This window comes from Alexandromys fortis, unplaced genomic scaffold, assembly GCF_014885135.2.
Source record: "Alexandromys fortis isolate MF-2015 unplaced genomic scaffold, M_Fortis_MF-2015_v1.1 scaffold_6, whole genome shotgun sequence".
Lineage (NCBI taxonomy): Eukaryota > Metazoa > Chordata > Mammalia > Rodentia > Cricetidae > Alexandromys > Alexandromys fortis.
In genome coordinates, this window is record NW_026067902.1 from 7,873,941 (window position 1) to 7,934,888 (window position 60,948).

Sequence of the window (60,948 nt, forward strand, 5' to 3'; positions counted from 1 at the left end):
ATGCAATATGCTAGGTAACTGCAAAGAACTGGGTAGACGTAAGTACCAGGGTATAAATAATCTCTAAGACATATGAATCTAAAGCAGTCAATTCACTAACCAGTAAGTAGGCCTTCATGACTAAATAACAAAAAACATTTTCACCTGTAAATGCTGTGATGCCCAAGTAACAGTCGCTGAAGTAGTAGAGACTTAATGATTGCATATAGCAGGAAAGTCACTGAGGACCTGACTTTCCGCTTCTTCATCCTTGGCAGTCACTTCCTGCTCTAGGCACCACATCCACATTCAAGACAAGAAGAAGGTAGAGTAGTTGATGCCTACGAGACCTTACATCTCCTTAGCCAGACCATGTCACATGACCATCCATCTACTTGCAAGGATTTCTAGAAAAAGCAACATTAACCATACCGTCTGGCTTGACCAGTCGGGGTCTACACATTGCCATGCTTAGCAAACTTCTCAGCTGCGATTTTCTGGGTGCTCACCCATATTTTGTTAGAAAATCAGTAAATTAACTTAAGCCTGATTATAACAATGTTTTAGATGAATGAGCCACACAACACCCTGGAGGTATGGCCATCTGGCAGCTTTACTGAGAGCTAAATGGGGAAGGCAAATCGGGTTGGTAGCTCCAGACAGGACAATTGAGAGAATCCGTCATGAGAGAAGATGGGGACAGTGTCTGCTTCAAGCTCCTAGATCACCCCCAAAGTAGAACAAGTGGGCACAAAAATAATCAATAATCTGATTTAGGTTCTTTTACTTGTTTGTTTTTGTTTTTCTTAAGTTGGAGCAGGTCTCTTCCATGAAGGAGGGTGGAGAACATTCTCTAGGGCCCAGGGACATGACTCTGTTCATCAGAGCCATCTCTCTGATAGGCTCAGGGAGTTCTGTTTTGCCCAAGCTACTGACTGGCACCAAGAAATATGTCCTGCCACACAAGGCTGGGTAAGCATGCCCTGAGTTCTTAGGGTCTCACACTTTCTGACCAGTCTCTGCTTTAGTGAAGCTCTTACAGTTTGGATCTGGAAAATTCCAGAAAGACCCTGTGTTGCAGGCTTGGTTCCCAGCCCATGACACTACTAGAAAATGGTTGAACCTTTACAAGGTGAGGCCTCATCGAAGATCTCAGGCTACTGGAGCTGTGCTGTAGGATGGGACCGCACTGTCTACACCCTCTCCCACGCTGTGGTTCCTTACCACAAGCCCAAAGGCAGTGGACAAGCCGTCATGAACTAACATGTCAAAACTGCGAGCCAAAGTAGTAAGTCTTTCTTCTTTTTTAAGTCGATCATCTCTGGTATTCTGTTATAGTAACGGAAAACTCAAAAACGCAGGGACCCAGTTCCCTTATTTAAAAGCCAGACAAGTGAATCCACAAATTAAAAACTTCTCTTAGCCCCAAACAATTGCTCTCCTCGGCCACTACATCTGTAGGATTCACTGTAGAGATTCCAGGGAACTGAACAACCTGGCTTCAAACCCCAGCATCCCCCCAGAAGGTCCCTGAAGGAGTTACTTAACCCTTTGGATTTCCTATTCGCCCAACAAAGCCCCTCTGCAGGAAAGGCAGTCACCTGCTTTCTCCTCCATGGACTCAGGTAGCCTCCTTGTCACCAAAATCAAAAACGCTCCTTTGTCCTTGCCAGCCCTTAGTGGCTCCTGTCACGTCCCTCCCTACCCCCTCTTTTCTGGAAAGTTCCTCCATCCTCTTCACCCCCCATCTGCTCTGATTCTACACCCTGCAGTCGCTGCTTCTAATTGTCCATTGCAGAGTGCCCACTCCTCACCCTCCAAATGCCTACCTATGTGGACACACAGCCTCGCTCAGAGGAAACGTGCTGTGGATTTTAAAGGATAAATGGTTTTCACTCATGAGGTTAACAAAGCAAGACTCTGGACAGCAGTGGGAAAGCAGTGCTCTTGTGCATAACAGGAGTGTAAGGGAGTAAAAACCCCGTGAGGGTAACAATGTCGAGCACAACCAAAATTCTAGGAACTTAATGCAGCAATTCCGTTTATGAAACTTATTTTAGAAACAGAACCAACTAGACAGCTATCCAATGGGGGAAAAAAAACAAATTTTTTCCAGAAGCAATAAAAAAAGAAAAGAAAAAAACAAAACACAACTAAAGTCTTAGACCACTATGATGATTTCAATGAGGACAGCCCCCAGTGGCTCATAGATTTGATTTGAGAGAGTGGCACTATTTGAAAGGATTAAAAGCTGTGGCCTTATTAGAGGAAGTGTGTCACTTGGGGTAGATTTGGGGGTTTCAAAAGCTCTAGCCAGGCCCAGTGTCTCCCTCAGATCCAAGTGTAGAGCTCTCATGTACTTCTCCAGCACCCTGTCTGCCTGCATGCTGCCGCCTGTCCCACCAAGATGGTAATGGACTAAGCCTCTGAAACCCTAAGCCAGCCCCCAATTAAATGCTTTTATTTATGAGTTGCTGTGGCCGTGGTGTCTCTTCAAAGCAACAGAACACTGACTAAGACAGTCACTCTAAGAAAAATTGTTTTTACAGCTTCTAAGGAAGCTTTCAAAGAGAGCAGGTTGAGGTGGTGAGGTACCCTTCTCTTCCTTGTGGCCACCTGCCCAGCATATGACATGCTGTCTAGATCTGGAGCAGCTATTTTGTGAACACAGAAATGGCATGGAGAACTCACCAGGATTTCATAGAGCCACTAAACAAATGCCTTCATTTACCTACTCTAGATATCTTGTTACATGAAAAGAACAAAACTAGTTTTTTTAAAAAAATCCCTGCTGTTTGTATTTTCATTCACATGTAGCCAAAATTAGCCCCTAACTAAATTTATGGATGCAAGGATATTTGAGCAATATTGCTTACATAGAAACATACCTGAATTCCTGGTTAGAGGGAACTATTTAATTAAATTATGAGTTATGCATATGGAATTCTATTATAAATGTATAACGGAGATAGATATTTAGTGCCAAGATGGAATGGCATCTAAGATACTTAGATAAATTTTAAAGAAAAGATACAGAAAAGCAAGCACAGTGTGCTAACATTTATATAGTTGTTTTTAAAGGTGTGTGTGTGTGTGTGTGTGTGTGTCGTGTACGCACGCAGGTGCCCACACAGGTCAGCCCATCTGGAACTGGAGTTACAGCGGATTATAAGCAGCCTGACTTGGGTGCTGGAATTGAACCCAGGGCCTTTACAAGTATTCCTAACTACTGAGCCATCTCTGTAGGCACCATAAAACTGTCAGACAGATACGGAGCTTGTAAGGATAAATGTGGAAGAATCTAGCTCAACACTGGGGACTGGGCAGGGTGGCTTGGGATCTGGCGTGTGAGGGAAATGCGCTAGTCACTGCATCCTCTTGGGTTGTTTGACTACTATGTGCACGCATTTTTCTTCCCAAAGACATGGTGATTAGAACTGTGCAGTGCTTTAGCTGCAGAGAAGAGTGGGGGAGAATAAAGAGGCGAGACAGAAGGAAAGGAGAGAGGAAAAGAGGAGAGCCAACCATTTTCATGATTCATGCCATGGCTTCAACTGCTGTAGTCAGGCTAAGGGAGCTGAACCTGAACTTGAAGTCCAGAGCCCTGGGGTAAGAGCCGCATTTTATTTTCTGGTCATCCACTACGGACATCCGACATGGAGATTTCTTATGGACACTAAGTATTTCTTGCTTTGCATCTTAGTCAGACTCCTCAAACACAACTTGGAGGCTTTCTCTTCCAGGAGACACCAGTGACCACATCCATTTAACAGGGCCCCTGCATGCCTCCCTCTGGACCACCCAACAGGGCCCATGCATGCCTCCCTCTGGACCACCCAACAGGGCCCATGCATGCCTCCCTCTGGACCACCCAGCAGAGCCCAAACACGCCTCCCTCTGGACTGTAATTTCTTGAAGGAGAGAGATTCGTCATTTGACTTTTATTCCTGGAGCCAAGAAACATGTCAAATAAATGAGAGGGCCCTGGAAATACGTTTCTAGTGAGGCTGATGTGCTTTGGGGACAGGGTCTCATTATAGTAGCCCATGCTAGCCTCAAACTCTCCATCCTCCTGCCTCAGTCTCCTAAGTGCTGAGATTACAGACATGCTCCACCATATGCTTAGTAAATGTTTGTTGAAAAATCAAATAAATAAACGATTGGGCTCTTGGTAAAAAAAAAATAAAATAAAATGAGACGTGTAGGAGCTGCCTGAAACCATGCCAGATACACAGATGTCTACCAAGCTCACCCGAATTCCTTCCTGCCACTCGCCTACAACTCCCTTTCTCCAGGTTGGCTAAAGCAGGGTCCCCTTGGCAGTAAGGATTAGCATGCTCTGGTGCTTGTCCCCTGCGCACACAGGCATCCTGTCCCTGCTCAATGATTCTGATGTCCTCAGAGTGGCTTACGTACAAACCCACCTGCTACCTTCACTATGTCATCACAACTACCTTGTCTTCCCTCTTCTACCTTAGGCTCACCTCTAAGATGTACAAAGACACCACACACACACACACACACACACACACACACACACACACACACGCACACCACCCCTCAGTACCAGTGATCCCATCCTGACACTGCTCACTTGGATTCATAGTTCCTCATTCCACCAGGCTCGGCATGGGTCTGAGACGGGTCCAGAGTGTGAGGAGTGCCCTCTCTCTGATGCTCACTCTGCCCTGTCTTTTCAGGCCACACCCTTCTTGCACTACTGCAGGACTCTCTGAGTCCAGTGGGCCCAGCCCACACCAGCACGTGAGAGGGGCTTCTTTCTGCTCTCCCTCTCTTAACCTAGTAGCTCACTCAGGCCTGGTCTGGATTCCAGGGTCAGGAGGACCCTGCTGGGATCTGGATTCCAACAGCCAACAAGAGCCTGGAATGGCCAGTTTACTACCTCTGAATCTGAACCATGACCAAGGAAAAGAAAACAGCAGCAAGAGGAGCAAACAGTCATAGGAACAGGACATCCTTTCGGGTCGCTTCCAGTTCAATCAGGGGCTTAGTCTAAAAGAGGCTTTAATTGGTCAAACTATGTGTTTTTCACTGAAAGAAAATGCCACAAAGTGGAATTCACATTTGGCACAGTGGAGCAGGGGCAGGGAGCCTTCACAGGGTGACTAGAGAGAGTTGGGCTGGAAGGGATAGACTCCATGGTTCCCAGAGGAGCAAGGTCACAGCTTGGAGCAAACTGTAGTCCATGCCCTGCATCAAGAACAGTAGTCAGTATGAGTAGCTGCCAGTCCTCAGTTTCCCAGCTGGGAGTTCAGGGTTGACCCATGCTGGCTGCAACATGTGGGAGAGAGGAAACCCTGGAGGACAAGACAAGAAGCAAAGGGGAACCACCAGGAGCAACAGCTGCCATCTGCCATGTCTGCACCATCTCTGCTGCACGCCACACTGCACAGCATCCCGTCAGGATGATGACCCTCTGTCTTAGTCGTCGCTCTATTGCTGTGAAGAGACACAACAGCCAAAGCAACTCTTATCAAAGGAAGTATTTAACTGGGGGCTTGCTTACAGTTTCAGAGGTCAGTCCATTCTCGTCATGGCAGAGACCTTGGCAGCATGCAGAGGACATGGCGCTGGAGGCATAGCTAAGACTTTTACATCCTGATCTGTAGGCACAGAGAGAGACAAGGACACTGAGCCTGGGGTAGGCCTACTCCCAGTGATACACTTACACCTCCTAATCCTTCTCAAATAGTGTCACTCCCTGATGACTTAGCATTCAATTATAGGAGCCTATGGGGGGGCATTACTCAAACCACCACACCTGCCAAGAAGGTGTGAACTCTTTGTCAGCTGTGACCATCTAGGGATCAGATAAGATCTGTGGAAAATTTTTTAAAAATAGATAATCAATTGAGTGTAATCATCATGAACCATAGCCCTTCTCTCTTCTGATTAGCTTCAGAAGTTGTCTGAGGTTTCTGTCCTGCTGTTAAGTCCCACAGCTGTTAAGTCCCAAAGAAATCACACAGAAGTCTACATTAATCATAAACTGATTGGCCCATTAGCTCAGGCTTCTTATTAACTCTTATAACTTACATTAACCCATTATTCTTATCTGTGTTAGCCACACGGCTCAGTACCTTTTTCAGCGGTGTAGTCACATCTTGCTTCTTCTGTGTCTGGGCAGGACTGCAGAGGGAGCTTCCCTCTTCCCAGAATTCTCCTGTTCTCATTGCCTATACTTCCTGTCTGGTTGTCCCGCCTATACTTCCTGCCTGGCTACTGGCCAATCATCATTTATTTAAAACATAATTGATAGAATATAGACAATTGTCCCGTACCAAGAAGCTTCCAGACAAACTTCTGCCCAGAGGACACAAACCTTCCATGAACACTCTGTGGACACAAATCTTCCATTCCAGTGGCTCCAGGTCTGGGGACTCTGGAGGAAGAGATGTATCAGTTGCTTAGATTTGGGTAATAAGAACAATGGAGCCCATGAAGACACTGGGGATCACCATGAGTGTGTGACCACAGCATTTGAGTGAGTGGAGAAGGGAGGAAGCTCCAAAGCAATAGAAGGAGGTGAAAGAGCTTGGGTCCAAATGTTTCCAGTGGTGTAATCCCTGCACGTATATGATTGTCACCAAGGCTGGCAAGGCCTTTCCTAGGAGAAGGAAATCCAGAGAGCCCTCCCTTGAATACAACTTTTTAGTGAGCTGGCATACACGGTAACGGTGACAAAAATAATTCACGGAGGCTCTTGTGATTCTGTTTGAGGGAACAGTCACTTGGTTAGTTAAATAATCGTGATCCTCTATCATGAAATAAAACTGTATATGCTTCTTAGTGGACAATGACAATAGCTTCTCATTTGCTATGAGGAAGGCAGTAGAGGAAGGGTGTGTGCTGGTTAGGTTTGTGGTCAACTTGACAAAAGCTCAATTGAGAAAACGCCCCCACAGATTTTCCTGAAGGCCAGGCTGGCAGCAGCATGTCTCAATTAATGACTGAAGCAAGAGGGCCCCGCTCAGTGGGTGGTGCCACCCTTAGACAGGTGGTCCTGGGTTGTGTAAGAAAGGCTGAGCGAGCCATGGAGAGCAAGCCAGTAAGAAGTACCCCTCCGTGATCTCTGCTTCAATTTCCGCCGGCAGAATCCTGCCTTTAGTTTATGTGCTAACTTCTCCTCATAGTGGGCTAAACGGGAATGCGTACACCCAACAAACTCAAGTTGCTTTCAGTCAAGATGTTTCATCACAGCAGCAGACAGCAAGTTAAAGACAGAGCAGGAGGTCCCTAAGTGTGGCATGACCCACCGTGGACTGGGATCTCCCAGTGGCCTTCACACACTGACTTGGGCACCCTCCCTTCAGAGAACCTGCATCTCTAAACCACTGCAGACTGGGTCCTTCATTTACCCAACAAAACTTGAAATCTCTTTCCTCGCCTTCAGTCATGGAGGCCCCACCAGGTACTCACTAATATTCTCTCTCTCTCTCTCTCTCTCTCTCTCTCTCTCTCTCTCTCTCTCTCTCACACACACACACACACACACACACACACACACACACACACACAGAGGCATGCCTGCATGTGTGTGCGTGTGTATGTATTTGTTTCTGTGTGTGTATTGGTTTGTGTGGTGTTTTCTATGTGCATATGTGCTTGTGTGTGTCTTTGTGAGGGGTTTCTGTGTGTATTTACATGTTTATATAATATATATATATATATACACACGTGTGTGTTTGTGTGGGTGAGTTTCTGTGTGTGTTTGTGTTTGTCTACATGTGTTTCTGTGTATGTTTGTGTGTGTATGATTGCGTATGAATGTTTGTGTCTATGTATATGTCTGTGTGTGTGTGTATCTAGGTGTGTATTTGGGTATGTGCAGCCACAATGACTGACCACCACAGTGAAGACTACAACTGATCACCAGAGTGACCATTCAAGTGACCACTAGGACTGACCGTCACAGTATACACTCAAACTGACCATCACAGAGGACACTATAACTGACTTCCACAGAGACCTCTATGACTCACAATCATAGTGGACACTAGTTAGCACCACAGTGACCACAACAGTGGATACAATGGCTGACCATCACAGTGACCACTATGATGGCCAACACAGTGAACACCACAACTGACCACTAAGGTGACCATGACGGTGACCACTACAGCTGACCACACCAATTATCACCACAGTAACTACTATGATTGACTGTGAAGGTTACCACCACAGTGACGATTATGTCCAACCATATAAGGGGGCACAACAACTGACCACCACAGTGGCCACTCTAACTGGCCACCATAGTAACCACTATGTGGTCACTAGTGGTCATAGTAACACTATGGGTGAGCATGAGCACATCAGTGATTACCACAATGACAGAAATTGTTGTGGTCCACAGTAAATTATAAATGTTTGGCTGATGACTCAGGCTTATTAGCTAGCTCTTACTTTTAAATTAATCCATGTTTCTTACTTATGTTTTGCCACGTAGTTCATGGCTCTTTTTTTTTTTTTTTTTTTTTTTTTGGTTTTTCAAGTCAGGATTTCTCTGTGGCTTTGGAGCCTGTCCTGAAACTAGCTCTTGTAGCCCAGGCTGGCCTCAAACTCACAGAGATCCACCCTGTCTCTGCCTCCGGAGTGCTGGGATTAAAGGCGTGAGCCACCACTGCCTGGCCATTACCTCATTTTCTATATGTCTTGTTTCCTCAGTGTCTGACTTGCAGCTCCCAGACTCTGCCTTTCTTCTGTATCTCTCCTTGAATTTTTTGCCTAGCTCTGCTCTGCCTTGCCATAGGCCAAAGCAGCTTTAGTTATCATACAATGAGAACAGCACATATTCACAGCCTACAGAAAGACCAGCCCACAGCAGTTGTTAGCTGTGGTTTCCGCTGTGGCAGTCAGTCATAGAGGTCACTATTTTGGTCAGTTGTGTTTACTGTGATATCAGTAATAGTGGTCACTATGGTAGTAATTTATATGGCCAGCCATAGTGATCATTCTAGTGGCCACTGTGGTGGTCAGCTATGGTGTCCACTGTGGTGGTCAGCTATGGTGTCCACTGTGGCCAGTCATTGCAGTCGCTTTTTAGTGTCCTCTGTGTGGTTACTGTGGTGGCCATTTGATGTGGGAGTGTCATATATCAATCTGTTGATTTCATTGGTTAATTAAATAAAGAAACTGCTTGCCCTGATAGGTTAAAACATAGGTGGGAGGAGTAAACAGGAGGAAGAGGAAGTGAGGTCAGACTCCTCAGAGAGACACGAGATAGCTCTGCTCTCAGAGACACTTGCGATGAAGCTCCGACTCAAAATGGACGTAGGCTAGAATCTTCCCGGTAAGCGCACCTTGAGGTGCTTACACAAATTATTAGAAATGGGCTAGTCCAGGTGCAAGAGTTAGCCGAGAAGAGGCTAGATATAATGGGCAAGCAGTGTTTAAAAGAATACAATTTGTGTGTGGTTATTTCGGGCATGAGCTAGCCCCCGGCCGGGGTGCTGGGGACGCAGCCCCGCCGCACTTATTTCAACAGCCATTGATGTTGCAACCCATAGTAATCTCTGCCGTATTTACCTAATGGTCATTTGTGGTCACTGTGATGGTCAGTCAGTGATCACTGAGGTTAGCTTTAGTGTCTACTGTGTGATCAGTCATAGTGGTCACTATGATGGTCAGTGGCGGTGTTCACTATGGTTAACTGTAGTGGTCACCATCATGGTCACTTTGAAGGTTACTTGTAGTGTTCACTATAGTGGTCACTTGTAGTGTCATGGTCAGTCATAATGGTCACTGGACCAGATGTAGCGTCTCCTCTGATGTTCAGTCATAGTGGTCACTGTGGTGGTCACTGATGTGGTCAGTCATAGTGGTCACTTTCATGGTTATTGTGATGGTCAGTTGTAGTATCTACCATGATGGCCAGTTATAGTGTCCACTGTGGTGGCCAGCCATAATAGTCATTGTTGTGGCTATTGATAAGCTCAGCTATAGAGGGCACTGTCTGATGTGGGAGTGTCATATCAATCTGTTGATTTCATTGGCTGAGCAATAAAGAAACTGCTGGCCCTGATAGGTTAAAAGATAGGTGGGCAGAATAAACAGGATAAGATGCTGGGCGGAAGAGGAAGTGAGGTCAGACTCTGCTCTGCTACCGGAGAAAGACCCGACAGCTCTGCTGGAGCAGAGACGCCATGCTCAGCTCTCCCAGGCAGCTGCAACCCACGATGGATTTAGGCTAGAATATTCCTGGTAAGCGCACCTTGGGGTGCTTACACACATCATTAGAAATGGGCTAGTCCAGGTGCGAGAATTAGCCTGTAAGGGCTAGAGTTCATGGGCCAAGCAGTTCTTAAATGAATACAGTTTGTGTGTTGTTATTTCGGGCATGAGCTAGCCAAGCGGCCGGGGTGTTGGGGACGCAGCCCCGCCGCTCCTATTTCAACAACTGTCGTGGTCACTTTGGTGGCCAGTTGTACTGTTCACTGTGAAGGTCAGCTCTATTGGTCACTATAGTTAGTGGTCATTGATATGGTCATCCATAATGGCCACTCTAGTGGTCACTCTAAAGGTCACTTAATGTTCACTGTGGCATTCTGTCTGTGGTCACTGTGGTTGTCATTGATATGATCAGTTGTAGTGGTCACTGTGGCAGTTGGTCACAGTTATTGCTGTAGTGGTCAGTCACAGTTGTCACTGTGGTGGTCAGTCATGGTGGTTGCTGTGGTGGTCATTGCTGTGGTCCGCCATAATGATCACTCTGGTCACTCTGGTGGGTACTTGTAGTTTCCTCTTTGACTGACCATTAAACTGCTCATTAATGGGGTCAGCAATAGTTTGTATTGTCGTGTGTGTGTGTGTGTGTGTGTGTGTGACTTAGGGTTTCTATTACTGTGATAAAACACCATGACTAAAAAGCAAGTTGGGGAGGAAAGGGTTTGCTTGAGTTATGCTTCCTTATCACTGTACATCCTCAAAGGAAGTCAGGACAGGCGCTCAAATAAGGCAGGAACCTGGAGGCAGGAACTGATGCAGAGGCCATGGAGAGGTGCTGCTAACTGATTTGCTTCCTGTGGCTTGCTCATCATGCTTTCATATAGAACCCAGGACCATTTACCTAGGGATGGCACCACCCACAGTAGGCAGGCCCTCCCCCATAGATCACTAATTAAGAAAATGCTCTACAAGCTGGCCTACAGCTGAATCTTACAGAGTCATTTTCTTAATTGAGGTTCCCTCCCCTCAGATGGCTTTAGCTTGTGTCAAGTTGACATAAAACTACCCAGCAAAACTTGTGTTTATGTTTGTGTGTGTGTGTGTGCTTCTGTGGGTTTCTTTATGTGTATATTTGTATTTGTGTGTGTGCTGTGTGTGTGCTCTTGTGCATTTGTGTGTTTTTGTGGAGTGTGTGTGTGTATGTGTGTGTGTTTCTGGATGAGAATTCCAGGCTTGATCAAGATCAGTAGTAAGTCACTGCCCATCCTTGGGCTTCTCCACCATCCATTAGAACAAATAGAACCACAGTGCCTTCACTGCCATGGGGCATGTTAGAATGAAGCAAGATAAATGTAGAAAAAGTCCTTTGGAATTTTAACGCTATGAAGGCTTGCTGTGATTATTATTCATGTCTGATTTTGCCGCCTCTGTGGAGCCCCAGCTCGAGTTTGTGCCTACGCGATGCCAAAACAACCAGTCAAATCCATCAAAAAGTCACTCAATTGAACGGGAAAAATGCAGAAAGCACTGTTTTATATTATCAGAAAATAAAGCCAAAGGCAAATCGCTGGCGTTTTTTGAGAACATGCAATGGGTTGTTTCAGGCACTGTTTTGACTTTTCCAAGGGCTTTCACCTCCTGTGAACCAGAAAACGGTAACAATGGAAAAAGTCAAGGCCCTCGCTCTTTCCCAGGAGCAAGTGCCACCTCAAGACACCAGACTTAGGAGCAGGAATGCAAAACAGAAATGCTTACAGGATGGTCCATCTCTCCCACTTGATTCTCATTCACAGCTAGTTTAGGCGGGGGGGGGGGGGCTGTCTTCTGATGGGAAGTCCATCTGTCCAGCTAAGAAGCAACTTGGGGAAGGCCCCGTGTGAGTTAGAGGGAAACTAAGTCAGCAAATGTTACAGGAGCCCTGCCCCCATCACTTGGGGCAGCGTCCACAAGGTGGAGCCATGATTAGAGGGGCTGGCATGAGGGGGAGAAAGATTCTGCTTGTAAAACCATACTGTCCCAAGAAGGTTGGTTTCAAGTTGCAGGATGAATCTGGCTCTGAAAGGACACTTATGGAGACGTCTAAGAGAGGTAACCCGAGCCTCGGCCTGAATTTAATCTCTTCCCCAACATCTGTGTGTTCCTAGTCTGTTACTGGAACAGGCGGCACGTGGAGAAGGGGAACAGGAAGGGAAGGATTGAGGACAGCAACTCAACCATACTGCACCCAGAAAGGAGGGTGGGCTTGAGCTGTCCTTGTAGACAGGAAGATCTTGAGATAGTGTCTAGAAAAGAGATTGTGGTAAACACCGAAGCATCTCCATCCCAACATTAATTTTGAAGGCGTTTATTAAGGTGATTGTACTAAGCCTGGAAGGGTGAGTGTACAGGAATTACATCTACTTCTATGTACCCACAGGACCACCCTATCATCCTGCCAACATCCCCTTTCCCTGGGATCTCCCGACCAGGCTGCTGGAGCCTTCTATGCATGAGTAGGAGTCAGACTAGCAAGGACAGGAAAGGAACACCCACCGCAGCAATGCATCCCTGTGATTGACAGCAGCAGTGTGTGGCTACCCCATCACCCTACAAGAAGGAAACAGATGTGTGCTCTCCACCAAATCCCAAAGTTCCTCAGGGGACTCAACTGCAGTCTTCATAAGGCAAATGCCTCCTCTTCTCGTCTTCCTGTTCTTAAGCTGCGCAGGGATATGCAAATAAACCACTTGTGTTTACACCTTTGTCTCAAGGTCTGCCTTTTAGAGAATGCAAGTTAGGGTAATGCACATATTTTTATTAGCCCGCTGAGATTCATTTTTTATGGTTTGCTAAGAGGCTAAGTAGAAATTATTACCATTTTTCAAATGATGGAATCAAGACACCAAAGGTTGAGCAAGAGAAGATCAGATCACTATGAAGGGTCCACCTGGAGTTGTTGAGTCCTAGTGTGGTGTTCTGCCTTGGCTCATTCCCTCTCTAGATAAATCCCACACCCTAATGTAGTGCTATGTTCATACTGGCAGCATTCCTATAGGAGCTAATACATTCTCTAAGATTCTGTGTGTCAAGGCTGTCACCTTTGCATTTGAACAACCTAGTGTTGGGTCATAGGTGTTGAGCGCTGCTACTAATTCTCCAGTAGCTGGAGAGCTTGCCTATGAAAATGAATACAGACAACCTCTGTTATTAAAAACATAAGTAATGACGTGTCTTAGTTGGGGGCACTATTGCTGTGATGAAACACCATGGCCAAAGCCAGTTAAAGAAGAGAGGATTTCGTTCACTCACAGTTCCATAAACCAGTTCATCATCAAAAGCAGTGAGGACAGGAACTGGAGGCAGAGGCCACGGAGAAGTGCTGCTTACTGGCTTGCTTCTCATGGCTTGCTCAGCCTGATTTCTTTAGAATCCAGGACCACCAGCCCAGGGGTGGCACCACCCACAATGGACTGAACCCTTCCCCATCAACCACTAATTAGAATATGCTCTACAAGTTGGCCTACAACTGGATCTTATGGGAGTCATTTTCTTTATTGAGGTTCCTTCCTCTCAGAGGACTTTAATTTGTGCCAAGTTGACATAAACTAGCCAGCACATAAAGACAAACTTTAAAAAAAAAAAAAAAAAACTAAAATTAAACTAATGGGCTTTCTAGACCTCCAAAGGAAGTCAGAGTCTGCAATGTGCAGCGCTTCCACATTTGATCAGGAGCTCTGCTTTGGAGACTCTGATTTAGAGTCTGCCTTTTACATTCTCCCAAACCAATGGTGCGGGCTGGTCTGCTTAAAGATGCTGCGGCAACATTGGCCCTGCTTTCCTAATCAGGGAGTGAGCCAAGCCAACACCAACCCTTTTTTATCTTTCAGACGTGATCTCACTGTGTACCCCAGACTGGCCTTGAAATTGGGATCCTCCTGTCTCAGCCTTCCAAGTGCCAGGATCGTAGGCCAGCTTCTTTTCTTGTACTCAACGACGAAAGCTTGGTCAAGGTGCTGAGTCACGCACAGTGGTCACTGACGCACTGTTGGTTACCTCCCATCTTAGGAAAGAACAATGCGCCTTCGGCCCTTGCTTCTGTCCCTTCCTTGTGATGAAGTGTCCTCTCTCTTCAGGAGTCCTTGCTCTCCACAGTAAGCTGCCGCACGGCATCAAGGAAACGGCTCTATCTTTGCTTCTCTAGTAACAGTTTTTTTCTGTGATTCATGTAAATCCTTTATTGCTCCCAACGTGTACTTAACTCTGCTATTCAGTTTATGTTTGAATACATCATAATGTATATGCAAAATGAAAGCTCAAGAGGGAAAAACTCAGACAAGGAAAGTAATTCAAGCGGTTGTGTTTAGCAGCCCTGCCCCTGAGCCCCTGAGTCATTTCTCTCCACAGAGCAGGGCATAGTCACCTGTTTCTTGGACCCTTCCTAGAAGTTCAGGGTGCACAGTATCTATACTTCTCTCTCTCTCTCTCTCTCTCTCTCTCTCTCTCTCTCTCTCTCTCTCTCTCTCTCTCTCTCTTTCTTGTATCTATCCCTTTAGATGTATATGTTGGCTAGTTTTATGTCACCTTGACACAAGCTAGAGTCACCTGAAATGAGGGAAACTCAATTGAGAAAATGTCCCATGAGATCCCAGTGTAGGGCTATGTCCAGCACAGCTTGGTCCTGGACACCTGCTTGAGGTGACACTGAGACAAAGAAGCAAGAGATGCTGAAGAAGTGACAGACTCGTGCACAGAAAAGCTGGGATCGGGTGGAGGGCACTAGATGACCTGGAAACTCGGGGTTTATTGTGTCAGCACAAGCAGGTGACTTAGCTAGTCATGGGGTGGGGTCTCTGGCGGAGCAGGCTCAGATTGTAGCCATGGGGTGAGGTCTCTGTGGCGGAGCAGGCTCAACCTGTAGTCATCATGGAGGGCATGCTGTCATTTATAGTTGGTTTTTTTCCACACACTGTCAAAATCTACACATGGACAGGAAGGAAGCTTTGCCGGTTCCTTGAGCTTGACCCAGGAAAGGCCTTGCCATGGAATGTGAGTGTGAGGCACTGGGGTCCTTGATATGGCTGTGCCCTCGCCAACAATACACACTCACTTCAGATTTATCTGCTCCCCACACTGCAGCTATCATGGGGGACCTCCTGATGTGCAAGGCACCATTAAAAAAAAAGGCAATTAAAACTAAAAATAACAGAATGAGGTGACGTTAGCAAAGCCACGGAGTACAGGCAGACCTCTGAAAATTCTCTCACGTAAAAATAATAAGGAAATTGACCAAAAATTTGGCCACTTTATCAAGACTCTGAAATTTAGCCAGAGTTTGTGTATCATATAGCATTTGTTCCAAAACAGGGGTGAATCTCATCAAGAACTCTGGGTTCTGGGGCATTTTCCCTGCCCTCCTCTCATCCATCCTCTTCAGGCCAGGCCACAGCAGTCTTTGTGACCACAGTCTAAGCAGTGGTTCTCAACCTGTGGGTCTCAACCCTCTTTAGGGGTCAAGTGATCCTTTCCCAGGGATCACCTGAGACTATTGGAAAACATAGATATTTACATTACGATTCATAACAGTAGCAAAATTACAGTTATGAAGGAGCAACGAAATAATTTTCTGGTTGGGGATCACCACAACATGAGGCACTGTATTAAAGGGTTGCAGCATTAGGAAGGTTGAGAACCACTGCTCTAAAGGATCTTCAGCCCCTTCCCCCCACAAGGAAAGGAAAAGGCTGAGCACACCTAATCCTCAGGCCTAAGGAACTCCAGTTCTCGAACCCGTCTGGTAACTCCAGAGACAATCTTCAGTAGCTCAACACAGGAAACATTAAAAACAACTATACAGCCAACGTACTCTACCCCCACCCGACCCCTGCCCCCGCCACATTCTCTTTAGTCTCCTGCCTTGGTGGCATTTCTCTTCTCCCCTCTAGGTGCTGCTCTTACCCAGACTAGCGTCCTCACTCCCCTGGTCGGGATTCCCACCTGAGTGTCAAAGTGCCCTGATGCCTCCTCCTGGACATCTCAGAGCATCTCAAGTGTGCTGCATTCCAGCTATAACTCCTGGCCCCACATCACTAAGCAGCACCCACTCTGATCCAGTCAGTTATGCAGCTCAGAAACGTGTGCTCCATCCATAGCACCTGAATCCCCCTTCACACTGAACTCATCAGGAGCCTCCTCCAGGTGCCTCCAAAACACCTTTCAACCTGCGCACTTGTCAAAGCTGCTACCCATTCCTGCCCGGAGATGTGCAAAGCTCTGCTTGGTCATCCCATCACATCTGGAATAAAGCCTGGACCCTTGACCATGTTTTTTGTCCCCCTCCAAAAGCTCCGGCATCGTGGCCTTTGCTTTTCTTAACTCCTTGTCCCACCCTCTAGCTATGAACCTTAAGAAGCTGCTTCTGCATTACCTTGACCTGTTGGGTTTTTCTTCTGACTCATTATTAGCTAAACCATCTTGCTTACTTATTTACTCGGCTGTCTATAAACACTGGAACCTTCTCAGCTGTGTTCACTCCTCCATTGCCTATAACAATGGAACAAGGGCTACATGGATCAGAATCTAGGGGCACCTGCTGGGATTCCCAGGTTCTCATGTTCCATAACAAAGAACTGGACCAGGAATACATGGACAGTAGTAAAAATGAAGATTATATATCAGAGGCTCACATCAGAGGACAGACATAGCAAGCAGGCTGCAAGTGGTGGCCCACTGTGGGTAACTTACATAGTGACCGTCTTCTTCCATGTTTGTAGGTGGGGCCTTTCTCCGGCTGCTCTGCCACTTACCTATGGTCCCTAGTGGGGGCGGAATCCATTTTTTTTTATTGGTTTCTTTCATAGGTTAATCTTTGTGCCTCTCTCTTTTGGTCCTACTCTGGTCCACATCTTTACAGAGGTGAGAAGAGAGGGGCCATAGATGCTTCACGGTGTCTTGTTTCATGACTAATAAACTACCTGTGACCTTGCTGTTCTTAGCCTGATGCAAAGGAACGGGTTAAGATAAGGTATCAACGTGAGCAGCTGCTCCTCTGTGGATGCTGTTTCCTGATGCCTGGGAGATGTAGATTGAACAAGGGTCATTTGTGGTTATCATCATCATTATTATTCTGTGTATTTCTATGGGTTCACGTGATACGTGTGTATGCGCACAGGTGTGCACATGTGCTTATGTGTAGAGGACAGAGGTCAACCTTGGCAGTCTTCCTAGAACTGTCCACCTTATTTTTTGAGACGAGGTCTGTCACTGGCCTACAAGTACCTAGACAGACTATGCTGGCCGGCTGGCTTGTAAGCCCCAGAACTCCATCTGTCTCCATCTCCCCAATGCTGGGATTACAAGGATGCACCGCCATGCTGACTTTTTCACCTGGATTCTGGGGCTCAAACCCAGTGCACAGTGAGCGCCTTACAGACTGAACTGTCTCCCTTGCCTTTAGAGAGATTGTTTTTACAAAGATATTTAAAACATAAATTCCTCATTTTAGTCTCTATCAGCTTTGAACTTAAATATCATGATTGTATAATATTCTCACCAAAATTTCCTCCACAGTGTCCTACTATATTTTGAATCCAGCAGACACATTTCTGCACGACTCTGACTCCTTCCCAGCTGCACCTCATGCTCAAGCTTGACCCTCATGCTCCCTGCCGCCAGCCTTTGTCTGCCTTCCTTTGCCACCAGGAATGTCCAGACGTTCCTATGCCCTTGTCTTCTGTCCAATGTATGCTTGTCGGCGCTTCACACACATTTTCTGACTCTCACTCAGTGGACATGCCACTGTTGCAAGAAGGTATTCACTCATCGCTTCACCTAAATGGCCCAGTGGTCTCCACTGTGCTGCCATGGTGCCCGCATGTGCTCCTCATTGCATTAGGTTTATCACACTCGTGTTCCAGCCATCCATCTCCAGACAAGAAAACCCACAAAAATCAAGGCTGCACCTTACTCAACATTTCATCCCCACTGACCACGATGGCACTCAAGACATGGTTTACACCTATAGTTAAGGTTTGTGGCATGTAAAAAGGAAGAAACAGAAGGCCATGCCAACTCTCAAAGAGTAAATCAATAATACAGCCATTCACTGATGCTTGGCTGGCCCAGATGTGCATCCGCCCAACTCACTCACCTAACTATGCATCTGGAGAAGTTGCTTCCCCAGTGCATGAGTCCACTGTGGTTATTTTTCCCTCCCATTCATCACGTCTCTTTGTTTCCAGGATTTTTCCATGAAAGAGGCAACTCCTCTGCTGTGTTCACTCCTCCTCTTAAACAGAAAGGGTAGTGGGCAGCGACTAGAAATTATGGACTACGGTTGCTCCTGCAGTCAAGAAGGAAATACACCAAACAACACAATGACAGGAACAAAGGCCTTGTGGTTATTGCCACCTTCTCGCACCTCTGCCTACCTGGGAGGTCTGTGGCACTGCAACATGGTGTTTCTTAATACAAAGTCAAGAGGCAGCTCTGGCGTCAGAGGAGGCAAAGCTCAAAGCCAGCGGCTTATCTTCCCGTGCAGGTGGGATGACGCTCTTACCGCACAGCAAGGCGTCTACAGGGTGTAATTTCACACTGGATCCCAGTTCTCAAAGCCATGCCACATCCTCCCTGTACCTTAGAATAGGCCTGAATGTGCTCCAACAAGGGACCAGGTAAAGCTAGAAGGGGATTCAGTACCAAGGGGGATTTGGTAAAATAGAAAGACTGTGCCCTTAAATCAGAGCTGGTTGGAAGTGGGGCGGATTGAGCCAGTATCAATGGCTCAGCCCTGCATTGCAGCCCACACTCAGAAAGAGGTTTCCGGTCACCTTCCTTGCCCTGCTCTCACCACTCACCTGCCCGTGGCCCAACCTTTCATTTAAGTGCAGCCTCAACCTCACTCAGCCCATGGCCTGAACCCTCAATCCGGGTCACAAGCAGTCTTGTCCTTGTTTGTACTTCTCATTTCCTTGTGTAGAGTGGGAACTTTCTAGAGTAGGACATCAATATCTCATCATGAGGCCAGCTAGAAGGATAAAGATTAGAGGACCTGGGAAAAGTAAAGAATCATTCACCCCTATCCTCTTGGAGAGGACTTGTATTTCCTGCTGAATTCAGATTTCTATCTTCCCCATTTTTATTAGCACTTTTGTTTTGTTTTGTTTTGTTTTGTTTCTCTGTGTAACATCCCTGACGGGCCTGGAACCAGCTCTGTAGACCAGGCTGGCCTCGAACTCACAAAGATCCACCTGTCTCTGTCTTCCAAGTGCTGGGATTAAAGGTGTTCCCCACTACCACCAAGCCCATTATCAGCATTTTTTAATTGCATAAAATAGTGAGTTTCATGATGGCATTTCATACATGTGCATTCATGTTATGGTGGTTTGAAAGTAATTGACTCCAATAATCTCATAGGGACTGGCACTATTAGGAAGTGTGGTTTTATTGGAGTAGGTGTGCCCTTGTTAAGGGAAGTGTGTCACTGTAGAGGTGGGCTCTGAGTTCTCATATTTGTGCAAGATTTACTCAGTGTGATACTCCAACTACTTCCTGTTGCCTGCAAGATGTAGGACTCTCAGCACCATGTCTGCCTGCATGCCACCATGCCCCACCATGATGACAATGGCCTGAACCTCTGAACTGTAAACCAGCCATCCCCACAGCACTAGGAGCCCTAACTAAGACACGTGTCTATAGTATACTGATCATCTTTAATCCTCCACTTCTGTATCCTGCTCGCTCTCCCTCTGTTCACCTTCTTCTCCCTCCAAGCCCTCATTCTACTTTCATGTGCTATTACTTTAATCCCAGCACTTGGGAGGCAGAGGCAGGCAGATCTCTGTGAGTTCAAGGCCAGCCTGGTCTACAAGAGACAATTCCAGGACAGCCAGGGCTGCTGCATAGAAAAACCATTGTCTTGGAAAACAAACAAACAAAAACTTACATTCTGGAATAAAAGCACTATTTTTTTAAAGGAAAGATCTGAGTTGGTACATGAATGGCAAATAAGCTCCCTAAAAGCAGCTCCTCGTGAGAAAATACAAGTTCAAAGCACAGTGAGATACAAATCTATTCTGAAGCCCCACTTAAAGATGACTGACGGCGAAGATGGGAAGCAGCTGCATCTCTCGAGCACTCCTCTTCCCAATCTCGTGCTTGAGTGCTGAGTTTGCATCCTTTCCACCCTCCTAGTCCCCTCCTACTCCTCCCTTCCCCTTCCACTCCCTCTCAGATTTTTGGCCGCTTTTTTAATTATTATTTACACATAGACATATATTCTGCCCAGTCTATTCAGTGTTGCTTGTATGAGTATGTGCTTAGGACCCATCACTTGAGACTGAATAACCTATCAGGGAGCTCTTCCCTGTAGAAGTCTGAGTATCCCTCTCTCTGCAGACATGAATTGTCTATAGCTCTTGATCTAGTGATGGGGCCTTGAGATATTTTGCCCATTCATGTTGGTACGTTAACCAGTGTTATCATGGGGTAGATCTTGTTTAAGTGGCCATATTGTGAGATTCCACAGGCGCAGCATCCCCATCATACATAGAAGACACAATTTGATGCAGAGAGTGGCTCTTACCATCTCTTTGCCCCCTCTTCCTTGATGTTGCCTGAGGTCTGAGGTATAGGATTCTGCTGTAGATGTCAGCTGTGGCTGAATACCACACAGTCAGTTTCTCGCTGTATTTCAACAAGTTATGATTTTCTATAATGATCTCTATCTGGCTTTTTTTTTCATGCAGAATGAGAACTCCCCTTATCTGCAGATATAAGGATCTGCAGTATTTAGAATGCAGTAAGACATTATACTGGTCTAGGGAAGTGGAGTATTAGGCTAGCCTCAGGATCCATGACCTCACCAGCCACGGATACTTGGGTAGTGTTACAGTACCAGGCATGAATTCCCTTATGTTGAGCAGGTCTTAAGTCAAAATTTTAAATGATAAAAAACCACTGGAAGCCAGTATGACATATTCTTCAGATGTTAAGCAAGCACCACTTATGACCCAATCATTCTGGTCCTAGATATTTTATTTACCCAATGATATTTTATTTACACATGAGAACATATGTTCATACTTATGTATAAATTCTTTGTCATGACAAAAGAATTGACACGTGTATACGTATTGTAGTCTGTACACACACACAATACACTCCACAACAAAAGACTAATTATCAATGCATGAAACAAGACTGATGCTGAATAGAGCTGTAAATTAAAAGGAATACATACCACATAATCTCATTTGTACAAAATTTCTTTTAAAAATACGAATTTGTTCATAGTAACAAAAAGAAGATGGATAAAAGATTATGAAGGAGAACGGGGGGAGATTCGGAGAGTAACGTATATGTTGGTTATCCTAAGTGTGGTGATGACTTCATGAGTATATACGTAAAAAATTGTGCTTGATAAATTGAAACTAATCAAATTGCTCAATTTAAATTAGTAACTTAATTGTGTAAGAATTATTTTTTTCAATAAACTGGTTTTAGGGAAGATAAATCCATTTTACCACAAAGAGAATAGCTGAGCCATTCTGCTGGGGCAAAGCAGAGGTGACCTTCATGGCCTCGCCTACTTTCCTTAGACGGTATCTTGAGCCCCTCCAAAATGGGTCCAACCTTCTGCAACATGGTTTTCTCATCCAACAAGTTTACATTCAAGAATCGTGTGACTGAGTTACAAAATAATCATACAAAAGATCATGTGTTTAAATAAGTTTATAGTTTTATGTTGGATCATATTTATTTATTACCCCTAGCTGAATCTGAGCTACAAGCAACCCATAAGATTCATGGCATCCACATCCTTACAGTGTTGTGGGAATCTAGCTTTTGAGAAACACAAAGCTGGGAGTTGGAGGAGTCGGCTTTATTCATGCTTCATTAGCAGGCAATGGGCTGAGCTGAGGCTACGAAGAGCCCAGCCCCTTCCTGTAGTTTTTTACAGTTTTTCTAGTCTGAGCAAATGTTGAACTTTTCAACCACCTGAGGGTGCTCTGTGTGTTCCGTGACTACCAATAGGAAGTGTCTACTGTAGTCTGAGCAAGTTTGCCGGTGGCTTGGGCACTGCTGGGAGCCCTTAGGATGTTCTTGCTTCAGGAAACAGAATTTTGATGTTTACCGGACAAATGTGTCAATCATTTCTTAAGGTAGATTATTTACAGGCATTTGCTTTTCCCAACATAAGAAGAAAGAGATTAAACCTAAACAGACAGGAGCACAAAGAGCAGAACTCAGTAAAATTTGTCTCAGTCTGTCTCTGCTGAGCCCTGTAACTCTCAGGCTGAGGCTATTAAGGTGTAGATAATTGGTTACCTACTCTCACAGCAGCAGGTGGAGTTTGTTAGGGTTACAGAATACTGACTGTTTAGCACGTATTCTCCTTTTTCCTCTACTATTGCACAGAAAAAAATAGGCACAGACACCCAGCTGGGCATCTCTCCCACAGACTCCCCAGCTCCTTGATCTTCCCTACACCAGAAAGCCCCAGCCACACAACAGGCCAATCTTTACATCTCTTGAACCCCATATGAAAGCTTCTAGATCTTAGAACGCAATGCAATGTCCCCGGTTTCTCTTCTCAGATGACTGAGCAGTCGTACTTGTTGGTCCTTGGCCAATCTTCCCCATCTCTTTCAACAGTTATTGCAAACTTCCATCGATATCTTCAAATATCCCCACCCCACCACCTCCTTCAAGCAGTGAAGATTTCCTTTACCCAGAATCCACAAACACCATCTTCCTTTCTGTTCCTTCACGTCTGACTTTTGGTGTTCTGTGCTACCCTCCCAGCAGAACGACCGCCATCTTCATAAAAACAGCTGTGTCTGCTCACAGAGGAAAGATCATCGCACTGCACTTGCTGACTGGTCACGTTCTTCAGAGAAGGAGGAGGAGGCAGGAAGGGCATTAGACCCTCAGCTGACTGTCTAACCACTCCCCTCCCAGCCAGATGTATGCAGTTCTGCCCTGAAAGCACATGGTCTGGGGGTCTCGGGGAGGAGCTAGAGCATAAGGGCTGGAGAAGCCTGGGATAAGGGCCACCGTCCGCACAGCGGAGGGGAAATCCACCATCCACACTGGGTCCAGACCTAGTGTGGCTGTTTTAGGATCACCCACACATCTGTCAGTAATCCACAACTCATGATCTGTAAGTAAGCCTAATAAACTCATCAATGCCCCAAGGTAGACTTTGGTGGAATGGAATTTTGGTTTATCACTGGAACCTTATGAGAAGGGATAGACATTGCTTAGTCCCCTCGCCCTTTCTCAGGGAGAAAATTCTCACAACTTTGAATTCCTATTCCTGCTACTTATTGAGAAACCGACTCCATTTGCTGGCATGCTGCTCCTGAACTTCCAGATTCAATCTCCTGCCGCTCTCTTTCCTTGGGCTTATAACACTCAACTGTTAAGAAATAGAATATTTGTTTAACTATGTAAGATGTTGAAGGCGTAAGTCACGAACAAGGCAACACCAGTTTGGAGTTACGATTAATAGGGTGTTATTTATTTAAAGGGGAAAAAACTTACAGATCACAATCCCAGACAACAGCCATCTGCGCAACCAGGAAGGGAGCAACAGCCATCTGCGCAACCAGGAAGGGAGTCTCGTCTCCAGCGGAGCAGTAAGAGAAGAGAGCGAGCAGAGGAAATAGCCGCTTTTTTAAAGGGAGTGAGACCACGCCCCAATGGGCTGGTATCACAGCAGCTATTGGTTGGAGGGGCGGAAAGACCTCCCGCAACAAGATGTGTTGGATTTGTTTATGCTGCATTTGTTTAACTATATAAAGATATGTTGCTTGCCTGCCCAAGGCACCTTATTAGTCTGCCAGATATTCTAAGCCTGTAGGTTGAAGATGGAGGCCCCAATGTTGCAAAGGAAACTTGGATGAATGTCCAGGAAGTGGCTTGCACTGCACTTCCTGTTTACTCAGGTAATATTATATCCTTCTGGGGTCTTTGATAGAATTAAAGACTAGATAGTTATAGTTACAGGTTTCCTTAGCTATGATAAAAGGTAAATTAGATACCAAACGTTGAACTCACCAAGATAGACTAAGTGATGAAATAGTTTCTCTGAATTTGTCAACTACAAATGGACTAGATACTGTAAATGTAATTCTTACTTGATAATTGTTCTTATTGTATATAGTTTTCCTACATTAAAGTTAAAACCTTTCCTTTTTATTTAGATAGAAAGAGAGAAATATTGTGGAGCAGAATATTTTTTTTACTATGTAAAAATGTATGTTTGTTTGTGTTGCAGAACAATTGTTCAAGTATGTAAAGATGTGTCACATTTATTTATGCTGCATCTGTGTAACTATGAAAGGTGTGTTGCTGTTTTACCTTGCCTGCTAAGGTACCTTATTGGTCTAATAAAAAGTCGAACAGCCAATAGCTAGTCAGAGCTGGTGGGCAAAGAGCAAAGGGGAGCCAACCACCCAGGACCCAGCCAGTCAGACCTGGAGGAAGTAGGAAAGCTGGATGGACAGCATATAGATGGGGTGAATGTGCCTCGAAGCAGCACGTAGATGAATAGAAATGGGTTCATTTAAGTTCTTTTTTAAAAGCTAGCTAGAAACAAGCCCGAGCTAAGGCTGAGTATTCATAATTAATAATGTTTCTGTGTCATGATTTGGGGGTCTGGTAATCCAAGAAAACCTGCTACACTCAACTGTTGTCAAGCTGTAAAAGGTCCACTGTCGCCCCCAGGTGCCTCCAACTTCCGCTCTTTCTCTCTTTGTCATCCCCAACAAGTCCCAGTCTCTGTTTTCTCACTCTCAAGTCATTATCAACCTCCATCAGCGTAGTAAAGATCACACAAGCTATTTTCAGCTTTATCACAAATGAAGCGCTACGAACATCTGATGTGTGTGTGTTGGGAAACAAGCCTGCACTTCTAGGTTACAGGCTATGTACATATTAAGTGTTCACATGGGTTGCTTTGCAGAGAATAATGTCCCCAACTGCTGATATCAACAAGATTATATATCAGTGGCATCTAGCGAGAAGTGTTTATTTCTTGCTTATTGGTCAATATAGTTTCACTCCAGGTGTCTCGTTCTGATTAGGGTAAAGATACAGTGGCCATCTCAAATGTGCCTTTTCTCGTGCCGTTTCTCATGCAAAAGCACAAGAGCACATCTCAGCCCTCCTTCCTTCATCCTGCTAGCACCCCACAAGCCGAAACAGTGACAAGAAGTGAGGGAATTTACTCTTTCAGCCTCGAGCCCAGTGAAATCTGGTGACCAATAACCCAATCTTCACAGGCATGCAGACAAATCTTTCCCCCGCCACAACTGCTTAGATAAGCTGCCATGTCTTTGAAGCAGACACACAGTTTGCCACATAGAATCCAGTCTATGGGATGTGTCTAGCACCCCTCGTGAAGCCTGAGTGAGCCTGTTAACAGAGCTCCATGGCTTCTTCCAGTGCTATGTGGCATCACTATACCCAAACAGACCTACATAGAGGTGGGGGCTTTCCCCCAGAGATGGCTTCCCAGAGAAGGTACTGTTTGTGTGGAAGCGTCACCCCAGCTTCTGGCATCTATATACCCAAAGAGTCTGGAATGTTCGAGTTAAGGCTTCACCCCAACCCCTGACATCCATATACCCAAAGAGTCTAGAATGTTCGAGTTAAGGCTTCACCCCAACCCCTGACATCCATATACCCAAAGAGTCTGGAATGTTTGGGTAGGCGTTCCATCCCAAGCCTCCTCCCCTGGGAGTTGCCTCAGTCCCGACTCCACCCGCAAGAAAGCCTGTCAAACAATGACTCCTCCTCAGAGATGCTCAAGACCACTCCCACAGGGTATTTAAACAGCATCCCAGAGAAGAAACACGTGGTTTTCCAGTCTTCCATCCCCATCTCCTCTCTGTGGGGGCTGGAAGGCCACCCAGGAGTGTTGATATCCATTAAACCTGGGCTTTTTCTAATTCGGTTTGATTTTGTCTGATTTGGATCATTGTATCAGCGGAGAGGTTTATTGAGGTGCAGAAACTTTTCAGGTATGTGGCATATAAAACTAAGTTCCACCCTATGAGCAGGTCATTCCCAGTTAGAATCAGGGACATAAGACATCCCCTACTCTAACTCCCTGTCGGCACCTCTCCAAAGCTCCTACTAGGAAAATAGTGTCTTCCCTGCCACAGAGAAATCAGGCTCCTGATTGCACAAGTCCTCCTTAAGTATCTCTTGCAGAAGATGACCCCTGGGACAGAGATACAGTTGCTCTCTGGGACACCTAGAGGTGCTTAACCCTTCCCACCTTCAGGCATTCATTTCCTTGTAGCCTTACGTTTTCATCAATGGGTTCAGCTGCTGTTTACAAAGCACCTCCGAGAGCATTAAAAGATAAATGTGCTGAGCCGGGCGGTGGTGGCGCATACCTTTAATCCCAGCACTCCGGAGGCAGAGGCAGGCGGATCTCTGTGAGTTAGAAGCCAGCTTGGTCTACAAGAGCTACTTCCAGGACAGGCTCCAAAGCTACAGAGAAACCCTGTCTCAAAAAAAAATTAAACAAACAAAAAAAAAAGGTAAATGTGTCACAATCACTGAAAAACCCAGAAGTCCTCTGTCTCTGGATAGGACAAGTCACAAGTCGATTAAAGGGCAAGCCATTACTCCACAGGTAAATAAAAACTGTGAAAACCCAAGAGGGTGAGGGGTAAGTGGAATTTGTGAACCCCCAATCCCACTGTTGGATGGGATTTATTACCGTTTTACTGTGGGTTAATGGACATCAAAGCAATTACTAGACTAACCCACAGAGAAGGAGCCAGGGAGAGTGCATATGGAGAACACTGAAGGAGCCCCAGCCAGTATCTTTCCCTTTTCTTTTTCCTGAGGAGTTTGGATTTTTTTTTTCTGTTTGTCCTTCCTTTTCTCCAAGGAATAATTACTAAGGGAAGTCCTCCTTCCTCCGCTGGCTTCTCCAGAGACTGAATCTTGGCTCAGGGAAAAGGAAATGGAAAATGGTTTCAGGCCATCTCGTTCCTAAACTGGAGTGTTTACATCCCAGCTGAAGCTGTCTCCTCCTTCATAATTAGGAATGGAGTTGGCCTGGCCTGCCTGGTCTCCCCAGTCACTTCCTCTAAGTGGATTAGCCGGTTTCATTTGTGTGGGGAAATCTCCATTAGCATCTGCTGCTCCTTTTAGGAGAACTTGTCAGGCTAGCGAAGCTCATCCCTGAACTTCCCCTCACCACAGAATTTATTGTGAGGCGAAAGATATGCTCCTCCGCTCTCCCAACCCCACCTCACAATGGGGAGACAGATCAGAGCCACCCTGTATGTCACATTTATTAGGACTTATGAAGAATCCATGATGTAATGAGAAACACTTTGAAGCATTGAACCAGCAGACAAAGATAATCAGGGTAGGGATTCCCACTGGCATGGGGTAGACCCCATAAGGAGGAATTTCTCCATGAAGATTAAAACAAGCGGAGCTGATCACTCAATGCCTTCTAAACCTCTAACACATTTACAAAGAGAAAGGGCAGAACTGTCACTGTCACCAGCGCATTCCCAAATGATATTTCCAATTCTAAATCTTTTTTTTTTTTTGCAAGCCATGCTGGCTATATGTGTGGATCCTATTCCAAAAAGAATGGCCTCTTGTAATGTCACAAAAGCATCCCTTAGCCTACGCAGAAGGTACACTGGTGATCAGAGCCTTCAATATCACTACTTTTTTCCCACAATGTGACCCTCTGGCATTGCACAGCTAATGCCCAAATCTACTCTGCCTGCAGCTCCTGCATCACGGACGGGCTAGATTGTTACCAAATTCATTCTCTATTCCTGGGCACTAAGCTAAACCACTTTTCTTCCCCATATGTATGTGGGTACATGGAACCGAAGGGCTTAAACCAATGTGCTCGGCTCCAAAGACATTCATATCATTTTCCATACTCTGTCTTTGGACATCAGTGCAGACAATCTATAAGAGACCTCCAGGGTTCCAGAGAATTCTGTGTCTCTAGCAAATAATAGAGTCACATATAGAGCAAATAACAGAAGCAGTGGATCCTAAGGTCTCAGTCAGGTAGGAGATTTGCCAAGCACCGCTCAGCTGGGCTCAGTCCCAGACTTTGACTACATGAGAGTCCTGTTGCACGAAGGCCCTGAAATTGAGGGGTTACCTATTCGATTGTTTTCCCTGTCCTTTCAGACTCAACTGAATCTTTCAACTTGCTCTCCTCAAGAAAGTAAAAGGAAATAAAAGAATGTCTCTTAAGAGCAGAGGAAAAAGCACACACAGCTGCAAACCAGCCCCCAAGGGTCCCCAGAACAGTGGACTACCTGCCAGGCTTTGAGCATCAAGCTACTACCTCCTCTACTGTTTATACAGTAATGGAGATATAGCCACTTATTTCCAACTCCACTGAATTTAGTCCAATGTCATCGTAAACAACAAAATTACAACTGGAGTCGAGTGTCCTCCAGCTCCTGTTGACGTAACAGGAAATGAAGAACAAACTCAGTATCTTCTTTCCTACAGAAACAATAGTTTTCTTTCAACCCACCATCTGAGGGGCAGCCATCCCAGAGCACTACAGTCTGCTCTCCTCAACGGGGGGAGAAGGTGGCATTAAACCCTTACCTCTTCATCTAGGACCCCTACTTTCCAAAGTATGCATCATGGGAAGTATGGAGCAATTAAGAGGATCATAAAGGGTGGATCAGTCAAGGTTATGGGTCAGGCCAGGTTAGAATTAGGTCATGGTAGAACCAGGGATGGAGATCAATTTGCAGCTGAAAAATAGAATGGCGATCCATATTCTTCACAGGAGCCCAGTCTCCATAAGCGGCAGCTTTAGCAAGTACCCTAGTGACATGTATACAGTTGCATCCTTTCCGAATCCATGCTCAACTCCCCACGGCTATCCCAGGGTGGAGAGGTGGTGGGAAAAAGTCCACTGGAACTGAACCGTCTTTGAAGATTGCACTGAAAATCTTCGAGACTCAGCTATCAAACCCAGAGAAAACTTTTATTCATGATAAAGGCAAAACTCCTCCTAAATCTCCTGGGAGCACTTTCCGTTATTAGCGTGCAAGTTCCAGGACAGCAGGGAATTGACTCTTGTCATGGGTTCTCTAAAGGAACAGGACTGAGTGTGTGTGTGTGTGTGTGGTTTATTAGATTGACTTACAGGATGTGGTCCAGATAGTCCAACAATGGTTGTCTAGAGAAGCAAAAATCTAGCAATTACACTCTCCACAGGGCTGGACAGTCCCAGTCTGGTGCTCAAGGCCTAGAGGAGTCTAGATAAGAGCTAGAATTCTGTCTTTGTGGAAATCCCAAAGGAAGCAACATCACAGCAACATGGTAGATGAATTTGCTGGTGAAGGGGAGAGCAAACAGGCAAGAAGCAGAGTTTCCGTTTTCCATGTGCTTTTATCTGGGCTGTCACCAAGAAGGTACCACCCACATCCCAGATAGGTCTTTCCAATTCAAATAATCTAACAAGAAAATCCCTCACAGGGGTGAGTGTACAGGGGCTTATGTTTTAGTTGATTCCAGATGCAGTCAACAACCAAGATGAGCCATGACCAATGTGTTCATCTTTGTATCCCCTGTCCCAGAACAGATCTTAGCATGTTACTGCTGTTTAGTTAACTTGTCTTGAACGAATAAATGAATGAATTAACGGTGCTCAGAGCTGGTAACACTTCAGTGAGGGTTGACCAGATGGTGCCAAAAAATGAGATAGATCTGCCTCAGTGCCTTCTCTATGCACACTTGCCATCTGGCATCATTACTCTGGCACAGAACCAACCATCACCACAGTAGAGTCACGGGACCATAAATCCTCATACTCTGTGTAACTTTCTATAGAGCTCCTTCATGTCTGCTCATTGGGGGTCTAGAATCCAGAGCTTGTCGTCCTAACTACAGGAGAGGAACTGGTCCATAATACCTCATCCTCCACATGACCTCTTATAGAATTCCTTCAAGTCTTCTCACTGCGACTGGAGTCCAGAGCCTGTCACTCTAGACTGTAATGCCTCCGTGAATCAAGCCGTTTCCCTTTTGTTTTCTCTCATTCTAAAGGTATCTAGCCATGGAGGAAAGGATGGATATGGATTCAGACAAGCAGGCTGAGCCTACGCTGGGCTATGGTATGCTGCATGGAGTAACAGATCCAGTTCTTCCAGGTCTTGAACAAACAGGGCAACAGCCTTGACCTGAGTTACCCCATCTTGAGTGTACGCGACTGGAAGTGACTCTAGGTCTTGTTTACACGAGGAAGCAAAAGCCACCTGCCAACATACTGGGAGGCACAAGCTGGCAATGTATTGAAGCTAATAAAAAAAATGGTACCTGAAAATATCAACTCATATCAGAAGCCCCAGATACACGAGCTTATTGATCACACTAGTCACACCCTAAGACAAATGAAGCAAGAACACTGACCGGTCACCCTGTCACTCAGCACAAACCTCATGAAGAAAACTATACAGTGCAGGACTCTTGCCTTCGGCTTCAGCTCCAGGGAAATTTCTCCTGCCAGTGACATTCAAATGGCCTGCATTGGACATGAATCGTGCATCTCTGGGTCTGCACTTGTAATGCTTCTTTTCTGAGTTACAGACTTTTCCTTACAACTATATTGGCTCACTGCCTCCAACTTCAGAATGGTATCTCTGAACTCGGAGATCTCTTTAACCCTTTCATAGATGTTCTGTGGCATGATTGTCTAAAATGTGATCTGAGAATTAATTTTAGAAATTAAGACCAGACTAAAAGAACCAGTGACTGGGAGCTGGTGAAATAGTTCAATGGGTAATCTGAGTTGGGACTCTAGTACGTTCATAAAATCAGGTGCAGTGAAACCGAGACACAGAGCAGCAGAGACAGGTGGATTTTGGAGCTTGCCAGCTAGTCTAGATAATCAGTGGGCTCCAGGTTCAGGGAGAAACTGTCTCAGAAGTGGAGGCTGGCGAAACGGACTGCAGTTAAGAGCTGCTCTGTTCTTCAGAGGACCTGGTTCGATTTCCAGCACCCACATTAACTCCAGTTCCGGGGATCTAGTGCCCTCTTCTGGCCTCTGTGGGTACTGAAGACATAGCAAAATATCCATATATGTAAAAATAAAATCAACAAAACAAATTTATAAAAGTAAATAAAATTGAGATGCTATTAATAAAGACAACCCAGCGCTAACCTCTGACTTCCTTATGCATATACACCCGTATGTGCACACACATACGTACACCAGAGAGAGAGAGAGAGAACCATTGACTGGCAATGGCTACTTGGCAAATCACAATCAAGCTAACATATCTTGTGATTTTATTATTCAAGTCCTGACATATAGAAAGACATAAACATGTCTGTGTCTCTGGCATTACATGCACTTAGTCTTCCATCTTAAAAGTAGGCACCATTTTGCTTAATAGAAATGGTTCTCCAGGGATCACAGAACCAGCATTTTGCCCACAGGGCTCCTGGAGATCATGAAGGTGCTTTGAGGACCAGCGGGGGGAAGTCTGTGTAGATATAAATCACACTTTGCCTTCCAAGGGCTCAACTCTAACAGGTGGAGTTTAATGAATGGTTGGCAGAATGGGAAAAGAGTAAAGTTCACATCACACCACAATTGAGGCCATCATCGCTCCTGCGCACTCTCATTCCACCACCTGAAATAAGGAATAAACTAGGTGCTAAGGTCACACACATGGCACTTTCAGAAAATCTTCCAGCATTTCCGTGGCTTCACTTCCACAGGCCAAGTCAAAGTAAGGAAGAAAGGAATGAATTTATTTTTTTAAGATTTGTGCCTGCATTCGTGTATGCCCACCAGGTATATGCCTGCAAAAGTTTGTGTGTACCGTGTGTGTACAGTTGCCTGAGGAGTCCAGAGAAGACATCAGATTCCCTGGAAGTGGCGTGATAGGTGATCAGGTGCCACTCGGCGTGGGTGCTGGGAACTGAACCTGGGTTCTCTGGAAGAGCAGAAATCAGAGCACTAGGGGTGATAGGAAAGTGAGACTACAAGAAATAGAAGCCACTCGTAGGTGGAGGATAAGGATGGCTTGAGTCATTGCTGGGGAGGGGGGGGGATAGAGAGCCCAAGGTGGTTTGATAGAAAATAGTCCCACAAGGAGTGGCATCTTAGGAGAGTAGATGTGACCTTGTTGGAGTATTGTGTCGCTGTAGGGGTGGTTTTGAGTGTCACATCCTCAAGCCACTCCCAGTGTGGCACAGTTACCTCTGCTGCTTGCAGGTCAAGATGCAGAACTCTCAGCTCCGTCTCCAGCACCTTGTCTGCCTGCATGTCGTCATGAAGATAATAGACTAACCCTCTGGAACTGTAAGCCAGCCCCAATTAAATAGCCCCAGTTAAATGTTTTCTTTTACAAGAGTTGCCATAGTCATAGTCTCCTCGCAGCAATAGAAACGCTAAGAGCCACTGGCCTTTGTCTGGTAAGCAGTGAGGAGCTTCACTCTTGGTCTGCCAAAAGTCTGCAGAAAGAACTCCAGAGGTTCTAGGGCAGGAAGGAGGTCACAGCAGTCTTCACTTCGGGCCGGGCCACTCACACCCACATCTCTGCTTGGATTACTCGTGGGCATTTCAAATGAAGAGTTCCAAACTAAACTCACCATCGCCAACCCTAAAATCCTCAGCCTGCTGAGTCCCTTATGGATACAGAAATATCATCCATGCAGCTCCTATAACTAGAAACACAAATTCCTCCCCTAGCTTACTCCCTACTACAAATCCAGCTGGCTCTACAGATGGCTTTTGTTTACTTGAGTTTGTCGATATACCCCTCCTCTACATAATTTTTACCTGAGATCAGGCCCTGATCATTCCTCTCTCCAGTTTCCACCATATTAATGCCTCCTGCAGGTCTAAAGTGTTAGCCGCTCTAAATATGATCTTTCTGCTTTGGGTTAAGTCCCTAGTACACTTGGTCCTGCGATACTGGGCTCTTATTCCTTCTTTTTGCAGGGGTGATGATAGTGGGACTCCGAGTATGTAGTTTGGGACCATGATGAGGGGCTTGTTTTGGTTTGTTGTTGTTTGGGTTTTTTTAAAGATTTATTATGTATAGTGTTCTGCCTTCCATGTATGCCTGCACAACAGAAGAGGGCATCAGAGCCCATTGTAGATGGTTCTGAGCCGCCACGTGGTTGCTGGGAATTGAACTCAAGACCTCTGGAAGAGCAGCCAGTGTTTTTAAAAAGGGGATGCTTTCCTGAGATTGGGTGACATGGGCGCTGAGGTTTACCTGGGTTACAAGCAAATGGCAGAGGGTTTTGTACCCAAAATAAATGTCACATAAAATTTGTGTTTGTCTTGCACGTGAGTAGACACTCTCCAGAGGAACTTGCTCTCCCAAAACGGCGTTCCTTCCCCAAACCCCCTGGTTGAGGAAGTCAGACTGAGATACGTCCCACATAGATTTCTGATTGTCCCAATCTAATCATCTTTAGAGGCTTACGGCAGGGAGCATTAACATGCTTGGTGAAGGGGCTGCAGAGATGGCTCAGCAGTTAAGAGCACTGGCTGCTCTTCCAAAGGTGGAGTTCAATTCCCAGCAACCATATGGTGGCTCACAACTCATCTGTAATGAGATTTGGCGCCCTCTTCTGGCGTCCGGGCATACATGCAGGCAGAATGTTGTAAACATAATAAATAAATTTAAAAAAAAAATGCTTGGCGGAGGATGTAACTCGATGCTAACGTGCTTGCCTAGCACGTGCAAGGTCTTCAGTCCTCCAGAAACATGCGTGCGTGCATGGGTGCACTTGGGCGCGTGCACAGCTACCCGTCCCCACATTCCCACAAAATGTTCCTGTGTCTCTCCCTCCTGGCCCTGTTAGTCAATGGGAGTCTCCTTGTCCCCTCCCCTCTCCTTCCCCTGAGTCCCTGATTCCTTACAGCGCCACATCCCCTCTGCCCTCTGTTCTGCACGTTCAGATCTTGCTCTGCTATCCTCCACTCATATGAGAAGTGCAAGCACCGTTTAAGCAGCCCTAACACAGGTTCCCGCAAGAGATTTTTTACTCTCATTTCACACGTGAGGAAAGTGAGAAAAAGCGGCTCAAGGAGGTCCAATGGCCAACAAGGGCGGAGCCTGGAGAGTGGAGGCAGACTACTCTGCTCCCTCCCCTTATCCACCCTAGGCAACCTTTCCCACCCTCCAGCACTTGACCTTCTTTGCCCATAGGGACGTCTGGGTTCTTTGAGTAGCTACAGGGAGATTTGCTCCTACCTCTGTTGCAGAGTAAAATAACAGGGCCAAAGTTGGTATTATTCAGAGTGTGGGCAAGGTCCTGGAGCTATAGCCACACCATCAGGTCCCACGCGAGTCACACCCAACTTCAGCCCAAGCGCAAGCTTTCTACGGGTGTCTCAACGCAACCATCGCACCACAGCGGGTGTTGAGACCCTGGGCTTGCCTGCCGCCCCAGAGAAAAGAGGAGGGGCATCAGACACATCCAGGCGGTGTGGCAGCGGTTAACCATCCAGCCCTGAACTCACAGATCCCAGGCTCTTGCTGCTCTCTGGCGGCAGGAACCGGGAGCCCGAGACCCGGGGATCGCACCTTGTTTGCTGCGCTAGGGCAAGGGCAAGCAGAGAGTGACCGCAAGTCTAGAGAGAGGAAGGGAAACAGCGAGAAGCAGCTGGAGCAAAGAGGAAGGAGGTCCGGGAGAGCCGAGGAAAGGAGGACAAGGGGACAGTTAGGGCAAAGGGCGGTAGTGGGCACCGGCGGGGACCCCAGGAGCCACTGGCCGCGCAGAGCCCCTTCTCCAGCCTGCAACCTTCGCGCGCACGGGCCGCCCCCTCCTCCCTCCCGGCCGCCCCTCCTCCGTCCCGCCCCCGCGCAGAGTCCCAAGCGCTGCAGAGGCCGCTGCCTGCACTGCCGCTCCCGGAGCTGCTGCTCGCCTGGACACGCTTGGAGAAGGACTCAGGTCGACCGCCCCAGCCCTTCCCTCCCTGTGACTCCTCAGCCACCACTAGACCGGTTCACTCGCTCCACCGTTCCCGCTGGGACCTTCACGGCCCCGTGACCTCCCCTCCGCTCCCCTGAACCATCGCTCCCCTGCGGCCCCCTCCGCTGCGGAAACTTGGGCAGGACCGACGGGACCCGCGCGCGGGCTGGCTCCGGCACTGCGGCGATGCCCGCGGGCCCTTTCCCCGCCACTTGCTCGCTCAGTGCAGGGGCTCGGGCCCCGACGGCTGCGCCGTGAGATGACTTTCCGAGACCTCCTGAGCGTCACTTTCGAAGGACCCCGCTCGAACAGTAGCACTGGGGGCTCCGGCGCGGGCGGTGGAGCTGGCACGGCTGGACCCGAGGGCCCAGCGGTGGGCGGCGTGCCAGGGACCACTGGCGGCGGCGCTGTGGTGGGAACCGGCAGCGGCGAGGACAACCAAAGCTCCACGGGAGAACCGGGGGCTGCGGCCAGCGGTGAGGTGAATGGCTCAGCGGCCGTCGGGGGACTGGTGGTGAGTGCACAGGGCGTGGGGGTGGGAGTCTTCCTAGCAGCCTTCATCCTCACCGCTGTGGCGGGCAACCTGCTCGTCATCCTCTCGGTGGCCTGCAACCGCCACCTGCAGACGGTCACCAATTATTTCATCGTGAACCTAGCGGTGGCTGACCTACTGTTGAGTGCAGCTGTGCTGCCCTTCTCCGCCACTATGGAGGTTCTCGGCTTCTGGGCCTTCGGCCGGACCTTCTGCGACGTTTGGGCCGCGGTGGACGTGCTGTGCTGCACCGCCTCCATCCTTAGCCTCTGCACCATCTCTGTGGACCGGTACGTGGGCGTACGCCACTCGCTCAAGTACCCAGCCATTATGACAGAGCGCAAGGCCGCTGCCATCCTGGCTCTGCTCTGGGCGGTGGCCCTGGTGGTGTCTGTGGGACCACTGCTGGGCTGGAAGGAGCCAGTGCCCCCAGATGAGCGTTTCTGCGGCATCACCGAGGAAGTGGGCTATGCTGTCTTCTCATCCGTGTGCTCCTTCTACCTGCCCATGGCGGTGATCGTGGTCATGTACTGCCGCGTGTACGTGGTCGCGCGCAGCACCACGCGCAGCCTCGAAGCAGGCATCAAGCGGGAGCCTGGCAAGGCCTCCGAGGTGGTACTGAGGATCCACTGTCGCGGTGCAACAGCTAGCACCAAAGGAGCCCAAGGGACGCAGAGTAGCAAGGGCCACACCTTGCGCAGCTCGCTCTCTGTAAGGTTGCTCAAGTTTTCCCGCGAGAAGAAGGCTGCCAAGACGCTGGCCATCGTCGTGGGTGTCTTCGTCCTGTGCTGGTTCCCCTTCTTCTTCGTCCTGCCACTGGGTGAGTGATTCCCCTCACGCTAGACCTTTCTTCCCTTCTGGCAAGTCCCTTCCTGGAAGGCTTAGATGACCCACAACCTGACAATGGACGCTTATGAACTTCCGGTCTCTTACTGTTGTAAAGGGAGAGCAAGGGGCTCTTGGTTCTTCTGGGTTTCCTTTTACAGGTTGCTCATTCTTACCCTTTGCAGCCATTACAAACCCTGGCCTTGTTTTAGTTCCTTGGAAATCTGGGCAAACCTCTCCCTGTAACATGTGGTCAGTAGTTCATGCGACCCCCAGTTAATGTGATGGGTATGCGAGACCCATCTCTGGAAACAGACATGAGGGCGAGCCCCCATGCACTCACTCATTCACCGGCAGAGACCCAGGCCAATCACCTTGTATATCTCAACAGACACCAGAGACCCTGCTTTCTCCAATAGGCATCCATCCAGTGGCCCCACTGTAGGAAACCTGTGGACTTTCCCTTCTGAAATCTCTTGTAAGTTGGAGAAGGGGACCTGGGAAGGAGGAACAGACAGGATGAGAAAACTGTTAAGAGGACAGTTACTATTGTTTATAATCATTTACAGGGTAAACTAGTTCCCCGTACAAGGGCCCTGCAGTCCTGAGGGAGGCACAGCAGTTCTCGGGGGACTCCTCCTACCCCTTGAGCCTGAAAGCCCTGGAGCCTGCCCAGGGCCTGGACCAGCACAGGGGAGAAAGGGGAAGCATTTTTACAGCTGTCACGGTGACTTTTATTTATCATAGTTGAGTGTGTCGCTCTCTTACAAGTCCCTTGGTGTTTTCACACTACTTGGAAATAAACCTGCCTTCCACAGCCTGCAGAGGGTAGCCTTCAGATTCATTATTGTCTGAACCGAAACGGGTCGCTGTCAGTATTTACAGGAGGACCCCAGGCATGAACTGCAGGATGCCAACAAATGCCCTTCCCATCTGAAAGGGGCTCTTCAGGGAAGGGCTTCCTCCCACTGCCCTGGCCCTAACCCTCCTTAGTTAGTTCCTTGCCTGTACCAATTTCTGATCTTCTCACTTGATCTTCCCTCCGTCTGGATGGCCCCCAAACCTCTTAGCTAACTCCCAACCTGTGGGTTTCTGCTTAAATGCCCCATTGGCTGAGTGTTTCCCTCCGTCACTGGCTCTCTAGCTTTTCCTTTCAACTGTATCATCACTGAATCCACAGCACCCAGAATGGTGCCTGGCATGTGAGGAGCAATACTGTTCTCCATTGAGAACACAGGCGCTGGTGTCAGGCAGCTTGAGTTCAAATCCCAGCTCTGCCTCTTACTAGCTATGTGGTCTCAGGCCTCCGTTTCTTCATCTTTAAATGACAGTGGTGATGATGGTGATAATGCTGACTTTGACAAATTTTGGGAGAGCCAATGAATAGCTGTATATGAATGTGATTGAGGTGTATGTGAATCTCTCTCTCTCCCTCTCCCCCCTCTTTCTCTCTCTCCCTCCCCCCCCTCTCTCTCTCTCTGTGTGTGTGTGTGTGTGTGTGTGTGTGTGAGAGAGAGAGAGAGAGAGAGAGAGAGAGAGAGAGAGAGATCAGGATAAGGAATAAAACCCCCACTTAAGGTCTGCTTTACAGTTGGATTGGGGAATGTGAAAGCAACAAAGTTGAAGAAGGGGGTGCCCCCCCGACACACACACCGCACACACACACCCTCTCCAAGGCCCAGCCCCACGGCCCTGCTCTGGCCTCGCCTTATGGAACCTGTTCAAGGGCTCCTCCCTCTCCTATCTCTGTGTGTCTAGCTCACACCAGTCCCCACAGGGAATGCTCAGCCTGGGTAGGAAACGCCACCTCCATTTTTCCATTTTCCTTTACTTTTAAACTATTTTGTTAGAGAATAATGCACAAATGAAAAGAAACTAATGTAATAATATAATACTGTTGCATATTACACATAATTTAATACTCTAATAAACACTCACGGGCCTCTAATCACCCACACTGAGCATATGCTGAGTTTACCATATCTACATTATATCCTTCCTCTTGCTGTGTGCACAAAATAGATCACAGTTGATTTCACTGTCCCACTTCCTCCCTCGCCTCCCCAGAGGTAACGCTAGCATTTATTACTCCCATGTGTCTATTGATGCCCTTACCACAGACATCCGCGTTCATTTCAAAGCACAGCACTGTTTGTGTGCCTTTGGAGTTTGTGTCAATGGCATTCACTATGCATATCATTCTTCAGTCTGCGTTTTCCCATCCCTCGCTATGTCCTTGAGATTCATGCAGTGTGGGGCCATTATTAGTGCTTTTGAGACTGCTGCATGGTGTGTGATCCACTCTTCTGCTGAATATTAGTTTTTTTCTCATTCTTTTTTTATGGTTAAAATCAACACATCAGAACAGTAGAACTGCTTTTTGAGGTCCAGATCACATCATCTTCCAGGAAATCATCTCTGGATATCCATGACCCCTTCCCCTTGTTGGCATCCACTGCTCTTTCTCTGTCCCTTTATCTTTGCTGCTCCTTCCACATGGTATAAGATCCCTGGAGATGTCTATATCTGGCCCCAAGAAGGGATTACATGGATGTATGAATATGCAAAGCTATCAAGTCTTGTGTTTTCGGATGTGCATGCCAGCTCAAACTCCTGGCAGTGCCTAATCCTGAGGAGCTGGCAATAATGAACAAACAGGACAGGTGCCAAGCAAAGAAACAGAATATTCCACTCTGCCCTGTATAGACTGGAGGGCACAGAGGAGGGCAGAGACTACTGTAGAAGCAAGAGAGTGGCCTGGAGGTCGTTGAGGAGGGAAAGAGGCCAGGAGGCCCTGACACTCTCCTTGTGAGGGCTTGTGAGGGATGAGGTGCCCTTGAGCGAACATTCTGAGCTGCAACACTTTGTGGGGAAATGTGGCCTTCAAGGGGCCAACATGTTTTAGCTGGAGATGTTAGGATAAAGTCTATAGGAGATTTGGCACAGAGGTTGAAGATGAGGGTGCTGGCGGGAGTGTGGGGGTATAGTCTCCCAGTAAGTAGCAGGAGAAGAGTGGAAGCCAGGGATTTACCTGTTTAGAGAGAACCAAACAGAATTCAGGAAAGGCAGCTGGGAGAGGTGTGGTAAAGCCGAGGACAACGGAGGGACAGCCGCGAGGGACAGCCAAGGAACAGCTGAGGAACAGTCGAGGTACAGCTGCGTAGGTGGGACACCTTCAGGTCCACGTGAGTGTGCCAGCTGTGTGTGGCAAGCACAAGCAGCAGACACGGAGGTATTGGGGAAGAGAGACGCATGTCCACAAAGTCCGTGGTTATAGAAATGAAAACAACTATCCGGCCACACTCTGGGCTAAACCGTCCACCGTGCCTTCATCCACACCTCTCATCTTCAGGAGACCCAGCTGCAATGGAGAGGTAGCTGTGAGCAGAAACAACAGTCCTGAGGTAGCAAGGAACATTCTGGAATCGCAGAGGAATGCTGGCACAGAGGGCCATAGACTGCTACCTTTCAGCCCCAACATGTAACCCAAGCGTTGGGGAGGCTGAAGCAGGCTGTTTAGTGAGACCCTGCCCCCCCCCAGCCTAAAAAGAGGAATATGCTATTGGTCAAGCCAAATAAACTACCAAGGAGGACCGACAACAGTTATACTAAATTGTGAGGCCCCCTGAGGACAGGTGCCAGGCACATGAAATCATAAAGGGCCCAGATACGCTATAGATCATCTCATTTGTGTCCGCCTCACTTTCCCAGGGCATATATATTTCCTAGAGGTAGGCAGAGGTTACTTAACGGAAACCTCAGACATTGCCTGTCTGGTACTACATACAACTCCAGGCAGCACAGGGAGCTGCTGATATCAGCCAGGGCTGTTTGTGGACACTTGCAGCCCTTGCCCCAGTGCACGGTCACAGGCCTGTCCCTTCTTCCATGACAGCACACTTCCAGGACAGGCCAGAACAGTGCTTCCTGTTCAGTCTCGGAGACGTTCCAGGTCAGACTGGGAAGACTACATACATGCCCTGTGGGGCCTATGGAGAAAAGAGCTCTTGACATTCCTCCCCAGGACAGACACATTTCCCCTGGTTTTAAACAAGTTGGCACAGGGCTAGACGCCATGAAAAAAGTGATAAGAAATTATATAAATATAGTTTCATATAGTCACAAGCGGCCCAAACCGGTGTGTATGGGCAAGGGCAGCTGCTGTAGAGATGAACACACTGCCTAGAACTTGTCTGAAAAACTTCAGGGTGGAAGATGGCCAGCACAGGTACACTGCCGGAAGTGCATGTGATTGGAGCTTCTGCCCCAGGACAGGTGGTGCATGGGTCTGCTCACCCCAAGATCTAGGCTGAATGTTTGGTAACCTTTCCTGTATACCCTGCATGCCAAAGGGAGGCTCTGGGCCCTCCTCAGTGTCTGCAAGGCTGTATTATCTTGCATTTGGCATTGATGTGCATGGCAGGTGCCTCCCGGTGAGGCGCAGGAGTAGGGCTTGAAAGCTCACCTGCAGGACCCAGCCTCACCCCCTTGCCACTCTGATGACACTGACAGACCCTAGCTCTTCATTTCCAGCTCTCTGGTTTTGTGGGGGGTGTTGTTTTTGTTTTGTTTTGGTTTGGGTTTTTTTTGGTGTGTGTGTGTGTGTGTGTGTGTGTGTGTGTGTGTGTGTGTGTGTGTGTGTGTTTAAGCAGGTCACCAAATGTCACTGGCACTGGCTTCTGCGGCTGTTTTATTTTTTGCAGTGATGAGGACTGATCCCAAGCCATAAAAATCCACCCATGAATTACACCCCAGTCCCCATCACTAGCCTCTGAATGTCACCACCCAGGGCAACTTCAGAGGCTCTAACTGAAATCCACACAGTCCATCCAAACCCCACGACCATTCGAGACCAGCCTGGTCTACAGAGCTAGTTCCAGGACAGGCTCCAAAGCCACAGAAAAACCCTGTCTCGAAAAACCAAAAAAAAAAAAAAAAAAAAGACAAACCCCACGACCCCATTCAAGCCATCTGGGAGCCATAACTGGGCCTCTCTTTCATAGTGTTAGCCTGTCTCGATGATACGGAGAACATCTCTGACCCTCAGATTTAGTCCATTGCCTTGTTCCATGCACTATGATGTCGACATTCAGGATGTATCACGGGGTGAGGGCAGAGAAAACCTACCACATAGGCACAGTAGAGTATCCGTGTTGGTGGGGTATGCAGGCTTGGCAGACCTGGAATGGGGAGTTAGCGAGTAAACAGGCCAATGAATGAAGCCCATGCAGGAAAATGGAGAAATAAACCATTTGTTTATTCTTGACTATACAGCAAGGAAAAACAACAAGTGAATTTTATGGCCTTCCTACTGGGTGGAGTAAGCCAGATTGGAAGCATAAAGTGTGTTTACCATTCAAAACTAGGCAAAAAAAAAAAAATCTAGCTGATGATAAAAATTAAAATAGTGGTTGCCTTTGTGTGAGAGAGAGTGGGGACAAGGAGTACCAACTGGAAGCAAGTGCTAGAACCTTTCGTGACGCTGGAAATGTTCCGTCTCCTGCTTGGGAAGAGATGCGAGTATTGTCGCCGTGTTACACACTTAAGGCATACACACCTAACATTAGTGTGTGCAAATCCAAAAACTGTGTCTGTAAGCAGAGCAGGTGCTCGGGGAACTTGTGCTGGCTGGGGGAGTGAAGAAACCCGTGCCTCTCCACGATTCGGCATGCCAGGGTCTGAGTGGCCCAGACCAGCCCTGCGTTTAACTTCACCTCGCTTTATTTTATCGGAGTATTAGGGCATTTTATAATAAAATCTTCAGTGTGCACACAATAGTGTTAACTTATAGGGGCAATGTTGCACAGCTGGTCCCTCTCACTTGATCATCCATTCTCTGGCATGGTTTCTAGACATCTGTGCTTTTGTGTGGTATCTTACAGGGTTTGTGCTTGGCCACAGATCGCCTTCAGGAACCTTTGACAAGCCTTCAGGATCCGAGTGTGCTCTTGCTCTCCGGTCTTACTGGGAATTTCAGGTCCAGCTTGTACTCCCCGGCCCCAGGCCTGGCATTTGCTGTTTCTCTAATGACAATTAGGGTACCACAGTGTGAGCTCTCAGCGGCTGGCACTGCTGTCTTACCTGCCATCAGTTCTGGTTCAGGTTCAGGACGGAGCTAAGAAACACAATACACACTTATGATGCCTTAGTGTTAGGGTCACAAGCTGTCATCTCCATTTTCACCCCTAGTCACTGGTGTGACTCCATTGTACCGAGACTGGTCTATGATGGCACCTCACACTCCAGACTAGACTGACGTTCCCTCTCCTCTGTCCTTTTAGGGCCATGTGTTGAGCCCCTGTGCCCACCGGCATCCTCCCCCTTCATCCTCAGAGGATCTCTGCCTGAATCCATCTGCTCTGTCCTCCTTGGCTCCCATTATGTTGAGCTCAGCCTCAGTATGGCTCTCACCTCCCTGTCGCTTCTTTTGCCTCCCATTCCTGAGAGGCAGCCAGTCCCATGACTAAGCACTTCATTTGCTCCGAGCACTTTTAACTCCCTCCCATCCAGAATCGGGCCCACCATTCTCCCATGTGGTACACTGGTGTGCTGATAAACATGTTCTCCTTGGCTCTGGGATGGGACTGGTTTGTAGCATCTGCCCATTCCTGTGGTGTAAATGGTCTCATCGTGGTCAGCATCAGGTCATGAAAAGCACAAACCACCCAGTTTGCAAATTTCCTGAGAAGGGAACGGCTCTCCACAGGCCAGTACAAATCATTGAGCTGAGCATGCCAAAGAGGTATCAGACTCTACACAGTCGGTGCTCTGCCCAGGGACAGCCTCGGGGTGTCCTTGGGAGCCCTTGTAGGTTCCCTTTAGCTCTAATTCTCCTAAGTTCTTTCCTTCCTGACAGGTCTGCTTCTTCTTCCTTCCAGCTTTCTGTATCTTCTGTCTGCCCTCCTATGCACGGCACATAGTCTTAGCTAGAGCTGTCTTAAGATGCTCCCCGCTAGCATGATGGCCTCCTTTGCCCTCCTCCCTCCCACACCATCTCACTGGTGTCTTTCCTCGCTTATAGCTACTTGTGAGACATCCTTGCCACTTCTTAAAGACTATATTCTGAGACCCGTCCTCCTCTTCCAGCCAGCAATGCCTCCGCCCACTCTTGCCATACCAGCCCCTCTTCCCCTTGGCACTGTCACCAATAGCAACCCAATAGTCACCCTCCAGGGTGCTTCCAAGCCTCTCCTGTGCTGCCAGCTTCTCTCCTGGACTCTCACCATCCCTCAGGTCTTACCCTGCACACTGCTCCGGTGGTACCCTCAGCCTCCTTTGGGGGGGGCTTCTTCCCCTCTGAGCCCCATTTAATTTTATCTCCACCTTCCAGACCCTCAGACCACATTAATTTCCTTTCTTAGCTTAACAAATGACCATTGATTTAATGGTTTCAAACAATGAATTATCTTCTGGGGAGGAAGGTCCTAAGTCCTCAAATCAAGGTCCTAGCAAGGCTGTCTCCCTAGAGGATCTAAGGGAAAGACATTTCCCTGACCTTCTGCAGCCCCGAGACAGCCCTGGGCCCTCCTCTGTACAGAAGTGTCCACCATCCCATCACCATCTGACTCGTACCCTCTGCTGGGACCCTTGTGCCAATCTGACTTAACCGTATCCACCATGGAAGGTCCGCACAACCTCATTCCATCGGCTGAACTCCCACCCCGACATACTAGCTCCTCTTCCTAGGCTTGCTTTTCCTCTCCCCTGAGCCTGCTACTTACCCTCTTCCCACAGGGAGAGTGGCATCTCCGTACTCGTGGTGCCCACAGCTGGAGTATCAGCCTCCTCCACACCCCAGCCAGTCATTCTGCCCATTGAGCATCTCTTTCTCCAGCCCGTCTCATTTTCCCATTTCCTCTACCCTGCCTAAGCAAATCGGCTCCCCTCACCTTCCTGGCAGGAGCTGACCCCTCCCAGCAGGGCCACGACCTCAGTGCTATCAGCCCGTTGTGTTGTACGTGAGAGAAAACTGACACGGGGAGGCTGAGAAACGTGGTCAAAGTTCCCTGCTCACTTGGTGTAAGGACTAACATTGGAACCCAGGCCCCCGCCCCCCCCCCCCCCGCATCCTTGTTATCGCTTGCCTGGATGAGAGACTGGGCTGCCCCAGGGTAAGATATCAGCCTGTGGCCATATTTTCAGTCTTAAATATCGCCCAGACCCTCTGCCCCTGCACAAATCCCCCAGGCTCTCTGCCAGATGTCCTTTTGTGCTTACTGCTTGCCATGAAGAAGACCTTAGCATGGTCACAGGACATGGCTTCTTCCTGAGTGGCCTGGGCTCTGAGAGACCATGGTTCCTGAGTTCAGCCCTGGGCAAGTGGAAGATTTGCCTTCCTCACTCTGCAGTGATGCTGCAGAACAGATGTTGGCCCTGTGATCGGGTGATGTACAGGACGCTCAGTGCTGGGACTCCCTCCCATGGTGCCCACTGCCAGGGGGACCTTCTGTTCTGGGCAGAGGCTTCTACCCTGCACAGACCCAGGAGCGCAGTCAATGTAGTCCACAGGGGCTCCTGCTTGGAGTAAGTCCAGCGTGACTAAGCGCAGGAGTCCCTGGACAGCCGTGCAACCTCAGTCACCCAACTTGTCTGAGGCCACAGATCGGAGCAGGGAAGATCAGGAAGGAAGTAATACGGGGGGGGGGGGGGGGGGGGGAGGGGGGGGGGGGGGGGGGGGGGGGGGGAGACTGGGAAAGTGAAGAACTAGAAAAGCAGATGAAAAGAGTTGGTAGTAGATGGGGGGACCCACTGCAGGCCTAGAGGAGGCCAGGGGATGTGAGCCTGGAGTTTAGGTCCATAGGGAACTCAGAGAGCTGCCCTACCATCCCTGGTCCCTCAGCCTGTAATGAAGGCCAAGGTTCTCTGCCAGCTCCAGGCAGCCCAACGGTCCTGAGGCAGGCAATGCTGGGGCCTGGAAGAACATCTGACCCATTCCTGATCTATCTCAAGCGAGGAGACTCTGCCAGTGACCCTTCACCATAGGAAACTGGCAGTGCCCTCAATGTGCCCTTCCATGTCCTCTTAATGTATATGGGGTCCAGATCTTACCCAGGTCACCTCTTCCTCACAGCCCGCCATGATTACTCCCAATTCAAAGTCGCCTTGTTTCATTCTCCCCTCACTCAGCCTCCTCTGCAGCCATCTGAACTTCCTGGATTTCTCCCCAAACCCTGGGGGCTTCTTGCTGCTTTCAGACCTTTGCTCGTGCTTCCGCCTCTACCCAGAATTTACTTCCCCAAAATGAACATCTAGCTCACACACATACAGAGAGAGAGAGAGAGAGAGAGAGAGAGAGAGAGAGAGAGAGAGAGATCTCCTTACAAGTCCTCATTTCAAGTTCTTTATCAGAGAAGTTTTCTGGCTCTGCAGGGGAGAGAGGTCCAGAGTCCCTTGGGGAGGGAGCCGCTGTGAGCACTGGTATAATAGCCTCTAAGTGCCCAGCTGGAGAGCTGGGAGATAGGGGTTATCTGGGGCTTGCATTCCTTCTGTCTGGACCCTGAGGTGAGAGGAGGCATGAGCATCAGAAGATGGCGGGTCTTTAACTCCTAGTAGCTCTCAGCCAGAGAAATAGCATGCATGTTCTTGACAGAGGTCACTAGTGGAGGAAGGGCAAAAAGCAGAGAGTGGGGGACACAGTCTGATACTTCATGGCCAGCTACAACTTATGCTCGGGGCTGGCTGTGAATTCTGACAAGCTGCCAAGGACATGCTCCTTTCTGGGGATGCCAGGAGAGGCTCTTAATCACAAAGCCTGCCTCTTGGCCTCGGAGCTGCCTGGCCTCTCAGGGCTTGGCCTATTTGTTCGTGTCCCTCTCTCGACTTCCCCCAAATCCCAGCAGCTCCTCCTCAGCCTACCCTTCTGCTCCTTGGGAAATAGCACTGCCCTGGGATAAACCCGGCTGCAAAGAGCCCCTGCCTCCTTTGCCACAGCATGTGCCCAGCTGATGCAGTCAACAACATTTACCTGCTGACCAGACAGGCCCTTTTCTGATCAGCAGTGCCTGCACTGAAGGATGCTAAGCTAGACCTCTTGTACCAACATGTATGGTAGTCGGTGTTGCAGTCTCTGTGACAGATCTGAGGTAGCTAAGTGAAAAGGAGAGAGCTTTCTTTTGGGTCACTGCTGAGAAGGCTGCAGTCTGATTGGTTGGCCCATTGTTTGGGGCATGTGGTGAGGCAGCATGTCATGGAAGCTGTGAATGGCTGGGAAACAGAAGAGGAACCACACTCCCGGTGACCTGAAATCCTCTAGCCAGTCCCTGTTTAGACGTCACCACCTCCCAGTAGCTGCCTGGACTGGGGAATTACACCTTCAACACATGGGCCTTTCGGGGAACTAATAACCCTCTTGTAAGCCCTTCGGGAAGGCAAGTGGGTACAGCCAAGCCAGATGGATGGAAATTGAGCAGGGGTGAGAGGTGAGAAGCTAGAGAGAGGCCCAAGTAGGAGGACCTGCTTGGGGTTAAATGTGAAATCGGAGGCAGACATAGGTCATTCTATGTCTCCCTGTGATGTAGGAGTCTTAGCATATTCTTAATTCTGTGAGATGCCACTGGGAAGGGATGGAGAAAAAAAAAGAGAAACCATTTTTAAGAAAAAGCATCCCTGCCACTGTGTTCAGACTGGAGAGGACACAGGTGGACAGGTGGAGGCTGTCAGGGATGCTGCAGTCATCTTAGCAAAATCAGATGAAAGAGGTGCCAGACTCCAGGAGCCAGGAGGAGGGCCCGCCTGCTGGAGGAGGAGCTAGGCATAGACAGAGGGGTGGGGTAGAGTCCTTCAGCAGGGCCAAGCAAAGTAGACAGAAGTCCTGTCCTGGAGTCGCCTGCCCAGGGTGGATGGAGGACAGAGAAGAATAGTGTGACTCCAGCAGGAAGGGAGAAGGTGGTCAGGACTGGAAGGTGGTCAGCACAGTAGATCTAAGTGAGAAGTAAGCAGACTGGATGCATCCAGTTAGGTGGAGGGTCTGGGCAGCCTTACTGGAGAGGAGATGGGAGAAAACACTGGGGGAAAGCTGCAGTCCAGGGTAGGTGAGAAGCAGCAAGGAAGACGGTGGCTGCAGCAGAGTAGGAGACGGGGGAGGTATGTGGAATTGTGCACATATTACATCCCTGCCCCACCCCGTTACCTTGAGGAAACAGAAGCTGCTGGAGGGCTTTGAGCAGGGAACCAGCATGATCAATTTAACTTTTTTTTTTTTTTAATCATTTGAAGGGTGGAACTGCTCAGCAGATAAAGGACTCGCCATGTAAGCACAGGGGCCGATTTGGATCCCCAGCACCTGTGTAAAGGGCTGGACACACAGGGGTGTGAGCATGACATCCCACAGCTGGGAGGGAAGGAGGACCTTAGGACAGAGCTGGGGGAAAGAAAGAGCTGGTGCTGTGGGAACTCCTTCTCTTCCTTCAGCCAATAGCCTTACAGACCCAAGTGGGCTGGTATCTTAAAGGCTATTGGCTGAAGAAGAGGAAGGAGTTCCCACAGCAGGAGCCTAGGACACAAACAAGGTCAGAGACCTACAAGTATTTGGGACGTGATTCTGTGGCTCACGCACGGGTCAGATTCCTGCCTGGTGAGGAATATGGATACTGGATGGTGGTGAAGGAAATGGCTGTGATGCTGGCAACATGAGTGCCTACTAAGCAGAGAAGGAGGCAGACGCCAGGGACAACCCAAGTCGCTGGCAAATGGTCACCCTATAGCTAAGGAAAAAGAGAGGGAGGGTGTGGGGCTGCCTTGGGCTGTGTGCAGCACCTGTAAGTAAAGAATAGAACAGCTCTGGCTTGTGCTTGCCAAGGACGCCCCCCTCCACCCCCTCTGCTGTGTGGAGATACCCCTTTGGCAGGTCCTGCCCTTAGACGAGGATAGGCTGGGCTACCGCAGTCACAAGGAAACAGAGACAGACAGTTGGTGACGGGTATAGTGCAGGGTGCAATAGAGAGGAATCTACAGGTATCGGTACCCACTGCACTTGAAAGTGAGTAGGATACATTGTGAGGGGAGGGCTTTGTAAGTCACTCTGCTGGTCAGAAGTGGATGGATGGTATCACACAGGACGTTGTCACTGCCCAGTGTGTAGGAAAAGCATCCGTGGCAGCCGTGCATAACAGCCCAAAAGCAAGAGTGGGGAATCCCATCACAAGCAGAGCACAGCCAGAGGGTAGAGTGGTCACATAGCTCGTACAAGGACATACATTAGACAGAGAAAGTTAGAGCAGGGCTGTGGTACTGGGAACCTATGGAAAGGTAGAGGCTACAGCACACAGGGAGGTAGAGGGCAACGCACAGTAGCCTCCTTGTTAAGAGAAAGAAAAAAAGAACTTCTAAAGTTTGCCCAGCTGGACTTTGTGACTACAAGAAATCAGAGGACAATGTTCAGGATGGGAGAGTAAGCCCACTGGAGCCAAGGAGGAGGGTACCCTAGTGCTGAGAATAGCCCTGGCTCCAAGACTCCCACAGACCCCTTGAGTCTTTTATAGTTTTAGTGTGTACTATGTTACTATAGCAAAACAACTGAGGTTAATTACCTTATAAAGAAAAGAAGCTTATTTGCATCACAGTTCTGGTAGCTGGGAAACCCAAACAACATCAGCATCAGTATATGGGAAGATCACATGGAAGCATCACAGCATGGAAGAGAAGCAAGAAGGGGAATGACTAGGTACAAGAAGAACAGGTGTCTGAGGTGGCCTTGCCTTATACCTTGCTGTCGTGAGAGCTAGTCCAGCCTCACAAGACCTGGCCCACTCCTACAAGACAGCACTAATCCATCCGTGAGAGTGGAGCCACCACAACCCACCTGCCTCCCATGAGGCCCCACCTGTTACACATTGCCCCTTCTCAATACGCACTGAGGATCAAGTTTCCAGGGCACCTGTGACAGAGCTGATGCTCTGAGGGATAAGAAGACAAAGCAGTTGGTGAGCCCAACAGCTGTCTCGGGTGTCTCGGGAGGAGGGTGGCAATGGCAAAGAAGGATTTGTCCACTGATGCCTCTGCAGCATCGTCCCTGACGAGTGCCCATTTTCAGGGGTCTTTAGACAGTTCTCCATCCCACACATAATGTGCAACAGGGAAGGGCGTGCCTACACCCCTTCAGACCCCAGAGATCCTTGCAAGGTGTGTGAGCTGCAGAGAAAGTATGGCGAGGAGGGATATTACAACAAGAGGGAGAAGTGGAGGTGGCGGCTGGAGCACCATTCCAGTAGGGAGAGGCGTGGTCCTCGCTGGCCTCTGTGGTCCTCATCTAGGACCATAATAGGAAAAATCTCCCAAGACCTGCTGCCCCTGGAATCTACAACCTGCAGCACAGGTGCCTGAATTTTTTAAGTACACAGTGGTCAGAGAGTAAGAACCGGTTGTGGTGGAGGATGAGGGACCACCCATCTCCCTCGAACTTTCAGTTTACCCACTCCTGAGTGCCTGCCTGCATCGCTTCCCCAGGGGCTTCCATAGCTCATCCACCGTTGTAGTCCATCCGTAAAGTAGGCAGAAAGTGGGGCAAATGAATAGCTGGAGAAAGCAGCTGGAGACTGATGGGAATGAGTGGCAGGTACCCACATCCCTCCCCATTAGTGGGGAACCCCCCCCAGAGCCCCTTTGGAGTTAAGCCTCCATTCCCCACATTAGCAACTGACTTACTAGCATCCCCTCCCCCTGTGTTAGCACCTACCCAAGGTGTTTGCTCCCAGGCTAAAGACTTGCACTTGAACCCTGTCCCAGAGCTTGCCTCTGGAGGAACTCAAAGTCAGACCTCCAGGGAGGCAGAGGGCAACTGCCAGGGCTGGAAGGCTGCCTTTGAATCCCAGCCCCTTCGTGTGTGAGGAATTCCGTTCCAGGAAGACTCTGGACAAGTTGGTTGTGCATAAATTAAAGCCCCAATGTTTGCAGTACAGACTGGGGCGGTACTAAAACATGTCATGTTGTCCACACATCTGAAAAAAAGCCAGGCTGGCAACAACCGCTGGAAAGCATAGCCCACTGATGTATCATCCACGGCTAAATAGGGAAGACTGTAGTCTGAGTCAGAATGTTATTGCCAGCCTGACTTTGCAGCCGTTGAGGGATCCTGTTCTTGAGGGCCATCTTCCTGCAGGGTAAGGTCCTTCTGGCATTTTCTAGGGACTGCCTGACCCCTCTCCCAGGGAAAATCAACCTTACTAAACCCCAGCACCCACAAACCCACAGTATTCAGTTACTGTTTCTGACCGCTCTCTAGATCTAGTTGGTAGGTTCCGCTCCCCAGGCTGTGGGACCCACTCTGAAAAGCCTGAGGAAAATACTGGAGGAGTGAGCAGATACCAGGGATGGGTGGGTGGGTGGGTGGATGGGTGGGAGGGAGGGCTGGCCGGTTGATTTGCTTGCACACCTAGGGATCTAACTCAGGGGCTCTCCAGTGTTGCCTGAGTTCTCTAGCACTTACCTATATTCCTAGCCCAACACGTTTAAGTTAAAATTCTGCTAAGCACTGAGCCCTGAAATCTATGAATCGGCATGAGATCCCATCCAGAGGAGCATTATTGTCTCCAGTTCACAGAAAAAGAAAGGGAGACCTTCAGTGGCTGGTCAAGGAAGCTGCTGAGGACCACATGAGCAAGATGTGAGAGGCTGGGCTGGGCTGTGTGATGGATGCTGCCCTCCCTCCTTCCACCTCCCTCACCGTTTCTCCATGTGGTTAGTAGATGACCTGCAAAGCCGTTAGCGAGGGGGGCAGAGTGCCTCTACCCCTGGAGAGGGGACACACTATCCTTATTTGGAGGAATCAAAGGCAGAGAAAAAAATGTAATTTGTCAAGAAACGCCACTCCTAACCTTCTGTGTCTGGAATGAAGCACCTGGCCCCAACTGCTGCTGAAGAGGCTGGGGAGACAGTAGAGCCTCTGGACTGCACTTTAGGTTCGGTCCCCTTTCCCTGAGAGTGGCTTCCTTAGGATCCTAGGGGACACGGGGTCTTAGCACCCATCCTACCTGCCTGGTGTTCTGTTCCCTTACCCCAAACCATTGGAGAAGCATTTCCTCACCACTAGCCCCGCAACAGCCCCACAACCCCGCAATTTTACAGCCATGGGGAGTGCACACTTGAAGCTTAATTCTGAGCTCTCTCTCACACACACTCAAAATACCCATGGCTCCCAACTACCCACAGAATGAAAGCTGAGCCTTCATCCAAGGCCCTCCATTTTGGAGCCCCGGTGAGGTGTCCTGAGTTCATTCTGCAGCCGCTGACTCCATGCTTGTCCGATCTTGGTTGAGTCTGTGATGGTTAGGGGTGGCCTCCCTGAGCCTGCACTCAGCCCTGTGCTCCAATCACACTGTCACCTAGAGCGAGCACCACGGTGCGTGACTCCTCCACAGTATCCAGCACTGGGCAAACTTCGCTCGCCCCTTAATTCTGGGCTTCTTTCTCTTTGTGCTTAGGCAGTAGGGAACACAGACAGAGTGCCATAAAACACCAATGGCAAATGAACTCATTTTGTATATATAAAAAAAAAAGTCAAAATATTTTTACATAAAACTTGTAGCCGAATTATGCTTCCACATCAGCGCCTTAAAGAACAAGAGAGTGTTCTCCACATAGATCCCAGTAACTGGGTTCCATAGGGAAGACTGCTGATGGAGAAACTGCAGCCGCGCGTGGTTTGGTCTCACTCTCTCGTCAGGGTTTGTTGCCTGTGCTCAAAACAGCTATCAGGTCGGACTCAGAAGACAGGAAGATGATTCTTTTTTTTCGCCCCCTTTTTCACAGAGAAAGACCCCCTTGAGAGCTCCTGCCTGTGACTCAGCTTCAGTGGTAGGCAGCTGTCAACCTCCCAGCTACCGACATCCGTTAACTACCCGGGTCTCTGTCCCCTGCAGGTTCTCTGTTCCCGCAGCTGAAACCATCAGAGGGCGTCTTCAAGGTCATCTTCTGGCTGGGCTACTTCAACAGCTGTGTGAACCCGCTCATCTACCCCTGCTCTAGTCGCGAGTTCAAGCGCGCCTTCCTCCGCCTCTTGCGCTGCCAGTGTCGCCGCCGCCGCCGCCTCTGGCGCGTCTACGGCCACCACTGGCGAGCCTCGACAGGCGAACAGCGTCCCGACTATGTCCCCAGCCCGCGAGTCGCGCCCCCGGGAGCTCCCCTGGCCCTCACTGCACACTCAGGCCCTGGCTCCACAGACACGTCCGAGGCTCAGGCTCAGGTCTCCGGGCGTCGAAAGCCAGCCTCCGCCCTCCGGGAATGGAAGCTTCTCGGGCCGCTGCAGAGACCCACGACCCAGCTGCGCGCGAAGGTGTCCAGCCTGTCCCACAAGATCCGCTCTGGAGGCACACGTCGCGCGGAGGTTCCGTGCGCCCTGCGCTCGGAGGTGGAGGCAGTGTCTCTAAGCGTTCCCCAAGATGGGGCAGAGGCTGTCATCTGCCCTGCCTATGAGCCAGTCAACTACAGCAATCTCCGGGAAACTGACATTTGAGGATCGAGACCCAGGCTGGGAGAAGTGCTGGAGCCGGGAGTGAGGCGCGTTGAGGGATGCTGCCTTTGGATCCAGGACCTGGGACCGGATCACTTCGTAGGTGGTGGGTTATGGCGCCCCCTGCTGGACATAGGTGCCCAGATCGCTACTGGAAGTGAGACTGCGGGATTCACTCTTCTCATCCAGATTGAAAAACTGCTTAGTCAGCTGCTCCTGAAGTCTAGGCAGAAGACTTTAGGTGGCCACTCGCCTTGGGGAGGAAGAGGTACAGATTCGTACTCTGCTGCTCCCAGGAAGAAGATCAGTGGCCACCCGGCGGAAGTCAGTGGACCTACCGTAGGACCTGCCATACTGCGAGCTTTGGTGGCATATTGGATGCCTGCCGTACAAATCTGTTGTTTGTCCCCCTAGGCCCAGGGCCTCCTCCCCATGTTCCTAACCTGTATGCACCCTTCACCTGGCTGAGCCCTCACCATTTCCCCCAGGGGCCTTACTGTTTACACTCTGTACATAGTTCATTGTGCCCGTCTGTGCCGATCACTTCTCACTGGGATTCCAGGCTGCCGACAGGGGAGAGCCAGCCTTATTTATCATTTTGAAACCTATTTATTGGTAAGAGTACTTATATTTTGTTCAGACTGTGCAAACTGTCCATCTTTGGCCTGTGATTCATATAGAGCCTCCCTCTTCTGAAACTCTTAGACAACCACAGGATAGTCTACGCTCACCTTGCTCGTTTTATCATAGCTGCCTCTCGGATAGTTGCTGCCCTTTGGGGTTTGGGGGAAGGGTAGAGGTCAGAAACATATTTTGGGAGTTGGTTCTCTCCTTCATCCTCGGGGGTCACTATCCTTTGGTCATTGTCCTTTGGATCTTTTAGCAAGGCTAAAGGACTTTGGAGCTTTGTTGGCTTTTAAAAGTCACAGAAGCACAAACTTTCTTCTTGTCAGCCTCCCTAAATATATCTGTGATGCTCCAAGGGCCTCGGGAAACATACTGGCTACCAGTGTAACTGGTAAGAGAATGCATAAAATGATGTACACCCAAGCAGACAGATCTGTGGATGTGGAGAAAACCCACAGCTAGGAGTCATACTCCTTAGCTCTGAATAAGGCATACATCCCACGATCATAAGCAATTCAGTCTCTCAAAAGAAAATATCAACCACATTTATCCAGCCAGAGTGGGTGTGATAACTGTGACCAATGGGGCCCTTAGAGGACAGCTATCTAAACAAAGCCCCAAACTGGAAGAGCCGGTTACTGGTGCCAATATGTACAGGAAGGTGGCTGTCCTCGCTAAGGGGGACAGCCTGCCTGAAGCATCACCACAGTGTTAAGCCTTCCGTGGTACTCTGACAAGGTTAGAAGGGCTTAGAAGGAAGTGGTTTACAATGTGAGCTGGGGTCTGGGTTTTGAGAACCTGCCTCCCCTAAGCACCCAGATATACAGGAGCAGTTATAGCAGGTACTGGGAATACGCTACGTACTCAAAATAAAATGCTCCCTTTGTACCTACTGACCTCCTTGAGGCTTAGAGGACAGGTTTTGCTATCTTCTCACAGAGGTGGGATCCATGGGTCAAGTCAGAAAGAGTGAGTAGGCAGCCCCCAGTCTCAAGTACTTGAGCATCAACCTCTTGCGTAGGGGTGAGCCAGGTTTGCTTCAAAAACTAGCTTAGGTTTTGGGGGACCCAATCGGTGAGAGTGGGGATAGGACTGAACCCACTCAGTGTTTGCACCAAGCATGGTAACCAGATTATGACCAGACCCCTGGGCACACTGCTGCTCCCTACAGCAGGAACCGAGTGTGAATGGCTGTGGAAGGTTGCAGAGCCCAGAGACATCTCTTCATCAGAGGCCTCCAGGCATCTTGTTCTCAAAGCCAGTACAGCACGGCCGGTGACCTCACTCCTGGGACATGACAGGATCATAGCCGAGAGGGATGGATGGAATAATGATGGGCTGGGGAAGGGATGGGGGCAGATAGAAGTGATGTCAGGAAAACCTGGGAGAATGCACAGTTCCTTGGGTCCTTGGGTGCTTCAGTCCATCCTACACATCTGACTATAAACGGCCTCTGAAATGCGTGCAAGATATGAGGCACTTGTCCTCTGTGACCTTAGAGGATAAGGCCTGAAGGCATCTAAGGTGGGGAAGGGATGATCCTAGGAGAGGTGACAAAGACCAAAGCAAGCTTTAAAGAACACAGATGTTTGTCCAGGTCCTCACGCCCATCCTTAGCCTCCTTCCTGCTTCCTACCCCGGGGTCCTAGCTGCCATCTAACCACTTACCTCTCCTTACTTCCTACTCATGCTCAGCCCATGTTAACAGCATCCGCTCTGGAGCCCCGCTTCCCCGATGTGCAGTCTGCTGGAACTAACTCCTGTTTGTTCCTCCTTCCTCCAGAGACTCCCCCTCCGCCCTTAAACATTCCCCAGGGTTGTATTCCTCTTCTCAGCTCTCCACATAATCTCATCCACTCCACATCTCAATGACCACTTACATAGAAATGGCCCCCAGGGACTGTCTTGAGCTTCAGATGTGTGGTCAACCTCCCAAGCACCCCACAAGGCCATTTGCTTCCTGCAGATCCCCTGAGCATGCCATGCCGCATCCACTCTCCAACTTCTCGGCTTTGCATCTTTCCAAGATCTCCTTCACAGATTCCCAGCTCTGAGCATCCTACAGCCTCCCAGGTCACTCACACCCAGCCCCTGTCCAGTGCACTGAGAGTCCTTATGTCCCCAAGAGCAGATTGCCCTGCACATCTATGGTGACACATGTTCCATCTGCTGTCCAGCTGACTAGCCCCTCCCCCTTCAGGACCCTATCATCAACCAGTCCCTGGGTTCCTCCTGTCCAGTTGCTGACAGGTCATGGGGAAGTGTCTGAGACCTTCATCAGCCTCCCTTGTATCACAGTTTCAACTCTTCAGAGCCCTCGTGACCTTGATTCTATTCCCATCCTTTTATATCCCCAGGGGACTGGCTACATGGTCACCGGCTGTCCACTCGGAAGGAATTTTTGTAGTGCTCCCCACCCCTCCTTGCTTCTTGCGGCTCCCGAGAAGCACAAATCCAGATGCTCAAAAAGGCTAAATCAGTTCTCGGCCTCGCTGCTTGGAATAGTTCACAGAGAGCCACAGGGGCGCAGGTGGCACTGGGAGGGGGTAGGAGGCGCTGGGTGCTGTTCTCCAGTAGTCTGGGCTTCCTGTCTTCCCTCCCCCCATCCAGACCTGCACCCCAAGAGCAAAGAAACTAAGAGAATGCTGACCAGAGCAGAGACCTCCATTCTAAAGTGACTGAGCTGCAGGACCCACAGGAAAACTGCAGGGTGCATGTGAGATGCAGTGAAATGGCTGCAGTGGCAGAATGCCTGCCTCTCCTGCACAAGGCCCTAGCTCCAATCCCCGACATCAGGGGGTAGCGTGTATCATTAGGGAGTCCAGGAAGCGGAGCCAGGCAAACTGGGCTTTCAAAGAAAGGGGCCGGAAGTAAACACACTGGAAGCATTGCCAGCACTTGGGCTGCCCTTTGCACAACTTTCTTTCGCCATGAAATGGCCCCACCGGGGTGCTTATATTCACTCCTTTCTACCCTGCCAGGATCCAGAGAAAGAGTCCTAGTTCTTTTTCTGTTCTTTTCATAGCATACCTCTACCAAATGAATTTGGGGGGGGGGGGGTTCTGTATATGTGTGTGGTGTGTATGTGTGTGGTATGTGTAGTGTGTGGTGTATGTGGTATGTGTAGAGTGTGTGGTGTGTGTGGTGTGTATATGTGTGTGGTATGTGTAATGTGTGTGTGTGGTGTGGTGTTTATGTGTGTAGTGTGTGTGATGTGTGTGGTGTGTATATGTGTGTGGTATGTGTAATGTGTGTGTGTGTGGTGTGGTGTTTATGTGTGTAGTGTGTGTGATGTGTGTGGTATGTGTAGAGTGTGTGTGTGGTGTGTGTGTGATGTCTGTGTGGTGTGTATATTTGTGTGATGTGTGTATGGTGTGTATATATGTGTGTGCTGTGTGTGGTGTGTATATGTGTGCTGTGTGTGTGGTGTGTGTGTGGTGTGTATATGTGTGTGGTATGTGTAATGTGTGTGTGGTGTGGTGTGTGTAGAGTGTGTGGTATGTGTGTGTGTGGTATGTGTAGAGTGTGTGTGGTGTGTGTGTGATGTCTGTGTGGTGTGTATATTTGTGTGATGTGTGTATGGTGTGTATACATGTGTGTGCTGTGTGTGCTGTGTGTGGTGTGTGTGTGTGTGTGTTCAGAGGATAACGTTACAGAGTTAGTTCTCTCCTTCCGTCTCTCACATGGGCTTCAGGAATCAAACTCAGGTCCCGAGGCTCGTGCAGCACATTTTCCCACGGAACCATTGTGATATCCATTAGTTCCTGCGAATGGATCAGATCCGTCCTTCTCATCTTTTGAGCCAAGCCACAGAGATCATGGGTCACTGGCCAGCTCACAGATTGGCTAATTTGGGGTCAAATCTAACAGCAGGTGAGGCAGATGGGAGAAGAACGGTCACAGAGAACAAATACCATCTGCGCCCCAGCGTGGGAGAAGGACGGTGCTCAGAAAGTAGGAGGAGAGGGCAGATAATATTGATAATATTGACATCTCTTAGCACACTGGATCACCTAAGGAGATGGTAAGCATGTAAGACACTGGTCTCTACCTGAGTAATACAAGGCATTATTTTTCAAGTGTAGACGATGTTTCCTGACCTGATCGCCCAGTCCCAGAGAGTGAATATGAATTATAAATGCTCAGCCGATGGCTCAGGCTTATTACTAGCTAACTCTTACACTTAACTCATATTTCTATTTATGCTTTGCCATGTGGCTCATGGCTTGCTACCTCATTTTTTACACATCTTGCTTGCTCGGTGGCTGGCTGGCATCTCCTCTGATTCTGCACTTCTTCCCATCATTCCAGTTTGGTTGTCCCTCTTATAATTTCTGCCTGGCTACAAGACAATCAGTGTTTCAGTAAACCAATTTGAGTGACAAATCTTTACAGTGTACCGCAGATAGAGGGTAAATGGGTTGCTAGAACCCTCAAGTTTGTACTGTCTACTTCACGGTCTTCGCTGAAGGCTTTCCTCTTCACTGCCCAGTGACTGGCGGCATCTTGTTCAAGGTTGAGAACAAGAGGCTCTGAACTGCAGCTGCAGCAAGCTCCTGCCTCCAGGCTTCCAGCATTAACTGGCCCAGAACCACACCTCCCCTGAGATCTCACACGTGCCCTTAGTGACCAGACTCTTGCATGAAAAACTGCAAAAGTATGTGGGATGAGTTTAGGAAGGGAGCCCCAAAATTCTGCCAGCCAAATTCAGCCTTCAACCTTATTTAGTACTGCTATCTTAGTAGGGGTTTCTATTGCCAAGAAATCATGACCCCAGACCCCAGCAACTCTTAGAAAGGAAAGCATTTAACAGGGGCTGGCTTACAATTCAGAGGTTTAGTCCATTATCATCACGGCAAGAACCATGGTAGCACACAGGTAGACCTGGTGCTGGAGAGGTAGCTGAGAGTTCTACATCTGGCTAGAGCTTCTGAAACCTCAAGGCCCATTCCTAGTGACACACTTCCTCCAAAAAGGCCACACTCCAGCAAGGCCACACCTCCTAATAGTGCTACTCCCTATGAACCTATGGGGGTCACTTTCCACCACACACCCACAAACTAAAAAAGGGGGAAGTCAAAATAACATTTTATGGAAATGTGTGAACATTACGATCTAATATCTTCAATTTTGCCTCTCGATTCACAAAACCTAAATTTGTTCCCTTGACCTTTACAGGAAAAGCCTACTGATTTAGCCTGAGGAGAACAGAAGGGAATCGTTGATTGCTTCCTGGTAGAACGACCTGGACCAGAACAGGGTCTGGCAAGCAGGTCTGGTGACCTGGGCTGTCACAGTTCACCACGCTCACTGGGAAGTGACATTTGTAAGCTCCAATCTTTGGAGACTATCTCACAGCCCAGTGTCCTAATGACTGTCAATGAACCTGATAGGAAGCCTAAACGTTGCCTGAAAGCAACTTAGTAAACCTGAAGGCAGAGACGAAGGTTCTGGACCTGGACCAGTGAGCTACCTCCTAGTATATCCTGCCTGCTTCCATGCTACAGTCCTCTCCATCTTCCTTGATGCATCCCTATCTGTCTTCCGTAATGCATCCTTCTCCATCCCTCTCCAGTCTGAAGATGATAAGTCCTTCCTAAGACTGATTTGTGTTTTCTTCCCAACGTTTTCCTCTTGTTCTGTGTCTTTACGCTCAATGTGTTGATGTCCATTTCAGAGTGGAATGCCCCAAAGACACGACATTCTATTTCTAAGATCTCAGGGAACATCTCATGGTCACCCTGGTGGACAAGATTCTGGTTTTTTTTGTGAATTCCACCCACACAGGGGGGATCTAGGTGCCCCCCGACACCCTAACTGGCCAGCGTTTTCTAACCAGCAGCAAACACCTAGGTGAGGTCACCGAATAATTCACGCATTTGATATGTACTGAGCGCCTACCTACGTAGGTGAGAATAAAACAGTTCACAAATGGCTGGAGAGTGGCTAAGCTCAGCAGTTAAGAGCACTGGCTGCTCTTCCAGAGGTCTTGAGTTCAATTCCCAGCCACCACATGGTGGCTCACAACCATCTACAATGGGATCTGCTGCCCTCTTCTGGCCTGCAGATACAGCACTCATCCATAAAATAAATCAAAAAAAAAATTTTAAGCAATTTACAAGAAGAAAATAAAAGCAAAACCTCCAGCCTCCATGGAATTCTTGTTCTACAACATAGAGGGGATATGTAATGAACTAAACCAAACCTATGGTAGATTGCATAGAAGTAAGCAAAGAGAACATAACAGGAAGCGGTAGGGATGGGGACTTACACCCCAGAACATGGGGAAGTTCTCCGCAGATGGCAATGTGCAGGAAAAGGCCTAGAGACATCCAGGAAGTGAACCAAGGGAGTCACTGAAAAGAGGCACCAGCAGGCAGAGGAGACAGATGGTGGCAAAAAGTCATGACTTGCTAGGATGCCTGGCATGTCCAGAGATCACCAAGGATGCCATATCCTGTGGCATCTGTAACAGTCAAGAAATGAGGATGGCTCTGCCGGGAAGCTCAGGCACAAGGCATGAAGGGGTGGCTCTGAGGGTGTTCCAGAGATGAGGCCCACTTTCCAGGGGCCACACATGCCCACCGGTCCCTCCTCAGCCACCTCCTCAGTCTTGCCAGAAGCCCTTTATCCCTTGGGGGAAGTTTTTTGTTTGATTTAGTTTTCATCAAAGACAACATTTCCAACTTAAAGTAGCATCCTGTGAAATGCTTTCTAAGACCGTTCCCTCTGAACTGGGCTGAACCTCTGAACTGTTGGCGAGTCACCCCAATTAAATAATGCCGTCCTTTATAAGAGTTGTTGTGGTCGTGGTGTCTCTTCACAGCAATCGAAACCCTAACTAAGACAGGGATTGGGTACTGCTGTGATAGAATGAATGGACTATTTTTTTTTTTTGGTTTTTTTTCAAGACAGGGTTTCTCTGTGGTTTTGGAGCCTGTCCTGGAACTAGCTCTTGTAGACCAGGCTGGTCTCGAACTCACAGAGATCCGCCTNTCTTGTAGACCAGGCTGGTCTCGAACTCACAGAGATCCGCCTGCCTCTGCCTCCCGAGTGCTGGGATTAAAGGCGTGCGCCACCACCGCCCGGTGACTATTTTTTTTTTTTTGGAGGAATTTGGACTTTGGTACTTTGGGTTAGGAAAGCAGTAGATGCTTTAAGCACTGCTTAATGGGCCATACTAATAGCAGCATGAAAGACAGTGGTGCTGAGTGTGATTTGATGAACTGTGGGGGCCTAGCTCAGTAAGTTTCAGAGGAAAAAAATGTTAGTATTGTCTAGAGGTCATTCTTGTGAGTTTTTGGAGAAGAATGTGGCTGTTTTTTGCTCTTTTTTGAAGAGTCTATCTGAACTTAAAGTGAAGAGTTTTAGATTAATTCCATTGGCAGAGAAAATCTCAAAACAG

General features: G+C 48.5%; 1 protein-coding gene across 1 annotated transcript; it reads left to right on the forward strand.

Annotated features, from left to right (window-relative positions):
- The first annotated feature begins 34,761 nt into the window (after positions 1-34,761).
- On the forward strand, positions 34,762-53,959 carry Adra1d (adrenoceptor alpha 1D). The gene is made up of 2 exons (XM_050134110.1): positions 34,762-36,467; positions 52,327-53,959. Exons 1-2 carry the CDS (start codon positions 35,375-35,377, stop codon positions 52,917-52,919), a joined length of 1,686 nt encoding a protein of 561 aa, XP_049990067.1. The 5' UTR covers positions 34,762-35,374; the 3' UTR covers positions 52,920-53,959.
- Positions 53,960-60,948: the final 6,989 nt, after the last annotated feature.

Bases quoted from the DNA above. Each gene is read 5' to 3' on its own strand.
- Adra1d (XM_050134110.1), top strand. From the start codon at position 35,375: ATGACTTTCCGAGACCTCCTGAGCGTCACTTTCGAAGGACCCCGCTCG. The intron at 36,468-52,326 runs GTGAGTGATTCC...TGTCCCCTGCAG, and splicing joins CTTCTTCGTCCTGCCACTGG to GTTCTCTGTTCCCGCAGCTG.